The following is a 68,674-nucleotide window of genomic DNA, read 5'->3' as shown; positions in this document are numbered from 1 at the left end:
GCTGGTCTGCGCATGCTCTGAGGACGCGGCCAGGGATGCAGCCTTGCGAGGGTTAACACATTAAAATGTTTTACTCACGTTGGCTACAGTGAAGGAGAGCCCGCAGGTTTTGGTAGCGGTCTGAGGCCCCAGTCTGAGGTCCGGAGCGCTCTGGAGCAGCTTTCAATAAGGATCTCTCTGTACTTTGCTCGTTTCATCTTTGCCTCAATCCTGACTAGTCTCCCAATCCCTGCTGCTGTAAAAAAAATCCCCACAGTATGATTCTGCCACCATCATGTTTCACCGTAGGGATGGTGCCAGGATTCCTCCAGACGAGACACTTGGCATTCAGGCCAAAGAGTTCCATCTTGGTTTCATCAGATCAGAGAATCTTGTTTCTCATGGTCTGAGAGTCTTTAGGTGCCTTTTGGCAAACTCCAAGCGGGCTGTCATGTGCCTTTCACTGAGAAGTGGCTTCCGTCTGGCCACTCTACCATAAAGACATTATTGGTCGAGTGCTGCAGAGATGGTTGTTCTTTTGGAAGGTTCTCCCATCTCCACAGAGGAACTCTAGAGCTCTTCCTGACCAAGGCCCTTCTCCCTCGATTGCTCAGTTTGGCCCGGCGGCCAACTATTGGAAGAGTCTTGGTGGTTCCAAACTTATTCCATTCAAGAATGATGGAGGCCACTGTTTTTTTGGGGGACCATCAATGCTGCAGAAATATTTTGGTACCCTTCCCCAAATCTGTGCCTCGACACAATCCTGTCTCTGAGCTCTACGAACAATTCCTTCGACCTCATGGCTTGGTTTTTGGTCTGTGGGACCTTATATAGACAGGTGTTCCCCTTTCCAAATCAGGTCCAATCAATTTAATATACAGTACCAGTCAAAAGTTTGGACACACCTACTCATTCAAGGGTTTTTTATTACTATTTTCTACATTGTAGAATAATAGTGAAGACATCAAAACTATGAAATAACACATGGAATCATGTAGAAACCAAAAAAGTGTTAAACAAATCTAAATATATTTTAGATTTTAGATTTGTCAAAGTAACCACCCTTTGCCTTGATGACAGCTTTGCACACTCTTGGCATTCTCTCGACTAGCTTCACCTGGAATGCTTATCCAACAGTTTTGAAGGAGTTCCCACTTTTCCCGCTTTTCTTTCGCTCTGCGGTACAACTCATCCCAAACCATCTCAATTGGGATGAGGTCGGGTGATTGTGGAGGCCAGGTCATTTAATGCAGTACTCTATCACTCTCCAAATAGCCCTTATACAGGCTGGAGTTGTATTCGGTCATTGACATGTTGAAAAACAAATGATAGTCCCACTAAGCGCAAACCAGATGGGATGGCGTATCACTTCATAATGCTGTGGAAGCCATGCTGGTTAAGTGTGCCTTGAATTCTAAATAAATCACTGGCAGTGTAACCAGCAATGCACCTCCACACCATCACACATCCTCCTCCATGCTTCACGGTGGGAACCACCTACTCTGCGTCTCATAAAGACATGGCGGTTGGAACCAAAAATCTCAAATTTGGACTCATCAGACCAAAAGACAGATTTCCACCGGTCTAATGTCCATTGCTCTTGTTTCTTAACCCAAGTCTCTTCGTCTTATTGGTGTCCTTTAGTAGTGGTTTCTTTGCAGCAATTCGACCATGAAGGTCTGATTCATGCGGTCTCCTCTGAACAGTTGATGTTGAGATGTGTGTGTTACTTGAGCTCTGTGAAGCATTTATTTGGGCTGCAATTTCTGAAGCTGGTAACTAATATACTAATCCTCTGCAGCAGAGGTAACACTGGGTCTTCCTTTCCTGTGGCAGTCCTCATGAGAGCCAGCTTCATCATAGCGCTTGACGGTTTTTGTGACTGCACTTGAAGAAACTTTCAAAATGATTGAACTTTTCGGATTGACTGACCTTCATGTCTTAAAGTAATGATTGACTGTCATTTCTCTTTGCTTATTTGAGCTGTTCTTGCCATAATATGGACTTGGTCTTTTACCAAATAGGGCTATCTTCTGTATACCACCCCTACCTTGTCACAACACACCTGATTGGCTCAAACACACTAAGAAGGAAAGATATTCCACAAATACATTTTTAACAAGTGTGAGAGAAAAATGACGTATTTACCTGATTTGTTTGATATTAATAGTTAACAATTAATACTTAACAAATAGTAAGACATTTCTGTTCTACTAACCCTGTGTTTTTATGGTCTCCACTCTAGCTCCCTGCAGCTTTTATGGTCTCCACTCTACCCCTGTTTCCCCATTTAGGTTTGTGCGGGATTATTTTTCTTGTTGCTTGTGGAGGCTTTCCTCAGTGTATTTCGCGTGTGGTTATTATAGTAAGGTGCGTTGTGTTTTTGCGCCTTACGGGAGTACTGTTAGTTCCCATTGTCTTGGGCGTTGTTTTGGGGTATTGTACTGTACCGTGTTTTTGGACTTGCCCTTATTAAAATATACGCTACACTGACATCTCTGCTCTCCTGCGTTTGACTCCTCACCTACCTTCAGTGCGTAACGCAACAATATGTGTAATGCCCGGGGTGTCGTGGATGAAAGGAGTCAAACGCAGGAGACAGAGAGTTCAGAGTAGCGTTCCAAATTTAATTCCCCACACGGGTGAAAACACGACGCTACTCTAAAACAAATGCTTCACCACAAACAAAGTGAGAAACACGAATAAACACAAACCAACGAACACGTACCCTGACACACAAGAATGTACAGACTGTACACACAACAATCCCGCACACCCAGCAGGCCGGGCTGCTGGGTAATAAAGCCCCACAAATCACCCTAACCACAAACAGGTGTCAATAATCAACAAAAAGGGAGGGGGAGGAAAAGTCAGTAGCAGCTAGTAGGCCGGTGACGACGACCGCCGAGCGCCACCCGAACAGGAAGGGGAGCCACCTTCGGTGGGAGTCGTTACAATATGAGTCTTATTTTTGTATATATTTTTATATTTATATAGTTTTAAATGTTCTGATTATTTATTTGTGTATTTCCAAATGTCTGAACAAAAATTACAGTTAGTGCAGAATGGGGCTTTCTTATTTTGTTGTCGGGGGGGGAAGCATCCCGGAGTCACCTCTTCACTGTTGACGTTGAGACTGGTGTTTTGCGGGTACTATTTAATGAAGCTGCCAGTTGAGGACTTGTGAGGCATCTGTTTCTCAAACTAGACACTCTAATGCACTTGTCCTCTTGCTCAGTTGTGCACCGGGGCCTCCCACTCCTCTTTCTATTCTGGTTAGGGCCAGTTTGCGCTGTTCTGTGAAGGGAGTAGTACACAGCGTTGTACGAGATCTTCAGTTTCTTGGCAATTTCTTGCATGGAATAGCCTTCATTTCTCAGAACAAGAATAGACTGACAAGTTTATTTGTTTCTCGACATTTTGAGCCTGTACTCGAACCCACAAATGCTGATGCTCCAGATACTCAACTAGTCTAAAGAAGGCCCGTTTTATTGGTTCTTTAACAGTTTACAGCTGTGCTAACATAATCGCAAAAGGGTTTTCTAATGATCAATTAGCCTTTTAAAATGATAAACTTGGATTAGCTAACACAACGTGCCATTGGAACACAGGAGTGATGGTTGCTGATTACGGGCCTCTGTACGCGTATGTAGATATTCCATTAAAAATGAGCCGTTTCCAGCTACAATAGTTATTTACAACATTAACAATGTCTACACTGTATTTCTGATCAATTTGATGTTATTTTAATGGACAAAAAAATGTGCTTTTCTTTCAAAAACAAGGACATTTCTAAGTGACCCCAAACTTTTGAACGGTAGTGTATGTCCAAACTGTTGACTGGTACTGTATATAAAACTGGATTCCAAGCCACACCTTCATTGAAGAAATGTGAATAAGGTATGGGGAATAATAAAACATAAACAACTAATAAGAATTCATATGAATTCCCCCAGTAGGATACATGATGAAAATCCCATAAATCCCATGCATCACAAGCTACAAAACAGTTATTTTCCATTAGACCTGAAAGTTATCCACTATGAGTGAGACGGATGCCAGATGTGCAATGGCAGGGACATAACCAAAATTCAATATGGATTTGCAAACGGTATTGACTATTGAACGGTGAGGACAAAATTAATGGGGGGATTGTAGTGGCAAGGTGAAAACAACTGAATCTCATGCAATGACTATTCTATAAAGAACCTGTACAATAGTCCATCGTAATATAGTCTTCTTTTACAACTGTAATTGTAAGCTAGTGTACATCTTTGGAGGTCAACAGATTATTGTCCTACATGTTAGAATACAAGCAATGGTGTAAAGTACTTAAGTAAAGATATTTTAAAGTACTACTTAAGTAATTTTTGGGGGTATCTGTACTTTACTAATTATATTTTTGACAACTTTCACTTCACTACATTCCGAAAGAAAATAATGTACTTTTGCTCCATACATTTTCCCTGACAACCAAAAGTACTCTTTACATTTGACAGAAAAAATTGAAATTGTTTATACTTTTACTTTTGATACTTATTAAGTACATTTTAGCAATTCCATTTACTTTTGATACTTAAGTATATTTAAAACCAAATACTTTTAGACTTTTACTCAAGTAGTAGTTTACTGGGCGACTTTCACTTTTACTATTTTCTATTAAGGTATCTTTACTTTTACTCAAGTATGACATTTGAGTACTTTTTCCACCACTGAATACAAGTACGTCTACTGTATGGGTATTTTGAGAACTAAAGTTAATTTAAGTAATAACCCAGGGTAAGTATTTTTCCTTTGAAGTTTAAATGGGTCGGGTTTGTTATTTGTGCCAAGCGTAGGTTAGACGGGAAATTACACCTCCATGAACAAGAGGCAGGCATTTTACTGCGAACGCAGGGTGAAAGTTGAATGTAAATTGCATGAGTCCTGTAGCCAATCATAGAGCATACTGTGAAAGCATTACAGTCTCTTTCAGCCTATCAGATTTCACCACGACTGTAGAAATAGATTGGAAGCGGAACTCCTTTTTTATATTTGAGAACTGACAGGGATAGAAAGACCTAAGGTTTCTTTGAAGATACCCCAATATTTCTGAAGTTTATAAGGATACATAATATGGTCGTGGGGACAGCGGGACATAAAGTCCTCTTGATATCTGGGCAACAGAATGGCTCTTCTAGCTCAACACAGGGCTACAGCCGGTCATTTTCTGTCGTTTTGCCGTCACAAAACCAAGCGAATTCGTCAGATTCCGACTCAAATTCGACAACTGGGCCACCCCTGAGAAAAAGACAGAGACTCACTCATTTGAGTCCAGAAGAAAAGCAACTTCGCAGGTTAGTTTCATGAATGGACAATTTGGTGTATTTAGTTGTAACGTTATTCTCATGGCTATATAAATGAATGATTATTTTACTGATATGATCGCATCTGACTTTCTCGTGATACCAAAGGGGAACAATGGTGAATTGATTGGTTGACCAAAGGGAGCCGGCTACTCCTTACGCCACACAAATGGACAGATTCCCATGAATGGCATCGATGTCTTTCCAATAACTGTGCTAAGAATAAATCCTGCACATTCAAAATTAGACTATGGTAGATGTACCTTTTTATTCGGCCAATCGGTCTGTCATGTTACCCGGCTTCGCATATCAACAGATTTGAGTAGTCAGCCTATTGGTCCCACCCAGTTTTGTATATTTGGATCCTGTTCTGCCTGCATGACAGGAACATGGCGGCTGATTGTGCAATAACCAAGAACTATATCCCATTCCTGTCAGTCATCTTGCTTTGTCAGCAATTTCAAAAAATAATATTTCATCTTCAGGAAACTCAAGAACAGAGTTGCAGCCCAAACGGCCAGAGACAGAAAAAAAGCCAAAATGGGTGAGCTGGAAGAGCAAGTTCTGGTGTTGGAACTGGAGGTAAATAAATTCTGTCCATAAATTGTCATGGTGTTAATGACTGCTATTTATTGCTGTTATTCCTGAACTGACTAAGGTGTTAAAATGCAAATTCTAAGTTTCTCTCTCGTCTCTAGAACCAGAAACTTCACGTTGAAAACAGGCTGTTACGGCAAAATATGTGCGGTATGGTGAACGAGAACAAGGAACTGAGACAGAGGCTGGGGTTGGACACCCTTGAGGCCAAAGAGAATGTAAGCAGATTTGAGTTACTGGTAATGCAGAAGATTGGGGGGGGTGTGACAGTTGCGCCACCTGGTTGTCAGAGCCAATTAGTTTATAATGGCTAACTCTTCACTCCTCTCCCATCCCATATCCCCCCCCCCCCCCAGGCTCAGGTGTTGGAGTCCAATGGGATTGATGCAGGTTTGGGGATCGGGTCTTCTGAGTCTGCAGTACTCAGGCTATGTGTGCCTCTGCAGCAGGTGCAGGCCCAGCAATTCTCAAATCTGAAGATTTCCCAATGGATACAGATAGTCCTGACTCTTCAGACTCTGAGGTGAGACATGTCCATAGTGGTCTACACCATTTTTGTCTGCTACAGCTAATGCATGACCACTTTAATGAGAGCTATGGATAAGGGCTTTATCAAATGGAGACGAATTTGACACTTTATAGTCATTGCTTGGCTTCATTTAGTCTAGTCCATTTTCCAGTAGCTCAAAGTGCTTTTATAATGCTCATCTTGCCTATTGGTAAGTTCCAGTTCTGCCCTTCCCTGTTCAGAGTTGTAACCTGCTCGCTCCCTCTCCCCTCCAGTCTGATATCTTGCTGGACATTCTTGACATCCTTCACCCAGAGCTGTTCCTCAGGGAGTGTGGTGAGCAGGAGATCCAGGAGCAGGCGGTGCTGCTGGTCGGAGGGGGGGGAGGAGTACCTGCCCCCTCACCTGCAGCTCTGGGGGCCACACCAGTTAAGCTGGAGGCCCTTAATGAACTGATCCACTTTGACCACATCTACACCAAGCCTGTGGAGGTGGTGTGTGTCCTCGGGCAGCAGGAAGTGAATCACGAGGAGAGTGTGACAGGGGTAAAGATGGAGGCGGTTGAGGTCTTCTCTGTGGCCGACGATGTTGCCGTGTGTGTCAAAGATGAGCTGGACGAAGTGGTCATCATCCCTAAAAGTCATGGGGTGCTGGATGACTTCCTGTCTGTGGCCTCGCTGACCTCTGACCTGGCCATGGGCAGCCTAGAGAAGACTGGTGCCTACCTGATGGACGCCTACAGCGACTCCGGATACGAGCGGTCCCCTTCCCCCATCAGCGACATGTCATCCCCCCTCTGCTCAGAGGGGTCCTGGGATGACGTGTTCGCCAACGAACTGTTCCCCCAGTTGATCAGTGTCTGATCTGATTCTGACCATCCCATTGGCCCAATTAATCAATGATCCAACCTATTATGAACTCACTGCTATTTAGTGTAGTGTTAAGTGAATACAGTACATTATGCTTTATATTGATAGGCTGTCCCAGCAGTGCCGATTACCAATGGCAATACATCATAAACTGATCAGTGACAAGGCTAGCTAGCGTGTACCTCATCTTGGGGGTTCAAACCAAAGTTAATCTCCTTTTAATAGCAGGTCTGTAGGATTTTGCGATCCTGCATTGGCTTGTGGGAGATGGAGTTAATGACACCTTAATTTGACGTCACTAATTGACAGCTAGTGGTTTGTAAGGTTGCTTTAAATCTTTCCACTCATTGTTGGAGTTCAGGAGAAATTCAATGGATGACATATCCAGTATTTCTTAGTTATATTTTGCTCTGGGACTGACTGTTTTAAAAGACAAATGTATTTATTTGTGTATTCTGCTCCGGAGTCTTCTGTATGTAATCTGTTTCCGTATGTATAAAGGCCTCTACCTCCTGTATAATTTTGTTAAACACTCTCCTTGTAGATTGAAATTACTGCATTAAAAAAACTTTGCATTGCATCTTCTTGGTTTCACTGGCTTAGTTTTACAGACCAGGTGTTTGATCAGAGGGTAGGCAGGGAATACACCCTCAGACAGTGCAAGCCTGGGTCTCTTGAATATATTTTTAATGTGGTGTCTCAATTACATTCTACATGGTATGCCTACAATATACAATTGGCCAAAAGTTCAAGCGTTTAGTTTGATCCAATTGCTTTCTCCAAGGAGCCAACATTTTGCTTCAAGCCCCAAAGGCCGTATAGGAAATGCAAAGCAAGAAATGTGGCCTCACTAGAGGTCCTCTCAAAGTGTGACTTGAGCAAGAAGTTTTTAAACTCATGTAAAATGCAGGCCTCGAGGCCTTCCCTCTGGGCACACTGACTCAATGTTTCCATTTTAATGAACCAACATTGAATTGACGTCTGTGCCCAGTGGTTTTGCTTTTCTTCAGACCATCTGTCAGATCGTTTTTAAAATAACTAGCAAGGCAGTTTCAAGTCTTCAAGGTAGATATCCAATTGCCACCTGGACCCAGTGTTTTCTTCTAGAGCAGATAAGATGGCAGAAGTAGAGTTTAGAGATGAATGGTTACATGTCACTGATCTCAGACTAAGGTCAGATAAGGCTTAAGGGAAGCCATGTGAAACAAATGTTTGCATTCTTGCACATGTACACACACACAAGGACACATCTATTACATAACTAAGAACATGGAGGTACCTGAGACACTGGGGTTTATCCTAACAGGGTCAGTCTGGCCTTTTTTTTCTTCTGATTCCTAGAATAATAAGCTGTTAGGGTGACATCTCATCACAAGGTCTTTCAGTCCTCTCTGTGTGCTGTCTTTCGGTGTGTCAGTATTTGTGCTGCTATGCTTAGATGGGAGAGGAGACAACACCCTTCGAAAGCAGCCTGTTCTCATAGACTAGACGTAACATAGTAAACAAATCCGGGACAATCAAATTGGTATAAGGTAAAAATTAAAGTCGGGTGGATGAGTGGGCATATAACGCGAATGTCTACCAACACAAATGTTGGACAACTAGCATTTTAGCTAATTCGCAACTTTGCAATTAATTAGCATGTTAGCTAACCTTAAACCTTTTAGTTGACCTTTCCCTTAACGCTTTAACCTAACTCATAACCCTAGCCTAGCAAACATACAAGTTTTTACAAAATCGTAACATATTGTACGTTTTGCAAATTCGTAATATAATACGAACTGTAATTCGTAACATATCATACGAAATGGGTGATGGACATCCACAAACTAATACATACCATAAGAAACGGAACATATCCTTACTAAATGGGGTGTCACAGATTTACATACAAAATTGTACGAAAGGCGCTTAGACCAGGTTGTCGAAAGTCCTGGGGACGTGAAAAGTATGCCCTATTATTATGTATCGAGGGTCCGCCTGTTACTTGTTCAGAATAGAACCCTATCACTGTACTAGCTGATTAGATCAACTACTCAAATACACTAATGATGTAATTGATCTTAACTCTTTAGTGTCTGTTTCTCACTGTCTGTTTGCTTTGTCTCCTGCTGCTTGTGAACAAGTATAGATCAGGGAGGGGACTGGTTAAACAACAACAGTGTAGCACCCGCTTGTCTTGGGTCAGTTCTGCATCTGATTTGCATAAGCATTTCCCCCAAGGTTAGGATTTGTGGGCAAATTCATCCTAGATCTGCACCTGTAGGGGCATATTCACCTTGTGGGTTAACAACAACACGGGTACTATAAAGAGGCAGACGTTTAGAAAATGTAATTTACAGCAAGGGTAATTTCTTTTTCAGAACGTTGTCCATTTTGTACTTTTCCTTTTCCTTACTGGGCTGCAGTGTGTGGAACCACTAGTGGTGCTTTTGCCACGTAGTGACTGTGAACTTCTTCTGAATAGTGTGGTTAGCAGCAGAGGCAGAGCACATTTCCCCTCTCCTACTCTCAACCACAACAGAGAATAAAACTAGCTCACAGCTGTTCTACTGAAACCAAAGGTAAAAATTAAAAAAAACTAACAATTCTCGCTTTCATTAAAATGTTACTGTGGTGAAATCAGTTGTTGACAGCCTGAATGTTTGACTGTTACTGTAAATAACAACAATATGTCATGGCCATGTTTAGCAAGACAACGACAAGTTGGTTTAAGCAGAACTAGGGTTGTTTTGTATTCTTCCTTATGTGCTCTGATGTCCCCATGTTCTGTAAAATTGAATTCAACACAACACACATGGAAGATACTGCTACCAGCTTACAACAGGGTTAGTTTTTAATGGTTAGCCTTTTGTGGAGACTTTAAAGACCAGGTGGACCTCAGGACCTCTGTGTCTTTCAGTGTACAGTATGATGTCACACAGCGCTGGATGTTAAAGGTCACGCTTAAATTAGAGGCCTACCAATTTGACTTGTTAATATGACACTGTGGTCACCTTTGCTTGGGTTTGGATAAATCCTACAGTAGGGCTCATGTTCTGTGTGTGTGTGTGTGTGTGTGTGTGTGTGTGTGTGTGTGTGTGTGTGTGTGTGTGTGTGTGTGTGTGTGCGTGCGTGCGTGCGTGCGTGCGTGCGTGCGTGCGTGCGTGCGTGCGTGCGTGCGTGCGTGCGTGCGTGCGTGCGTGCGTGCGTGCGTGCGTACGTACGCGCTAGGTCTACACACCATGGGCAGCTGCCTGACTAGGGTAAATGACCTTCTTCATTCTCCATGGTGAGCATTCAAGATCCAATACCTTCTTTAGGCAACAATTTCAAACAGCTTTTCAGAGTGTGGTCTAATAGAAAACATTTGTCTAAGAACAGCAGTGAGAGCGGTAGAGCTTTTATCCCCTTCACCGCAGCTGCAGAAAAGCTTCAGAGAGGATTGAGGAAGTGAAGTTGTTTTGCCTTACTCGTAGCAAGGGTTTCCCAAAAATGAGACGGAAGAGGAAGAATAGGGTTTTCTCCGAATCAGAGAGGAAGAACAGGTTTTCACCAAGTCAGAGGGGGAGATCAAACAGAGAGGCTAATTATTTAAAACTGGGCCAGAAAGCCAGGGGAGGGAGAAAAATCACGTGACACTAAGGCCCCCATATGAGTGGTGGTGTGTGTGTGTGTGCGCGTGCACGTGCGCGTGTGTGTTGACGAGTTGGCAGACTCCCCAGCCCCTTCACCAAAAACAGCAACAATAAGAGCCCCTTATGCACTGTTACCCCTGGCAACAATGAGACCTCTCACTGTCTTGACTGCTATTTCTATTCAGTGTCATTAGCCAAGGCAAACCACCACACAGGGAAAGGAAATCAATTCATAGTTGAAACATGATCACATACAGAGACGTTTGCCATATTGTTTTGTATAGCGTCCATAATGGTTGAACAAAACCCTCATGGTATATTATCATCGATAACAACAAGGAAACAATATTATCACTCGGTGGGTGTGGTATGGTGAGGGTAAAAACAGTCACTCAGAGGCACCACACATTTGAATATAGGAAATGTGTTATCTATTTTGAGCTGACAAATCAAATGTCATGACATGAAAGTACTGTATGTGCTGTATGTGCTGTAGGTGCTTGACAAATGAACCTGCTTCTCTAAGTATTAGCGCTGTGTCACATGAGAGAGCTAATGCATTATGATTCAAGTAAAAGTGAGTCGCCCAGTAAAATATTACTTGAGTAAAAATCTAAAAGTATTTGGTTTTAAATATAGTTAAGTATCAAAAGTAAATGGAATTGCTCAAATGTACTTAAGTGTCAAATTCCTTATATTAAGCAAACTAGCTGGCACAATTCTCTTGTTTTTTTTATTGATGGGTAGCCAGAGGAATATTTTAACACTCAGACATAATTTACAAACAAAACATTTGTGTTTAGTGAGTCCGCCAGATCAGAGGCAGTAGGGATGACCAGGGATGTTCTCTTGATAAGTGTGTGAATTAGAACATTTTCCTGTCAAAATCTAACGAGTACTTTTGGGTGTCAGGGAAAATGTACATTATTTTCTTTAGGAATGTAGTGAAGTAAAAGTTGGCAAAAATTAAAATAGTAAAGTACAGATACCCCCAAAAACGATTGAAGTAGTATTTTCACCAATGAGAAACAGTAAATACCTGAGGACAGAAAAGTAGGAAAAATATAGGGGGACAATGAGAGAGATAAAGAAGGAGAAGAAGAGAGAGAGGGGGGAGGTAGAGAGAAAGATGGAATGAGAGAGAAGGATTCATTAGAATACATACTTTTATTGGGTCATAACAACCTCCTCCAGCCTCTTAATGTAACAGTTAATAAATAAAAGCTGTGACTGGCGAGCTATGTATGAGCGAGCACATTGATGTCACCAATAGAGTGGAGAGGAGGAGGAGGAGCTTCGTGAACCCTTTGTGTCCGGAAGTAATTAGGCCATTCATTGCAGCCATTGGCGCTCTGTAGAGTTGCTATTTTCTCGTGTTAATTAACTCGAGATATTTTTATATTACTCATTATACTAAGAAAGTCCGATTTAATCAACAAATACGAGAGTCAGGTTAAAAATGTTAAAGGTACAAGACTGTGTACATATCTGGCTGTGTTGGCAAAATCACTACATAGCCCATCGAGCCAAGCGGGGAGAGGCTACCCGTTGTCACAGTTCCAAGACCAGTTAGAAATGTCCAGCTAACCCTAAGCCAATAACGCCGGTGGATATCAAAACTGAACGTCTCACGACACGACATAGCTCGAATCAGTCATGGCTATTCAACAAAACAATAAATCATTTGAAAGTTTCTTTCCAGCGAATGTCATAGTTACATGATTGTTTAACTAGGAAATGAATGATAGGATATATAGCCGGGAGCATATGAGCACTAGGCTAACTCAGTACAGTTATTGTAATTATGTTTCACTATATTGGATCACTCAAATATATTGATATCACTCCGCAGCGGAGGGATACATCCGAAGTGAGGATTTACAGATTTACTCCTGTGTACACCTGTGTCACGGCTGGGTCCGCCCCATATATAGACCCCATGGCCGCGACACACGTTCTCTTTCATTTTCTCGGCGGACGTCCGTTTGGTTTGAGGTACAAACTTTCTGAACTTCGCTTGGTAAGTCACTGGTAAGTGTAATATCTTGCGTGGAAGTATACTCACTGGAGTTTGCAGTCTGGAGCAGCTGGCCACATGGCCAGCCCCTCCTCTTGAGTGCTCCACTCGCTACGTGCGGTTTATCTGTATCTTCCACCCGTGGTTTGTCGTACTTGTGTTTCGTTAGTGTTACACTACGACTCCGTGCGCATATATTGGTGGCTCTTGCTGCCACAAACTGTATTTACCTTACACAACTTGCCGACTGGCTTGTTCTATGTGTGTGTTGTGAATTGCTTTAACATGCTGCTCATCGCTTCTCTGTAAATTATCCTGCAGGGTTTTGTCTTTTTATTTCCCCTGCAGAGTGTGAGTATCGTGGTGGGCTTTCCACTACCTTGAGACATTATCTTTGGAGTTCCTTAATGGCCGTTACTCTGTTTTTACTGCTTGGATATTAAACCGGTAGGTATTATTGAAGTTGGTGTAAAACTAAAATCTAATAAATCAAATCCATTACCTGGTTGCTGTTTTTTTGTCTACCTGTTTTTCCCACAGGGGTCTTCCCCTTTGTTTGCAGAGGTACTGGGTAATTTATCCCTCACCGGGTTCCTATTCCTCCAAGCAGGTCACGACATAAGCTCTCCCAGGGTGTCGGACCCCTGCTCCGTGGCCTTGTTGGCTTGGCTGAGCTTATGGCTTCCCTTTGTGACAGGTGTGACGGTGTCATCTGTCACCACCATAGGGACGTGCCTGGGGGACACAGGCGCTCGGGGCACCAGAGGAGAGGCGGGCCCCGGCAGGACCCCAGTCACACCCTTCCCCGGCCTCGGCTGCTTCTCCCGGGCTCAAAGGGCAACATGGGAGGAGGGTGCGGAGTCCCCCTGGGTGTTGTCTACAATGCTCTGGCACCGGTGGCCAACCCCCTGAAGAAAACCCTGCGGCTGGAGATCTCCTCACTCCTGGACAAGGGTGCCATACGCAGGATTGAGACATCAGAACGGCTAGGTGGGTTCTACTCCACTTATTTTGTGGTCTCAAAAAGAGATGGAGGGTTTTGACCGATTCTGGACACCCGCAACTGTGTCCAGGGACCAGTGGTTTGTGACGCTGGACCTGAGGGATGCGTACTTCCATGTTCCTGTTCACCCAGCTCATTGGCAGTACCTCTGATTTGCTTTCGAAAGGGACAGCTTACGAGTTCATGGTTCTTCCCTTCGGCCTCTCCTTGGCACCCCGCATTTTCACAAAGTGCATGGACACTGTCCCGGCACCTCTCACGTGCAGAGGATTGTTGATCCTCAATTGGACAATTGGCTATTTGTGCCTCAACCAGGACCCATGTCCTGTCAGACAGAGACATGCTCCTGATCCACATCGGAGGGTGGCCTTTATTGGCATGGAACCGGACTCAGTCCTCATGAGAGCACACCTGCCCACCAGAAGGGTTCAGGTGATCTTATCTTGCCTCAACCATTTTTGGCAGTGGCGGGTGGTATACGCCCTAACCTGCCAACGCCTGTTGGGCTTGCTGACGGCGGCCTCGTTGCTGATTCCCCTGGGCCTGCTCCATCTCCAGCCTCTTCAACGGTGATTCAACACCCATCAGCTGCATCCGAAGCGCCACCGTCACCACCAGCTGCGGGCGACTCCTTTCTCTCAGGTGGGGCGGAGATGCTGAGGATGTGCCGCAGGGAGCTGGTCAGCATAGACACCTCCCAGATCGGCTGGCGGGGGGGGGGGGGGGGGGTGTGACCAAGGGCAGGTCGGCCAGTGGCTGTTGGCTACCCCCTTAGAGCGGCAGGCACATCAATATACTAGAGCTCCGAGCTGTATTACTGGCCCTGCGGTCTTTCCTTCCACATCTGAAAGGAAGAAATGTCCTAGTGAAAATGGACAACACCACAGTGGTGGCTTAGATCAACCATCAGGGTGGACTGAGGTCCCACTGAAACAATTTTATATCATGGGAGCTCCTTATCTGGGCTCAGGGACGTCTAGCATCTCTACGTGCAGCGCACGTACCTGACATCCTGAGTGTGGCAGCGGATATGCTCTTGAGGGAGGGCCCGCCACCTTGGGACTGGAGCCTACATCCCCAGGTGGTGCAGCACCTGTGGGACAAGTTCGGGAGGGCTCAGGTGAACCTGTTTGCCTCCCTGGACAATGCACACTGCCCCCTGTGGTACTCCATGTCTGAGCCACCAGGGCCTCTGGGCTTGGATGCACTGGCTCGTGATTGGCCAGGCCTGGAGCTTTACGCATTCCCCTCTTCTTCACTGATCCAGGCTGTGCTGGACAGGACCAGGATGGCAGAGCATCGTTTGCTTCTGGTGGCCCCATACTGGCCCAGACGACCCTGGTTTAGCCTTCTCCTGTCCCTGTTGTCTGGGACACCTTGGCAACTTCCTCTGAAACCGGACTTGCTGTCTCAGGCCGGGGGAACTCTGTGGCATCCGAGGCCGCACTGCCTCAGTCTGTGGGCTTGGTCACTGAACGGCACCAATGGTCCATGTTAGGGCTACAGGAGGGTGTAATGAACACCATGCAGAGCGCAAGGGCGACAGTTCTGCTCTTGGTGTACTGGTATTGAGGTTGTGCCCGAGTCATGCGTGGTGCAGTATGTCCTCCAATACCTGCAGTCTCGCTTGGATGAGGGCTTGGCAGCCTCTAAACTGAGAAAGTATTTGGCTGCAATTTCTGCCTGCCATGTGGGTTGGATGGACAGGCCAATGGGGCGTCATCCCTTGGTCTCCAGGTTTATGAAGGGGGTTCGTCGTCTGCGTCCAGCTAGGACCCGCTCAATGGCGAGCTGTGATCTGGATGTGGTCTTGGCAGCTTTGGCAAATCCGCCTTTCGAACCGTTGGAGTCTGCCTCCCTGAAACACCTCTCTATGAAGATTGCTTTCTTGGTAGCAATTACTTCCATGAAGAGGGTGGGTGAGCGCCATGCTCTTTCGGTAAGTTCTGAGTGCTACCGGATGAACCGGTATTATATCTCTCCGCCCCAACCCTTCATTCCTCCCGAAGGTTCTGTCAGATAGGCATGTGAACATCCCTTTAATCCTGTCTGCTTACGACCCCCCCGGCAGTGGCGGGGGAGTCTGGGCCTCCCTCAGGCTTGCTGTGCCCTGTGAGGGCACTGGCTGCCTATGTGGAGCGGACACGGTCAGTGAGAACAACAGACCAGCTCTTTGTATGCCATGGTGAGAGAGTCCTGGGGGCTGGGCTATCAAAGCAGAGGCTCTCTCACTGGATCGTGGACACGATTACGACAGCATACCGCCTGGCTGGCATGCCAGTGCTCGGATCTGTGGTTGCACATTCAACATGGGGTGTGGCTGCGTCCTGGGCTCTACTGAGAGGAGTGCCCCTTGCTGATATCTGTGCTGTGGCCAGCTGGGCCTCTTGCACCTTTTGCTAAGTACTATCGGGTAAATATGGCACCTCCCTGTGCGGTTGGTTCTGGCTGGCCGGGTCCCTCTAGCACCGACTAATCTGGTACGGGTATACCAATATATTGGAGTGATCCAATATAGTGAAACATAACAAAGGTTACGTATGTAACCACGGTTATGTGAGCTATATGGATCAATCCAATCCTCTACGGTGCTAGAGGCACCTCAAAAATGTATGTAGAGAACGTGTGTCGCGGCCATGGGGTCTATAAAGTGGGGCAAAAAAGTATTTAGTCAGCCACCAATTGTGCAAGTTCTAACACTTAAAAAGATGAGAGAGGCCTGTAATTTTCACCATAGGTACACTTCAACTATGACAGACAAAATGAGAAAAACAAATCCAGAAAATCACATTGTAGGATTTTTAATGAATTTATTTGCAAATTATGGTGGAAAATAAGTAGTTGGTCAATAACAAAAGTTTATCTCAATACTTTGTTATATACCCTTTGTTGGCAATGACAGAGGTCAAACGTTTTCTGTAAGTCTTCACAAGGTTTTCACACTGTTGCTGGTATTTTGGCCCATTCCTCCATGCAGATCTCCTCTAGAGCAGTGATGGTTTGGGACTGTTGCTGGGCAACACGGACTTTCAACTCCCTCCAAAGATTTTCTATGGGGTTGAGATCTGGAGACTGGCTAGGCCACTCCAGGACCTTGAAATGCTTCTTACGAAGCCACTCCTTCGTTGCCCGGGCGGTATGTTTGGGATCTTTGTCATGCTGAAAGACCCAGCCACGTTTTATCTTCAATGCCCTTGCTGATGGAAGGAGGTTTTCACTCAATCTCACGATACATGGCCCCATTCATTCTTTCCTTTACACGGATCAGTCGTCCTGGTCCCTTTGCAGAAAAACAGCCCCAAAGCATGATGTTTCCACCCCCATGCTTCACAGTAGGTATGGTGTTCTTTGGATGCAACTCAGCATTCTTTGTCCTCCAAACACGACGAGTTGAGTTTTTACCAAAAAGTTATATTTTGGTTTCATCTGACCATATGACATTCTCCCAATCTTCTTCTGGATCATCCAAATGCTCTCTAGCAAACTTCAGACGGGCCTGGACATGTACTGGCTTAAGCAGGGGGACACGTCTGGCACTGCAGGATTTGAGTCCCTGGCGGCGTAGTGTGTTACTGATGGTAGGCTTTGTTACTTTGGTCCCAGCTCTCTGCAGGTCATTCACTAGGTCCCCCCGTGTGGTTCTGGGATTTTTGCTCACCGTTCTTGTGATCATTTTGACCCCACGGGGTGAGATCTTGCGTGGAGCCCCAGATCGAGGGAGATTATCAGTGGTTTTGTATGTCTTCCATTTCCTAATAATTGCTCCCACAGTTGATTTCTTCAAACCAAGCTGCTTACCTATTGCAGATTCAGTCTTCCCAGCCTGGTGCAGGTCTACAATTTTGTTTCTGGTGTCCTTTGACAGCTCTTTGGTTTTGGCCATAGTGGAGTTTGGAGTGTGACTGTTTGAGGTTGTGGACAGGTGTCTTTTATACTGATAACAAGTTCAAACAGGTGCCACTAATACAGGTAACGAGTGGAGGACAGAGGAGCCTCTTAAAGAAGAAGTTACAGGTCTGTGAGAGCCAGAAATCTTGCTTGTTTGTAGGTGACAAATACTTAGTTTCCACCATAATTTGCAAATAAATTCATTAAAAATCCTACAATGTGATTTTCAGGATTTTTTTCCTCATTATGTCTGTCATAGTTGAAGTGTACCTACCTATGATGAAAATTACAGGCCTCGCTCATCTTTTTAAGTGGGAGAACATGCACAATTGGTGGCTGACTAAATACTTTTTTGCCCCACAGTATATATGGGTGGACCCCAGCCGTATCCCTCCGCCGTGGAGTGATCCATAAAGCTCACATACATAACCTTTGTTTTTAAGCCCTGATATTTTACTTTTATTTAACTAGGCAAGTCAGTTAAGAGCAACTTCTTAATTTCAATGACAGCCTAGGAACAGTGCCTTGTTCAGGGGCAGGACAACATATTTTATTTTACCTTGATCAGCTCAGGGATTTGACCTTGCAACCTTTTGGTTACTAGTCCAACATTCTTACCACTAGGCTACCTGCCGCCCCACGAGCTGGTGGTGAAAAGTTTGATTAAACAATTCAAAGACTGAAATGAATACATCAGATGACAAATATTTAGGAGAGCAAATCGATATTCAATCCCAAAATCAGCTGTAACTGTCAATAATAAAACAAAGCTTTAAACTATGTTTGATTGAACCTGAATCCAGAAAATGAATTGTGAAGTCGCTTCCGGACACGGCTTCCTCACCACTCTAATACACACTCCTGCATCGCCATGATTTCACTTTTTGTACATGTGGCAGTTTACTCTGCTAGAACGAGAAGCTGTCTGTCTGTTGGAAAGCTACAGCATCTCTCCTCAAACCAAAACTTCCCCCACAGTATAACAACACATCCCTTTAAAACCCACCTCACAGTGGAGTTTCTCTGGTAAAGTAACAGTATAGCTATAATTGTCCTGATGAAACCCACAACATGAAAGCTAAAACCACCTAACAAAAACACAAAACTACATCTACTACAAGATCTTCTATCATTGGGTATAGGAACCACATATCTAAACACCGGCTAAATGTGTTTTGATATAAACAGTATTTTAACTTTCAGTTACTATAACCCCCAGTCCGTACTACAGCAACTCCAACTGTCATACCTAGAAGTACTAGCACCATATCAGATCACACACCAGGACAAGATTCACATTCTGGGTTATCTTTCTATCTAGGAAAATGTCATTTTCATCTAGAAAAATCTAATTTCCTCTAGGCTAAGATGCTTGACTGTTTGACCAACAGGGCAGTAAAGTAACTGAGCAAATGACAGAGGAAGAGGGAGGAAAGAGGGGGAGAAACAGCCTGTGACTGTTTCTTTTTTCACTTTTCTCTCTCGTTCACTGTTTCTATAAACAGAAAAACCCCCGTGGCTTGTTTTTAAGTGCCTGTCTGCCTGTGGGGAAGAACACGTGGAGACAGTTATGTTCAGTCAACATAATCACAGGATACATGCACACACACACACACATATGTGCGCACACACACAATCATTTATTCAATAAAGATAGGCTCTTCAATGATATTTGCTTGCCTCATATTTCTTCTATCTTGGTTTCATTTTCATCTAGACCACCCACTAACATCACAGGACACATCCTGTAGAGACTAGCTTGTGTCAGTGCCCCAGTTTGTAAGTCAATGAACTGTTGCAATATCAAACAATTCTACGATGAGGTCAAAGATAAATAGGTCTTCTCTTTGGACTTATGATCTGTTTTATCTATGACTTGGAAGGGCACTAAACATAAACAACTCTTACTGGAAGGATTTCAATGGTATCAGATTCTACAGATTAAAAACTAAGCCAAGATCAAATCCAAACATTCTGCTTTAAATAAACAACATGCATTGCACCACCTAAGAACAAAAACAATATGGTTAATTTGTTTTAATAAGTTAGTGTCAGAGTATATCGTCATACTACCGAGAGCTTCTGGTCAGCGGGGTGGTGGCACTGGGATCCTCATCTCTCCCAAGTGGACATTCTCTCTTTCTCCCCTGACCCATCTGTCTATCGCCTCCTTTGAATTCCATGCTGTCACAGTTACCAGCCCTTTCAAGCTTAACATCCTTATCATTTATCGCCCCCCAGGTTCCCTTGGAGAGTTCATCAATGAGCTTGACGCCTTGATAAGTTCCTTTCCTGAGGATGGCTCACCTCTCACAGTTCTGGGTGACTTTAACCTCCCCACGTCTACCTTTGACTCATTCCTCTCTGCCTCCTTCTTTCCACTCCTCTCCTCTTTTGACCTCACCCTCTCACCTTCCCCCCCTACTCACAAGGCAGGCAATACGCTTGACCTCATCTTTACTAGATGCTGTTCTTCCACTAATCTCATTGCAACTCCCCTCCAAGTCTCCGACCACTACCTTGTATCCTTTTCCCTCTCGCTCTCATCCAACACTTCCCACACTGCCCCTACTCGGATGGTATCGCGCCGTCCCAACCTTCGCTCTCTCTCCCCCGCTACTCTCTCCTCTTCCATCCTATCATCTCTTCCCTCTGCTCAAACCTTCTCCAACCTATCTCCTGATTCTGCCTCCTCAACCCTCCTCTCCTCCCTTTCTGCATCCTTTAACTCTCTATGTCCCCTATCCTCCAGGCCGGCTCGGTCCTCCCCTCCTGCTCCGTGGCTCGACGACTCATTGCGAGCTCACGGAACAGGGCTCCGGGCAGCCGAGCGGAAATGGAGGAAAACTCGCCTCCCTGCGGACCTGGCATCCTTTCACTCCCTCCTCTCTACATTCTCCTCTTCTGTCTCTGCTGCTAAAGCCACTTTCTACCACTCTAAATTCCAAGCATCTGCCTCTAACCCTAGGAAGCTCTTTGCCACCTTCTCCTCCCTCCTGAATCCTCCTCCCCCTCCCCCCTCCTCCTCCCTCTCTGCGGATGACTTCGTCAACCATTTTGAAAAGAAGGTCGACGACATCCGATCCTCGTTTGCTAAGTCAAACGACACCGCTGGTTCTGCTCACACTGCCCTACCCTGTGCTTTGACCTCTTTCTCCCCTCTCTCTCCAGATGAAATCTCGCGTCTTGTGACGGCCGGCCACTCAACAACCTGCCCGCTTGACCCTATCCCCTCCTCTCTTCTCCAGGCCATTTCCGGAGACCTTCTCCCTTACCTCACCTCGCTCATCAACTCATCCTTGACCGCTGGCTACGTCCCTTCCGCCTTCAAGAGAGCGAGAGTTGCACCCCTGCTGAAAACCTACACTCGATCCCTCCGATGTCAACAACTACAGACCAGTATCCCTTCTTTCTTTTCTCTCCAAAACTCTTGAACGTGCCGTCCTTGGCCAGCTCTCCTGCTATCTCTCTCAGAATGACCTTCTTGATCCAAATCAGTCAGGTTTCAAGACTAGTCATTCAACTGAGACTGCTCTTCTCTGTGTCACGGAGGCGCTCCGCACTGCTAAAGCTAACTCTCTCTCCTCTGCTCTCATCCTTCTAGACCTATCGGCTGCCTTTGATACAGTGAACCATCAGATCCTCCTCTCCACCCTCTCCGAGTTGGGCATCTCCGGCGCGGCCCACGCTTGGATTGCGTCCTACCTGACAGGTCGCTCCTACCAGGTGGCGTGGCGAGAATCTGTCTCCGCACCACGTGCTCTCACCACTGGTGTCCCCCAGGGCTCTGTTCTAGGCCCTCTCCTATTCTCGCTATACACCAAGTCACTTGGCTCTGTCATATCCTCACATGGTCTCTCCTATCATTGCTATGCAGACGACACACAATTAATCTTCTCCTTTCCCCCTTCTGATAACCAGGTGGCGAATCGCATCTCTGCATGTCTGGCAGACATATCAGTGTGGATGACGGATCACCACCTCAAGCTGAACCTCGGCAAGACGGAGCTGCTCTTCCTCCCGGGGAAGGACTGCCCGTTCCATGATCTCGCCATCACGGTTGACAACTCCATTGTGTCCTCCTCCCAGAGTGCTAAGAACCTTGGTGTGATCCTGGACAACACGCTGTCGTTCTCAACTAACATCAAGGCGGTGACCCGTTCCTGTAGGTTCATGTTCTACAACATTCGCAGAGTACGACCCTGCCTCACACAGGAAGCGGCGCAGGTCCTAATCCAGGCACTTGTCATCTCCCGTCTGGACTACTGCAACTCGCTGTTGGCTGGGCTCCCTGCCTGTGCCATTAAACCCCTACAACTCATCCAGAACGCCGCAGCCCGTCTGGTGTTCAACCTTCCCAAGTTCTCTCACGTCACCCCGCTCCTCCGCTCTCTCCACTGGCTTCCAGTTGAAGCTCGCATCCGCTACAAGACCATGGTGCTTGCCTACGGAGCTGTGAGGGGAACGGCACCTCCGTACCTTCAGGCTCTGATCAGGCCCTACACCCAAACAAGGGCACTGCGTTCATCCACCTCTGGCCTGCTCGCCTCCCTACCTCTGAGGAAGTACAGCTCCCGCTCAGCCCAGTCAAAACTGTTCGCTGCTCTGGCACCCCAATGGTGGAACAAACTCCCCCACGACGCCAGGTCAGCGGAGTCAATCACCACCTTCCGGAAACACCTGAAACACCACCTCTTTAAGGAATACCTAGGATAGGATAAAGTAATCCTTCTAACCCCCCCCCCCCCCCCCCCCTTAAAAGAGTTAGATGCACTATTGTAAAGTGGTTGTTCCACTGGATATCATAAGGTGAATGCACCAACTTGTAAGTCGCTCTGGATAAGAGCGTCTGCTAAATGACTTATATGTAAATGTAAATGTAATACTAGCCGGTGTACAACAGTGGTTTCTGTCTGCCTATCTCTGCTGTGAATGTGGCATGTGTACTTTACTTTAACTAGGCTATTTCAGTCTCATGGCTGTGAAGATAGCGTTCAGGTCAATGGCACCTGGCTAGCTAGTTAGTGAGTGACCGTCATGTCACTTTGAACTTGGATAAAAATGACATTTGTGACATTAGGTTGGACTTGGTTGAACTTGTCAAAATCATTCTATTCCCCAATACATCCAGAACAGTGTTCCGTTACTAAATGTCCATGGAAAACCTCATGAAAAGCTTAGATTGGTTGGAAGTTAATGCAGGCATTGCCAGTGAGTAAATACTAATTGAACAGTCCACAGTGCCCTCAACTCTGTTAGTAGTGATAAGATAAAGTCTACCTGTGCAAAGGGCCCATGGAGTGGAACCTTTCATCAATTGGGCCAAAAGGCCTTCCATGAAAATGGAACTACACACATGGAACATAAAGTACCAGTCAAAAGTTTGGACACACCTACAGTACTCATTCAAGGGTTTTTCTTTATTTGTACTATTTTCTATATTGTAGAACAATAGTGAAGACATCAACACTATGAAATAACACATATGGAATCATGTAGTAGCCAAAATAGGGTTAAACAAATCAAAATATATGTTATATTTTAGATTATTCAAAGTAGCCACGCTTTACCTTGATGACAGCTTTGCACACTTTTGGCATTCTCTCAACCAACTTCATGAGGAATGCTTTTCCAACAGTCTTGAAGGAGTTCCTACATATGCGGAGCACTTATTGGCTGCTTTTACTTCACTCTGCGGTCGAACTCATTCCAAACCATCTCAACTGGGTTGAGGTCAGCTGATTGTGGAGACCAGGTCATCTGATGCAGCACCATCACTCTCCTTGTTGGTCAAATAGCCCTTACACAGCCTGGAGGTGTGTTTTGGGTCATTATCCTATTGAAAAACAAATGATAGTCCCACTAAGCGCAAACCAGATGGGATGGCGTATCGCTGCAGAATGCTGTGGTAGCCATGCTGGTTAAGTGTGCCTTGAATTCTAAATAGATCACTGACAGTGTCACCAGCAAAGCACCCCTACACCATCATACCTCCTCCTCCATGCTTCACGGTGGGAACCACACATACGGAGATCCTCCGTTCACCTACTCTGTCTCACAAAGACATGGCGGTTGGATCGAAAAATCTCAAATTTTGACTTTCTTGGCCCAAGCAAGCCTCTTCTTCTTATTGCTGTCCTTTAGTTGTGATTTCTTTGCAGCAATTCGACCATGAAGGCCTGATTCACGCAGTCTCCTCTGAACAGTTGATGTTGAGATGTGTCTGTTACTTGAACTCTGTGAAGCATTTATTTGGACTGCAATCTGAGGTGCAGTTAACTCTAATGAACGTATCCTCTGCAGCAAAGGTAACTCTGGGTCTTCCTTTCCTGTGGCGGTCCTCATGAGAGCCAGTTTCATCATTGCGCTTGAGGGCTTTTGCGACGGCACTTGAAGAAACTTTCAAAGTTCTTGAAATGTTAACTGACCTTCATGTCTTAAAGTAATGATGGCCTGTCATTTCTCTATGCTTATTTGAGCTGTTCTTGCCATAATATGGACTTGGTATTTTACCAAATAGGACTGTCTTCTGTATACCACCCCTACCTTGTCACAACACAACTGATTGGCTAAAATGCATTAAGAAGGAAAGAACTTCCACAAATTAACATTAACAAGGCACACCTCTTAATTGAAATGCATTCCAGCTGACTACTTCATGAAGCTGGTTGAAAGAATGCCAAGAGTGTGCAAAGCTGTCATCAAGGCAAAGGGTGGCTACATTGAAGAATCTAAAATATATTTTCATTTGTTTAACACTTTTTTGGTTGCTATATGATTCCATATGTGTTATTTCATAGGTGTGATATCTTCACTATTATTCTACAATGTAGAAAATAGTAAAAATAAAGAAAAACCCTTGAATGAGTAGGTTTTTCCAAACTTTTGACTGGTACTGGATAATACTTTGGTCATGATACCATATGAACTGTGACACAGGTATGAGCCATTAAGTCATCTCCTCTCTACTATACAGTTTGTCATCCATATTGTTGTTTCTATGGCTTCACATCCATTCACATTCATTTCAGTAGGATTACACATGAATAAAATGGCATTTACTGCAACCAACAAATTTCTTACAGAAATGCTTTTATTTATTCAGAGTTATGTTTGTTTTTCACCAAACATCAGTGGTTTATGCAAAAAAATACATTTGACACAACACTACATTTCACATCACCGGTGGCGTCTTTTGATTTTGTAACCTCTCCACTATGTTCAAACATGCCTTTCTCTCTGTACTTTCACAACTATAAGTGTGAATAGAGCAGTGGTGTAGTCATAAATTCATTGGTGGGTGGGCCTGACGAAATGTGGGTGTTGGCAGCCATCTTCCTGCAATTTTGCCATGGGGCAAAGAGAAAAATGTGTAGTTCTGTAGCTAATCTATTCTACGCATTTTGACATGAGGCTGATGGTATTCTACACAGTTTAACTTGAGGCTGAGAGAAAATGTTGCTGTTTTAAAGCTAATTTCCTGCATTTCTACACCTTTTACGATGGGGCAGAGAGGAACGTGCAATATTATAGCTCACTTCCCCTCCCCAAACTTTGAGGTTAAGCTCTGGGGTTCAAACAGACTGTGTGGCATTCCTGAAATGTGTGATCGACACCCGTTTTCCCCCCTTCGCCCTCTCTCCCCCATCCCTGTCTCCTGTTCTCCCCTTCTCTCGCCCTTCTCCCTCTCTCCCCTCTGGGAGTCTACAAAGCCTTTGACACCACTACACAAACCCGGGGGGGGGGGGGGGGTGTACGCTCCAGCTCCCTCCCTCAATCCAACCATCCAAAAGAGAAAAAACACAACAGCTTATCACAGAAGATAAGAAAGCTAGACAGTTATCTGCTGACAACAAACATTGGAACAAAGACACATGATGATAAGTTCTTTTATTGCCATCGCAGCATTTAGTCATATTTCTACAGATAAATGACATATAGCGCCACAGACAGAATCACATAATTGTAACCTTTTAATCATTATTGTTTTAATGATCACATTCAGGATTTTGTGAAATCCTCTACAGACAGCTGTTGAAACACTGCATTCACAGTAACTCTTAACTAGTCTCCTCAAAGTCTTCACAAACAATTGTTTCCAGGCAGAGTTCATTATCTTTATCTAACAGGAGGCAAAGAGCCATTGGGTCAGGCTCTTTTATTCTCCAATAAAAGGGCTATCCATCAGACAAGGCCGGGGCTGGGGTAAGGGTTAGAGTTAGGCTGGAGCGGAGCCTGTATGGGCGTGGCACTGGGCTGATTTCAATAACAGACAACACGCTATCTATTATTGTTGTTTGGGATGTTTGTTTGGGAGGGAAAGGCGGTGGATGTGATGGGAACTGGAGAGGGATGGGGGGGAGGGGTAAGAGGATGGTAGGAGGACGGGGAGGTAAAGGGTGGTGTGGGAAGGGAAGAGAAGGGAGGAGGAGTGGACTGGCGGAGGGAGGGAGAAAGGGATAAGGGGACGGTACAAGGACAGGGAGGTATTTGATGGCTCAGTGAAGCTTATCCTCCCGTGGGAGACATGATTTAAGTATGTTTGAAACGTAAACAAAAGGGAAACGGAGAACAAGTGGAAGTGAAATAAGAGCCCTGCTTCCCACAGTGGATATAAAGGAGGAAGACTCTGGATTGGAGTTGCCTGTGGGATCACAGATCTAGGATCAGCTTAATCTCCCCCAAAACCTAACCTTAGGTCAGTTCAGAGACTATGGGCAACTATATTTGTGTATGTGTGTGTGTCATCATCATCCATGGACATGGTGTGTGTGTGTGTGTGTGTGTGTTATTTACATTTTATTTAACCTTTATTTAACTAGGCAAGTCAGTTAAGAACACATTCTTATTTTCAATGACGGCCTACCAGAAGGCAAAAGGCCTCCTGCGGGGACTGGGGCTGGGATTAAAAATAAAATAAAAATATAGGACAAAACACACATCACAACAAGAGCGACACCATAACACTACATGAAGAGGGACCTAAAACAACAGTATGGCAGCAACACAACAACAACAACAACATGGTAGCAACACAACATGGGAGCAGCACAACATGGTAGCAGCACAAAACATGGTACAAACATTATTGGGCACAGACAACAGCACAAAGGGCAAGATGGTAGAGACAACAATACATCACGCGAAGCAGCCACAACTGTCAGTAAGAGTGTCCATGATTGAGTCTTTGAATGAAGAGATAAAACAGTCCAGTTTGAGTGATTTTTGCAGCTCGTTCCAGTCGCTAGCTGCAGCGAACTGAAAAGAGGAGCGACCCAGGGATTTGTGTGGGGACCTTTAACAGAAGGTGAATGGCTGAACGGGTGGTGAGTGTGTCTGTGGGTGTGTATTTAAATGTGTGAGCGTATTTTTTGGGGCGGGGGGGTCATTCCTCTGTGGTCGTCACATTTTCCTGGTATTAGTAAAAATGTGTACACCTCATATGTGTTCGGGTTAGTGGTCCTGCTGCTGTGGAAGAGTGACCCTGGAGAGGAGCCACGAGTCATAGTCCTCTCTGGACATCTGGACAACATGCTCCCTGGCTATCTGAAGAGGGAGAGGGAGGGAGAGGGGAAGAGAGAGTTACCACGCACAGTTCCAAAGCATAGTACACTCTTAAAAGGTGCTATCTAGAATCTAAAAGGGTTTTAGTCCCCTTTGAAGAACCCTTTTTGGTTCCAGATAGAACTCTTTTGGTTCTAGGTAGAACCTTTTGGGTTACATGTAGAAGCCTTTCCACAGAGGGTTCTACATGGAACCCAAAAGGTTTATACCTGGAACCAAAAAGGGTTATACCTGGAATCAAAAAGGGTTCTCCTATGCCCACATGAAAAAATACTATTTAATACTATGATATACTGTAAATACTATAGTATTCACTGTAGTGTTTTCGCAGCCTTCACTGGAGTGTTTTTGCAGACTTAAGTCTGATAAATCAGCGCTTCTGCTCTTTTCTATTACATGTATGGAACACAATATATGGTCTATACTTGCCATGTAGGTTTCTCACTTATGGGTGGCACAAATTGCGATATGTACGAGGGGAACGGGTATATGCCCCCCCCCCCCCCCCCCCACACACAACCCTGAGGTAAGCATCTAATTTATCACTCTGAATTCCTGTTATTAACTTATTCCAAACTGCTCTGTCTGGGGCTAGGGGCCATGAAGGCCGTCATCATCATCCATGCCCAGTGTGTGTGTGTGTGTGTGTGTGTGTGTGTGTGTGTGTGTGTGTGTGTGTGTGTGTGTGTGTGTGTGTGTGTGTGTGTGTGTGTGTGTGTGTGTGTGTGTGTGTGTGTGGAGGGGTAGCAGTCTGTACCTAATCATTAGTCTCAATATGTTGGTTTGGATGGTGGGGGGGAGAGGGATGTTCTGTCTAGTGGAGGGATCATCAACTAGATTCAGCTGCGGGCCAATTTTTTCTTGAGCAGATGGTTGGGGGACTGGAACATAATTACAAATAATTTGTAGACTGCAAATTGACCGCAAGAAGCCCAAACAGATATAATATTTGACTAAAACATATTAATTTCAAACCTTGCTTACATTTGTATATGAAATACTTGGGAACAGATTTCCCAAATTAAAATCACTCGGAGCTAAATTTCTGTTTAAAAATGAAATTAAAATAATATCCAACAAGGAAAATAAATATTACAAAAATTGGGGGGACAAATAAAACCACATGCGGGGCCTCCAGGTGGGGAACCCTGGTCTAGTGTCTAGATTCCTACAATGTGTCTGTCTGGCTGCTGCGCATCACCCAGGTGGGTGCTGAATAATTGTTGTGGATGAGGTGAATTCTTGCCTTACAATGTTAAACACTTTCAACACTTTAAAAAGCTCTGTATAGACAATCAAAATGTAATATGGTAAATCAACAGACACTTTTATTCAAAGCGACTTGTACTTAAACTTTTGTGGCCTGAAAAGGGACTTGAACCATGGACCATTTGATAAATGAAAATGTAACCATGTCCTGGACAGCCTCTTCTGATAATGTTACCTGACTACAATTTGTTCTGTGTTCACCCCCAAACCCATGTTTGTTTAGACATCTCTCTGTCCTCAGGTCAATGTAGGTCCAGTTTTCCTTCAACTTCCAAACTGCTGATCCCAATGTGATTTGAACACACAACCATCTGATCGGAAGTCAGACACGTTACTATTGCACCACAAGGTCTGGTCATCAAGGACTTGAAGAATGGTACAGTTCAATGCTCTATGAATTGTTTCTTGGCCAAAATTATGACTGTAATTGAATTCATGGTTGTACTATATACATGTACTATAAACAGTTCATGAGTATGTATATGTGAGGTAAGATGCTATTGTCCTAGTCCAAGTCGGGTACTGTTCAAGCTATCCAGGATCTGCCTCCCACTGTAACAAGGTGGTCAGTTTCTCATGACATAGGCCTCCCTTCCATTTCTTTCCAAAGAGAAAGACAAGGGGGTGCATTCTATTAAATGAAAACAGCCTCCCACTGCCTACAGTAGTTACTAATGACTGGGTGGCACAACAGTACTGCATCTGACTCCAGATCAGATGGTTGCGTGTTCACATGGGGGTGGGTGCTTTTGAGCTTGAGTGAAGACTGGGCCTGCTCTGACAAGCACTGGAGATTAATTGGCTGTTGAATTAACACAGTTTTGGAGGCCACCGACAGCTCTCTTATGGGAAGATGTCAATTGCATGCTCCTCAGTGGTGTAAAGTACTACTTACGTAGTTTTCTGGGGGTATCTTTACTTTACTATTTATATTTTTGACAACCTTTACTTTTTATTTTTTTAAACATTTTTAATTTAACCTTTATTTACTTCACTACATTCCTAACAAAGATAATGTACTTTTTACTCCTTACATTTTCCCTGACACCCAAAAGTACTCGTTACATGATGAATGCTTCACTTTTACTTGAGTAACTTTCTATTAAGGTGTCTATACTTACTCAAGTATGACAATTGTGTACTTTTTCCACCACTGAAACTCATTGCGTCCTCTCTCCTCGTCTCATTTTTAAAACCCATTTGATGAGAAAGCCAGAGGTTCCTCCCATCGGACCTCTTCCTCCAATGGAGATGAGGAGAGCGGATGAGAGGAGTATGCAATTGAGATATTCCCTATCTGAGGCAGAGGCATTGCAGTCAGGAAACATGTCTTCAAATAATCTTTTGTACACACACAATTATTTCCCCTTTTTAAAATGTTATATATTGTATGTGGCCCAAGCAGGAATCAAACCCACAACTAGCACCATGTTTAAACCAAGTGACCAACCAAGAAACAATGCACTTCATTAAAAACTTCCTTAAACAAATAAAGTATAATAATGAATTCACTATAGATCCATTATTATTTGATGTGTCCGTACCTCAATGGCAACACAGAGGTCAGGTAGGCAAAGCTCCCAGGGCTGTAGACCCCCCAACATCTTCAGGAAGACATGGGGTCGCACCTTGGGGGTCCGCTCATCTGCGAAGCGGCTGAGTTTCTCCAGAACTCGGCTCACCCCTCTGTCCTGAGACACCTCTGGAGGGAGATTGCTCAGTAGAGAGGACAGCCTGGATGGATAGGATGAAAAATACATACAGTATAAATAATCTATAAATAAGCCTGGATGGGACGTAGGACACATTGTAGAGGAATTCAATTGATTTCACACAAATTTACAAACTGTTGTGCAAACATTCAAATTGTACATCAACATGCAAAAACGTGTACGCACACACACACATTTACCCATGTATGAGTGCACAGTAACGTTTACAAATGTATGAGTGCACAGTAACGTTTACAAATGTATGAGTGCACAGTATCGACTCTAAAAATAAAGAGAGTCACACACTGTATATAAGCTCCCAGTAATGTATTGGGTAAACCCTGAAGAATGCACAGTTAAAGAAACAACTTCTGGTGAAGAAGAATAGCCGTAATAGACTGAAAGATATAAGGTAATTTTGTCAAACTTGTGAGACCCCATGCTCATTAGTTGCTCATTCAACATATTTGCTGCTACTTCACTCAATCCCATTTTAAAAGTCTCGCTTCCTAACTTTTTTACATTCCTTGAGACCAACCAGAAATGTTTCTTTGGCCAAATATTTTCAGATTTTGTGGTCTCTTGGGTGGGCCCTACCAGGCCCACCCAATCAGATTGAGCAAAACCCCCAAAATAATACATTATTATAAAAAAATAATAATACAGAAATATGCCAAAAATACACTATCGTAGCAGTGCAAAAAAGATTTGTGGCTAACAAAAGCTATAGTGATGTCCCTGGCCTCTATTTGACTTCCTAGGGGAAAGATAGGGAAGTGCATTCTATGAAATGGCATCAGACACACTAGTTAATCACAGGACTTCGTGGCGCAACGGTAGCGCGTCTGACTCCAGATCAGAAGGTTGCGTGTTCAAATCACGTCGGGGTCAGAAGTTTTGTGAAGTTTTGAAAACACAGATGGGTGGACAGAGGAATCACACACACAGATGAGGAAACAAACATACATTCCAACATTCCAATCCACGTGATGGGTATTGCAGATGTCATACCACATGTTGTTGTTGCTGCAGTCTGTCTCCGGGGGTTTCACGCCGGTGATCCGTGGGGTCACATGACGAGGGATGAGGTGAGAGTGGGTCACATGACACAGGGCCTGGAACCTCTGGATGCCACTCTCCAGCCTCTTCCTGTACAGGGAGTACAGAGAGAAAAGGAAGAGAGCAGAGAGGGGGAAAGAGAGACGGGGTGGGCACAGTGAGAGCAAAGAAAGGGAGGGGATATACTGTAATAAGATGCATACAGGAGAGATACTTAATCCTCTGACATTAACCATATAATTAGATAACAGGGTGCAATGGGGAAATTTAAAATGAGCAACGTTTATATTTAGTTAGAATGATCAACACAATGTTTAGCATACAGTACCTGGCGTTTCTGTAAAAAACATAATTTCCAGTGTAGTTTTTGGGACACTCAAGGTGTGGGCTGATGGTCACTAGAGTTGAAGCTGAATGTTTAGGATAAGGGCCTGACCAGAGAAGGCTAGCTAGACATTTTCTCTGCTTCTGTGCGGTCTCCCTGTTGCAAATTGTAATAAACCAGATAGATTTTTGATTGACTTTACCAATTACTGATATTTTATGTTCACCTACTACACAGCGCAAACTGGATGAGAAGTCTTCATTTATTTAATTTTTAACCTTTATTTAACTAGGCAAGTCAGTTAAGAACAATTTCGTATTTACAATGACGGCCTACCCCGGCCAAACCCTAACACGGACGACACTGGGCCAATTGTGCGCCGCCCTATGGGGCTCCCAATCATGGCCGTTTGTGATACAGCCTGGAATCGAGCCAGAGTCTGTAGTGAGATGCAGTGCCTTAGACCGCTGCACCACTTGAGAGCCCTATGTGAAAACAAATCTATATTGAGGAGCACTGCAATAAAGTACTCAAAAGTCAGCTGCGAGTTAATGTACAAAGAAAAGTGACACAGTGCTTCAAGTAAAAGGTCCTGACCTGGGACAAACTAACATTGAAATGTTGTCAGCTTTTTTTAGGGGGTAGATCAGCTTTAATATCGCAGATAGATTGTAGCTTCCAATTGTCTGCATCACTTCCAATCCCCCATATATATTTTTGGCAAATATATATACAGTACCAGTCAAAAGTTTGGACACAAGTTTGTTTTTTCTTTCTTTTTACTATTTTCTACATTGTAAAATAGTAGTGAAGACATCAAAACTATGAAATAACACATATGGAATCATGTAGTAAACAAAAAAGTGTTAAACAAATCAAAATATATTTTATATTTGAGATTCTTCAAAGTAGCCACCCTTTGCCTTGATGACAGCTTTGCACACACTTGGCATTCTCTCAACCAGCTTCACCTGGAATGATTTTCCAACAGTCTTGAAGGAGTTCCCATATGCTGAGCACTTGTTGGCTGATTTTCCTTTTTCCTGATTTTCCTTCACCAACTCATCCCAAATAATCTCAATAGGGTTGAGGTCGGGTGATTGTGGAGGCCATGTCATCTAATGCAGCACTCCATTACTCCTTCTTGGTCAAATAGCCCTTACACAGCCTGGAGGTGGGTAGGGTCATTGTCCTGTTGAAAAACAAATGATAGTCCCATTAAACGCAAACCAGATGGGGTGGCGTATCGCTGCAGAATGCTGTGGTAGCCATGCTGGTTAAGTGTGCCTTGAATTCTAAATTCTAAATTAATCACAGACAGTGTCACCAGCAAAGCACCCCCACACCATAACAACTCCTCCTCCATGCTTCACTGTGGGAACCACACACACGGAGATCATCCGTTCACCTACTCTGCGTCTCACAAAGACATGGCGTTGGAACCAAAAATCTCAAATTTGGACTCATCAGACCAAAGGACAGATTTTCACTGGTCTAATGTCCATTGCTCCTGTTTCTTTGCCCAAGCAAGTCTCTTCTTCTTATTGGTGTCCTTTAGTTGTGGTTTCTTTGCAGCAATTAGACCATGAAGGCCTGATTCACACAGTCTCCTCTGAACAGTTGATGTTGAGATGTGTCTGTTACTTGATCTCTGTGAAGCATTTATTTGGGCTGCAATTTCTGAGGCTGGTAAATTAACTTATCCTCTGCAGCAGAGGTAACTCTGGGTCTTCCTTTCCTGGGGCGGTCCTCATGAGAGACAGTTTCATCATAGGGATTGGTGGTTTTTGCGACTGCACTTGAAGAAACTTCAAGTGCAGGTAAATATTGCAATTCTTCAGGCATTCCAGGACCTGTGACCAAAAACAAGCTACATATGGACAGTAGCAAAACAAAATGATCTAATGATTCTGTCTCTTTGTAGCAAAATCTGCAGAGCTGGGAAGGTTGTATCCCCCATATAAATAACATTCTATTGGTTGCAAGAATTTTGTATAATAATTTAAATGGAAAAATTCTAAGTTTTGAATCCGGCGCCATTTTGCATATCAATTCTCGGGGCCCGAGAGACTGAAAAACAGCTTCTATCTCAAGGCCATCAGACTGTTAAACAGCCATCACTAACATTGAGTGGCTGCTGCCAACATACTGACTCAACTCCAGCCACTTTAATAATGGAGAAATTGATGTAATCAATTTATCACTAGCCACTTTATATAATGTTTACATACCCTACATTACTCATCTCATATGTATATACTGTACGCTATACCATCTACTGCATCTTGCCATCTTGAAGTAATTAAATGTATCACTAGCCACTTTAAACAATGCCACTTTATATAATGTTCTCATACCCTACATTACTCATCTCATATGTGTATACTGTACGCTATACCATCTACCGCATCTTGCCATCTTGATGTAATGTATCACTAGCCACTTTAAACAATGCCACTTTATATAATGTTCTCATACCCTACATTACTCATCTCATATGTGTATACTGTACGCTATACCATCTACTGCATCTTGCCTATGCCGTTCGGCCATCACTCATTCATATATTTTTATGTACATATTCCTATTCATTCCTTTACACTTGTGTGTGTATAAGGTAGTTGTTGTGAAATTGTTAGGTTATATTACTTGTTAGATATTACTGCATGGTCGGAACTAGAAGCAGAAGCATTTCGTTACACTTGCATTAACATCTGCTAACCATGTGTATGTGACAAATACATTTGATTTTACATTTGATTTGATTCAGAAACTATGTGGCATGGTATCTGTACGTCAAAAATCTCTTCCCAACTATTTTACAATCTATATGGCACGGCTGTCAATTTTTTGGTCCTTAAATGAAACTAGTATACTTTTTTATTTATCACAATTTTCTTTAACCAATTATGTCCTTTATGCAGAGCCGACAGACAAGTTCCTTACTTTTTTCCCCTTGCACTCTCCTCTTCCATTTTTGCAGTACTGCTGCAATTAGTTGGTTGTAATTTTGGGTAGAGCAGACATTTCCATGTGTTTTTGTTAGCTGCATGTGTGACATAACTCCCCCAGTCCTATTTATGATATAATTTACGAAGATTTACAACGATTCTTTTTAATCAATTACTATATTTGAGTATTATTTGTTGTATTATTTGTTCTGTCTTTTCTGGTGGATTAAATTTAAATTGCAACCAACTTTCTATGGCTTGTTTTAAAAATAGCGATATTTGGGAGATGATTTCCTTTTCAAATAACTGAAAGTGAGAGGTTGTAATCTGAATAAAGAGAAAAAGGCCATTCTTGAACATAGGGTGAGACATTCATACTATTTTTGCTAGAGAACCAGTTTGGATTTAAGTATTACTTTTGCATGACTGAAGCCTTTAGTGAGAAGTCTAATGCTTTAATATTTAATCATTACTGCCCTCCAAATTTATATTCATTATATAAATAGGCCCAATTAACTTTGTCTGGCTTGCCGTTCCAAATAAAATGGAATATTGTTTTCTCATATAATAAAAAAAATGTTCGCTAGGTGTAGGCAAGACCATAAACAAATAGGTAAACTGGGATATGACTAAAAAGTTCATCAGGGCGATTTTTCCACAAATAGACAGGTATTTACCTTTCCATGGTAGCAAGATCTTAACTATTTTTGCTAACTTTCTATAAAAATGTATTGGAGTGAGATTATTTATTTATTTCGGGATATGTATACCAAGTATATCCACATCACCATCAGACCATTTTATTGGTAAACTACACGGTAATGTAAAACTTGTATTTTTTAGTGATCCAATACGTAATATATATTTAACCATCGAAAGGCGACTGGGAATATGGACGAATACACACAGTGTAGTTATTCCCTCCGCAAGGTAATCAAATAAGCAAAATGTGGAATATAGAGTGGAATCCCAATTCAACGGCTCAGACACGAGACGCACGTGGCAGGGTCTACAGACAATCACGGACTACAAAAGGAAAACCAGCCACGTCACGGACACCGACGTCTTGTTCCCAGACAAACTAAACACCTTCTTTGCCCGCTTTGAGGATAATACAGTGCCACCGACGTAGCCCGCTACCAAGGACTGTGGGCTCTCTTTCTCCGTGGCCGACGTGAGTAAGACATTTAAATGTGTTAACCCTCGCAAGGCTGCCGGCCCAGACGGCATTCCTAGCCGCGTCCTCAGAGCATGCGCAGACCAGCTGGCTGGTGTGTTTACGGACATATTCAATCTCTCCCTATCCCAGTCTGTTGTCCCCACATGCTTCAAGATGGCCACCATTGTTCCTGTACCCAAGAATGCAAAGGTAACTGAATGCCCCGTAGCACTCACTTCTGTCATCATGAAGTGCTTTGAAAGACTAGGTAAGGATGATATCATCTCCACCTTACCTGTCACCCTAGACCCACTTAAATTTGCTTACCGTCCCAATAGGTCCACAGACGATGCAATCGCCATAACACTGCACACTGACCTATCCCATCTGGACAAGAGGAATACCTATGTAAGAATACTGTTCATTGACTACAGCTCAGCATTCAACACCATTGTACCCTCCAAGCTCATCATTAAGCTTGAGGCCCTGGGTCTCAACCCCGTCCTGTACAATTAGGTCCTGGACTTCCTGACGGGCCACCCCCCAGTTGGTGAAGGTAGGAAACAACATCTCCACTTTGCTGATCCTCAACACTGGGGCCCCACAAGGGTGCATGCTCAGCCCCCTCCTGTAGTCCCTGTTCACCCATGACTGCGTGGCCATGCACGCCTCCAACTCAATCATCAAGTTTGCAGACGACACAACGGTAGTAGGCTTGATTACCAACAACGACGAGACGGCCTATAGGGAGGAGGTGAGGGCTCTCGGAGTGTGGTGTCAGAAAAATAACCTCTCACTCAACGTCAACAAAACAAAGGAGATGATCGTGGACTTCAGGAAACAGCAGAGGGAGCACCCCCCTATCCACATCGACCATACAGCAGTGGAGAAGGTGGAAAGTTTTACGTTTCTCGGCGTACACATCACGGACAAACTGAAATGGTCCACCCACACAGACAGTGTGGTGAATAAGGCGCAACAGCACCTCTTCAACCTCAGGAGGCTGAAGAAATTTGGCTTGTCACCTAAAACCCTCACAAACTTTTACAGATGCACAATTGAGGGCATCCTGTCGGGCTGTATCACCGCCTGGTATGGCAACTGCACCGCCCACAACCGTAGGGCTCTCCAGATGGTAGTGCGGTTTGTACAACGCATCACCGGGGGCAAACTACCTGCCCTCCAGGACACCTACACCACCCGATGCAAGACCAAAAAGAGCATCAAGGACAACCACCACCCGAGCCACTGCTTGTTCACTCAGCTACCATCCAGAAGGCGAGGTCAGTACAGGTGCATCAAAGCTGGGACTGAGAGACTGAAAAACAGCTTCTATCTCAAGGCCATCAGACTGTTAAACAGCTGTCACTAGCACAGAGAGGCTGCAGCCTACATACACAGACGTGAAATTATTGGCCACATTAATAGATGGAACACTAGTCACTTTACTAATGTTTACATATCATATGTATATACTACCTATTGCATCTTGCCTATGCCACTCTGTTATTGCTCATCCATATATTTATATATTCTTATTCCTTTACTTAGATTTGTTTGTATTTGGTATCTATTGTAGAATTGTTAGATATTACTGCACTGTCAGAACTAGAAGCATTTCGCTACACTCGCAATAACATCTGCTAACCATGTGTATATGCCCAATAACATTTGATTTATAGTACACTTATCATAATTAGGTTGTCTGCTTCTTTCCCCAGAGAAAGATGTGGGCAAATTCAAAGAAACAGTCTCATACTGCCTGGTTAGTTACCTATGACCTTGTGGTGTGGTTGTTCAGAGACCAACTTACCTCATTTTACATATTTAGCAGATGCTCTTATCCACAGCAACTTACAGTAGATGACTGCATACATTTAAATATTTGTTTGTACTGGTCCCCCGTGGAAATCAAACCCACAATCCTGGCATTGCAAGTGCCATGCTCTACCAACTGAGCCACATGGGACCAGTGCTGGTCAGAGCAGGCCCCGTTTTCATTCATGCTTAAAAACATGAATCCTGACATGATTTGAATGCGCAACCTTCTGATCTGGAGTCCAACGCATTACTGTTGCGCCACAAGGTCCTAAGTAAGTAGACTGTTTGATATCTTTCTGCTGGGAATGAGAAACTGAACACCATGTGAAGATCAGCACTTCGAGAGGCCTGATAGCTCAGTTAATACACCACCAGACTTCGTGGCGCAACAGTAGCGCGTCTGACTCCAGATTGCAAGGTTACGTGTTCAAATCATGTCGTGGTCAATGCTTTTGAGACTAAAAACTGACCGGCACTAGAGATTAATTGGTCATTGAACAAACATGGCTTTATAAGACAACACAGGCATGCCTCTCTCTCTGAGGAAAAGGGACAAAAGTCAGATTGGGGCTCCCGAGTAGCGCAGCGGTCTAAGGCGCTGCATCTCAGTGCAAGAGGTGTCACTACATTACCTGGTTTGAATCCAGGCTCTATCACATCTGGCTGTGATTGGGAGACCCATAGGGCGGTGCACAATTGGCCTGGGTAGGCCGTCATTGTAAATAAGAATTTGTTCTTAACTGACTTGCCTAGTTAAACTAATATAAACATTTGTGGAGGTGAGTTGTGACCAGAACTAGATGGTCAGAGAGGGGACAGTCACCTGGCATTGTGGTCCAGACTGTCACTGAAGCTCTGGGCCAGCTCCTCTGCTCTCTCCTCATAGGCTTTCCTCATATCCCACAGCATGGACCTCTTACTGCTGATCAACTCACTGGTGGCTGACAGAGGCTTGGCAGGACAACTATACACGGAGAGAGAGAAAGAGAAAAAAAGAAAGATAATTACTTGAAACATTGGATATAATTTACCAAAAAACTGAGCAAACTAGAATGCTATTTGGCTCTAAACAGAGAGTACACAGTGGCAGAATACCTGACCACTGTTACAGACCAAAAATTAAGGAAATCTTTGACAATGTACAGACTCAGTGAGCATAGCCTTGCTATTGAGAAAGGCCCCCGAAGGCAGACCTGGCTCTCAAGTGAAGCAGGCTATGTGCACACTGCCCACAAAATGAGGTGGAAACTGAGCTGCACTTCCTAACCTCCTGCCAAATATATGACCATTTTAGGGACACATATTTCCCTCAGATTACACAGATCCACAAAGAATTTGAAAACAAATCTAATTTTGATAAACTCCCATATCTATTGGGTGAAATATGTGCAATCACAGCAGCAAGATTTGTGACCTGTTGCCACAAGAAAAGGGCAACCAGTGAGAACAAACAACATTGTAAATACAACCTATATTTATGTTTATTTATTTTCCCTTTTGTACTTTATTTTCCCTTTTGTACTATTTTGGAACTTTTGTAAGTGTAATGTTTACTGTTCATTTTTTATTGTTTATTTCACTTCTGTTAATGATCTATTTAACTTGCTTTGGCAATGTAAACATATGTTTCCCATGCCAATAAAGCCCTCAAATTGAATTGAGAGACAGAGAGAGAGACAGAATGACTTTGCAATACAAAAACATAACATGTACAGTGTATTCGGAAAGTATTCAGACCCCTTGACATTTCCCACATTTTGATACGTTACAGCTTTATTCTAAAATGGATTAAATAGTTTTATTTTGTCATCATACTAAACACAATACCCCATAAGGACAAAGCAAAAACTGGTTTTATTTTTGTACATTTTCGCAAATGTATAAATAAAAAAAACTGGAAATATCACATTTACATAAGTATTCCGACCCTTTACTCAGTACTTTGTTGAAGCATCTTTGGCAGCGATTACAGCCTCGAGTCTCCTTGGGTATGAAGCTACAAGCTTGGCACACCTGTATTTAGGGAGTTTCTCCCATTATTGTCTACAGATCCTCTCAAGCTCTCTCAGGTTGGATGGGGAGCGTCGCTGCACAGCTATTTTCAGGTCTCTCCAGAGATGTTCAATTGTGTTCAAGTCCGGGCTCTGGCTGGGCCACTCAAGGACATTCAGAGACTTGTCTCGAAGCCACTCCTGCGTTGTCTTAGCTGTGTGCTTAGTGTCATCATCCTGTTAGAAGGTGAACCCTTGCCCCAGACTGAGGTCCAGAGCACTGTGGAGCAGGTTTTCATCAAGGATCTATCTGTACTTTGCTCGGTTCATCTTTCCCTTGATCCTGACCAATCTCCCAGTCCATGCCACTGAAAAACATCCCCATAGCATTATGCTGCCACCACCATGCTTCACCGTCGGGATGATGCCAGGTTTCCTCCAGACATGGCGCTTGGCATTCAGGCCAAAGAGTTCAATCTTGGTTTCATCAGACCAGAGAATCTTGTTTCTCATGGTCTGAGAGTATTTCGGTTCCTTTTGGCAAACTCCAAGTGGGCTGTCATGTGCCTTTTACTGAGGAGTGGCTTCCGTCTGGCCACTCTACCATAAAGGCCTGATTGGTGGAGTGCTGCAGAGATGGTTGTCCTCCTGGAAGGTTCTCCCATCTCCAAAGAGCTCTGTCAGTGATCATCGGGTTCTTGGTCACCTCCCTGACCAAGACCTTTCTCCCCCGATTACTCAGTTTGGCCAGGCGGTCAGCTGTAGGCAGAGTCTTGGTGGTACCAAACTTCTTCCATTTAAGAATGACGGAGGCCACTGTGTTCTTGGGGACCTTCAATGCTTCAGACATTTGTTGGTACCCTTCTCCAGATCTGTGCCTCGACACAATCCTGTCTCTACACACAATTCCTTCGACCTCATGGCTTGGTTTTTGCTCTGACATGCACTGTCAACTGTGGGACCTTATATAGACAAGTGTGTGCCTTTCCAAATCATGTCCAATCAATTGAATTTACCACAGGTGGACTCTAATCAAGTTGTAGAAACATCTCAAGAATGATCAATGGAAACAGGATGCACCTGAGCTCAATTTCGAGTCTCATAGCAAAGGGTCTGAATACTTATGTAAATAAGGTATTTCTGTTTTTGTTTAAATGTGAAGAAAAATAAAAAACTGTTTACGGTTTGTCATTATGGGGTATTGTGTGTAGATTGATGAGGAAAAAAATAAATTTCTTCCATTTTTGAATAAGGCTATAACGTAACAAAATGTAGAAAAAGTCAAAGGGTCTGAATACTTTCTGAATGCACTGAAATTACACACAATGCAGGCTTAGCAGGGAAACTTTATATACTGTATATGTATTTTTTTAAATAAAATACCATGATTGATAGATTGATTGACTGATTGAGTTGTTGTGACTAGAGCTAGAGAGACAGTGGCTTTAGCAGGACAACTACACACAGAGACAGAGACAAGGCTTTTTTCAATACAACACAGTTACACTCAATGCAATATCATACTCAATGTAATGCAGTATAGTAAAATAGTGTAGGCAACATTTTCTGTCTGCAAAATAGCTCTTCCTCGCAAACCTGACATCTTCTGGCGCAAAGCGCCTCAACTTTCAACACGGAAAAGTTCCCAAAACAAACTTAAACATTTAAAACAGACAGGGCAGGACAGAATTTATTTTTATTCTGCAGCTGGTGGAACGGTAGAAAAGTAGTAGTAATTTGAGTTTAGGTGTAGCAAGTCAACCTTTTGGGTCTTGGTGTGTCTTTGGTCTTGGTGCGCGTTGTGTTGTCCCCTCTCTGAGGGGTGGGTTGGGTAGGTGGCCTGTTGTGTGAGGGAACAAATCTGTTAGTATTTAGTTAGGGCGTTTACATATTAGATCACCCTCTCACCCTGGGGTCTGGAGTTAACACGGGGTTGAAGTCTGCGTGGAAATGCAAATGTTTAATTGCTAACCTGGTCACCATTGGGTCGGCATGATATGCCTTTACTTTACTCAGTCGACATTATGTAATCATCCACTAGCTCAATTCCAACAGCCTCTACATACATAGCCATTTATGAAGTTGTTAATTCCAGAGATAACTTGTCTCGGTACCCCTTTAATCTATTGCCGAGGAAAGGAAAAGAGAGGAGCAGGAGAGTAAGGGATGAAAGCGGAAAGAGCAAATGCAGAAGAGTAGTGACCAGAAAGGGGAGTGGAATGTGGCTAGGCCTAGGGGGCGTTACCGGTATCCGACAGTCAAAGTGCCGTCGCCATGAATCTGCTCTGGACCACTTAAGTCTTTGGTGACACTCTGGTGGACTTCATCGAGCAGCTTCTGAAGGTCTGGGCGGAGAGGCAGTAAACATGAACAATGACAACATTAAAATTACAACTTTTTGTTGGTCTCTCTGTAGCCTATAGGACTCACGTCTCACAGGTGTCACCGCTAAAGGGTTGTCTTTATTTTTTTAGAGACGATTCAACAAAGAAATGATTTACTTTTTTTAAAGAAACAAAATCATAAAAGTCGAATAGTAGGCTATTTAATGAGAAAATCAAAAGTTGTCATCGCTCTGCTCAGAGTAATTGCCAGAAGGACTTGGTAGAGGATGGCACTTGCAATGCCAGGGTTGTGGGTGCAATTCCCACAGGGGACCAGTATTACAATGTATGCACTCTGGATAAGAGTGTCTACTAAATGACTAAAATGTTAACGTAAGGAGAGTAGCGTTTTATGAGACAAAAATGATCCCCTAGCTCCCTCTGCTGTTCAGATGCAGTAATGAATTCAAAGTCAGTTCAGATGAACAGAGATTGTCGGCTACAGAACAAGATCTCTTTGAAACACACTATGGTGGAATCACAAGTGACACACACAAAATGACATTGCACTAAATCTTCATAAAGCACTCGAATAGAATGGAATACATGAATCAAAATATGAAAATACACCAACTAGAATTATGCAACTTATATTACGTGAGACAAAATGAATAACGTGGTGATTAATGTGCTAGATACCTCATAGGAAAACCCCACCATAAAACACACCGTCAAAAATGATAATAGCCAATCATTGTAACCAATTGTTCTGGCTTTAGATTTAATATAATTTTATAATTAACTCATAATATAAATGTATTATCTTTTATGAAAATATTCAAATAATCAGTGCCTAAATGTTGATTCCTTTTTCATCAAAGAGTTTTTAAAATTAAAAAAGAAAGTTCCTCCCTTCACACTAATTTTTGCATCCCAAATAACACCCTATCTCCTATATTGTGCACTGCTTTTGACCAGAGCCCTGTTTACAAGTAGTGCACTACATCGGGAAGAGGGACGCATACTTCTTTTATTATTTTATTTTTCAGGTAAAAATGTGCCTTGGGGCGGGCGGAGTGAGTGAGCTCAGCTGAATATCTCTGGTGCCCAATTTCTGGATTTGAGGCATAACTCTGTGGATTATGGAGAAGAGCAGTTAATTGCTTTAACCTATGAGGGGGGGATACGACAACGAACTGACGATGACTCGGGCAAACAAAACTAGTCTTTCGTCAGAATGTGATAGCATAAGGAAGGCTCTGATCGCTCTTGGATAGATCAGTTGACTAATTATCCTCCAGCTTTGATGCAAAACACTCTGGGAAGCCAGAGCTGGAGAGTAGTGAGGGAGGCTTTAGCTAGCCGTCCAGCTAGCGGGCCCTTTAGTGACCTGACTACAGTGACCAGGGTAGAAAGCAGCAGTGTTGTGTTGGGCTTCATTACTGGAACAGCATGGGATGAAATCAACCCAAAGGAACCAACGCAAAGCTCTGAGAGCGAGTGGGCCTTTCCCCCCTGGCACGCGCAATACAGACACATCTGGAGGCTTTCTCTCTCTCACTTCTGACTCCTATACTGCATCTGAAATGGCGCTCTATTCCCTACATAGCGCACTACATTTGACAAGAGCCCAATGTGCCCCATAGAGGGATTTGGGTGCCATATCAGATGCAGTGTAAGAAGTCAGAAGTGACGTGTTGTATGAGGAAAACATCCCTTCAAAACAAAAATTTCACTTTGAGCCCAGGGTGTGTGTCATATCACGATCACGTCAGAAGGAAGAGCTGTTCCTATGACAACGGGATCCGGGTGTTTGGGTTCTGTGCATAGATGTGTGTGTGTGTGGGTCTTTGGGTTCCGTGCGCACGCCGCAGATGTTCCTGCAGAGTGACAGGGCTGATGGGAAACAGATTGGGCTCATTCTGGCTCCAAAAACGCAGAACCAGATGACATGGAGTAACAAGCGGGCCCCGGCACCTCCTCTGCGCGCGCACACAAAACTCACACACACACACACACACACACACACACACACACACACACACACACACACACACACACACACACACACACACACACACACACACACACACACACACACACACACACACACACACACACACACCACACACACACACACAGTGAGCTGACAGAGAGCTCCAAAGAGGAGCCAGAATATAACACACAGAGAAAGATGAGGAGAGAGGTGTTCGCTACACAAAACAACCCCATTGAACCCTGCACACAGACACAACCTTCACACACACTACCCCTCAGGTTTCACCATATTGCACCCATTTTTACCACAGAGAACCCTCTGAATATTACATACAAGACTCTATTTACTTACACTCTGACATGGGCAGCTCTGTCTCGGAGTCCCCTCCTGCTCCTGGTAGCTCCGCACTATCCTGGCTGGTTCCACTGGTAGTCACTATAGCTCCAGTTAATGTAGCTCCAGTGTCTTCTATCCCAGGGCCCAGGGAGGACAGGCTGCCCAGAAGGGTAGGGGTGGTGAAGGCTGAGGAGGAGGCTACGCTCAGGGAGGACCCCTTCAACAGGTACAGACGACCAGAGGAGGAGCGGGCTGGCCTGGAGCCTCTTCTACGTGGCTAGGGGATGAGGTGAGAAGGAGGTGTCAGAGGGGATTTCCACGCATTGACTTTCATAACAGCGCACCTAGAGCCTTGCATATGCACAGGCACACAGAGACTCACGTACATACACAGACAGACAGGCATGCAGGCAAGCAGACACACACACAAACACATCTCTCCTTGGATGAGGAGGACATACAGTATGAGGATTTGCAGAGGAGACAGTCACGTATCTCCATTTCCTCTCTCCATCTCTTTTTCTCTCTCCCCTGTGCCCTTCCCTCTCTCCAGCCTGTCTATCAGTGTGTCTGTGTGTGTGTGTGTGTGTGTGTGTGTGTGTGTGTGTGTGTGTGTGTGTGTGTGTGTGTGTGTGTGTGTGTGTGTGTGTGTGTGTGTGTGTGTGTGTGTGTGTGTAGAGGAGAGGAGCACAAGACTTCAGCTGCAACAGCTCTCAGCTCTCCTAATGTCCTCTACTGCCACAGACACACACAGGCAAGCATCCCCAAGGAGTGTGTATGTGTCTGGCTGGGAGTGTGTATGTGTCTGGCTGTGTGCGTGTGTGAGTGTGCGACAAATGTCTATGTATGGGTGTGTGTGTGTGTGTGTGTGTGTGTTGTACGGCTTGTTTTGCCTCCTCTGAAGCAGGTAATATGACTTTAAGTGACAACCCTTTTAAGGACACAACCCCAGAATTAAACTCAAGAGGTGGATAGGCATAGGATAAGAGAAAAGACAAAGAAGACCTTTTGCAGAGACACAAACTGGTCCCATTTGGTCTCTATGGCTCTCTCTTTATTCAGGGTCTTTATGGTGGTTTTTCCTTGGCCAGGGTCCCTGGGTAACAGGAAAAAAGAAGTGTTTAGCAGGGTTGGGTGTGTGTGAGTTGAGACACATTCATCACACCGCGACCTTTCTTGTCTCCATAACCCAGCCTTGGAGTGGGGACAAAGAGAGGCATGAACACATGCGCAGCCTTGGAATGGCAAGACCCTGATCATTATCCAAATCATAATTCACTACCTTGATCTTTTATTTTTTATCACTGCGCACACATAGTATATCCAGGTTGTGAAGGTAGGAAACATCACCTCCATTGATCCTTTTTTAATTTTACCTTAATTTAACTAGGCAAGTCAGTTAAGAACAAATTCTAACGTTCAGTGACAGCCTAGGAACAGTGGCTTAACTGTCTTGTTCAGGGGTAGAACAACAGATTTTTTCCTTGTCAACTCAGGGATTTGATCTTGCAACCTTTACTAGTTACTAGTCCAACGCTCTAACCACTAGGCTACCTGGGGCCCCACAAGGGTGTGTGCTCAGTCTCCACCTGTACTCCCTTGAAAGAAAATGTGCTTTTCTTTCAAAAACAAGGACATTTCTAAGTGACCCCAAACTTTTGAATGGTAGTGTACATATCTGGCATTACTCATCTCATTTGTTTATACTGTATTCTATACTATTCTACTGTATCTTAGTCACTTAATAATGTTTACATATCTTGCATTACTCATCTCATAAGTATATACTGTATTCTATACTATTCTACGGTATCTTAGTCACTTAATGTTTACATATCTGGCATTGCTCATCTCATGTGGATATACTGTTTTCTCTACGGTATCCCATTCACTTAATAATGTTTACATATCTTGCATTACTCATCTCATATGCATATACTGTATTCTATACTATTCTACTGTATCTTAGTCCGTTCCGCTCTGACATCGCTCGTCCATATGTATATAGTCTTAATTCATTCCTACTTACATTTGTGTGTATGGGGCGGCAGGTAGCCTAGTGGTTCGAGCATTGGGCCAGTAATCGAAAGATTGCTGGATTGAATCCCTGAGCTGACAAGGTAAGAATCTGTCGTTCTGCCCCTGAACAAGGCAGTTAACCCACTGTTCCCTGGTAGGCTGTCATTGTAAATAAGAATTTGTTCTTAACTCACTTACATAGTATAATAAAAAAATATTGGTTATATGTTGTGTCATTTGTTAGATATTACTGCACTGTCGGAGCTAGAAACACAAACATTTTGCTACACCCGCAATAACATCTGCTAATCACGTGTATGCGACCAATAACATTTGTTGGAAACCGCTGTAGTACTATAATAACCTTGTGATATGATTTCAGTCTCTCTCTGTAATACTTCTACTGTATAATTTCTCCCATAAAGCTTAAACTGATAGGAAATGTGATTCAGAGCAGAGTCAGTGAGGACGGAAGGGCCTCAAGGCAGTTACTTGCAATACTCCGAGGAGCGCTTTTGTGACATACTGTTTTCTGCCCTCCATCCCTCTCCGCTCCCTCCTCTTTTCCTTCCTTTCCCATCACTAATTCAACACTTCCAGGGAGAGATGGGTGATGATTTCCTAATACATTTCTACCAAGCCCCATTGTGAGAGCAGAGCACAGAGACAGCGCTTTATACATTTCCTGAATCCATCCATTCTGCCTCTCAGTGTCTCGTCTGACGCCTTAAGAAGCAGAGCATTCAAATCATTGGCTTTTCAGGGTACTCATTCCCACCTCTATATCCAGAAAGAGAGACAAATATAGAGGGATTGAAAATGTGAAAAGAAGAAAAAGAGGTAGAGATGAGAGAAGTCGGGAAGGCTGCAGTCAGAGCAAGATAGTGAACGATGAACAAAAAAAAAGAGAGTGAGAGGAAGAGAAAGTGTCAGAGAGAGAAAATGAGATTGAGAGAGAGAGGAAGAAATCTATATCCTCTGTGTATCGTGATAATAGTATTGTCAGTGAAAGGAATGGATATGGTTATGACAGTGGGTTTTGAGTTATGGTTATGGAGCTTGGTGCTGTACAGCATGGCAGAGTAGGGTAGGTTTTCTACTCAATCTTTGTCTCCTCCCTTCCTGTGTTGGGTCAGTATCAGGCGAGGTATATAGTGAACCTGAGGGGACGTGGAGACGGAGGAATGCAATCTCCTCTCTCTGCTCTACCCCCCGAGGGTTTGGTTTATAGTTCATTTACCACTGTCTGTCTGCCTCGGCCCCAGGCTTCCTGTATGAACCACACTCATATCTGAGCCTCTTTTTCAATATCCTTACTAACATAGCGCCTACTGTATAATTAAACAATTTATTGGGCATTCTAAGTGATATACTTCTGTCCAAAAAACATTCCTTAACCCCAGGATACTTCAATTGGTGACTATCCTGGGGGAAAAGGCTCTGATGAAGGCGATTCATGCCGAAACGTAGCAGGATTGTTTTCTTGTCCTGTCAATAAATCTGATGTATGCAGCAACATAGTACTCCTTCTTCTTTATTGTCCTGGATTGTCAACAGTTGTCGTATCCTGTGGTAAGCAATGTTTTGGGGATTTTCAAGTCCCTCAGTCGGGCACCTGATTTCCCCTTTTCTTTTAAGATGGGCTGAAGCACGTTTGGGTATGTCTTCTTTCCATTGATATGCTACTGTAACATAGCCTGTGTCTCTACAGCCTGAAGTGAACGGTGTCTCTGTGGCTGACTCAGAGTGATTGAGATATGTTACAGATGCTGTGTGTTGTGTTGGTGAACTGAAACACAACATACTGCCCTGCTCTACTCTGGTTGGGGTCAAGAGTTGACGGTGTTAATGAGCCAATCCCTGATGATTATGTTAGTCATCATCAGGGTTGAGTAGGTTACTTTCAAAATGTAATCTGTTACAGTTACTAGTTACCTGTCCAAAATTGTAACCAGTAATGTAGTTTTTGGATTACCCAAACTCAGTAACATACTCTGATTACTTTTTTTGATTACTTTCCCCTTAAGGGGCATCTGAAGAAGACAAAAAGGATCCATCAAATGCATTTGGTGTGTCATCATAGTGGTCTCTAACTTGTGGTCAGACACGCTCAGGTGGAACAAACTTAAACTTGTGCTTTTTTTACATGTTGAATTAAATGCCATTTGGAAAACAGAAATGTGTCATAATGTATTTTTTCACAAACATCCTTTCTGAATTTAAAAGTAAGCCAATCATCTAGTTTTTAAAAAGTATCTGTAATCTGATTACAATATTTTTGCTGGAAACGTAACTGATTACAGTTACAGTTTTATGGGTAATCAGACTACATGTGATCAGTTACTCTCCAACCCTGGTCAAGACTGTGATTCAGTCCTGGCCTCTGCCCTTTCACTATGTAGCAGCAACACAATAGCTAACCCAACCCAAGCTGCCTGGGGCCCATACAATTACCTCTGACCTGTGACCAGTGACTTACTTGAGATCCCAGCAGGATGTGACTGGTCCAGCTCTCCCAGTCCTGTCCAGAGTCAGGGCCTCCAGCAACCAGTTCAGACAGCACAGCTGGCGGAATATGGGCCCTCTAAAAGAACAAGAACAATGCTTACAGTGCATGCAGAAGTTCTGAGAAGAAAGGTTATTATAATTTTTTGATTTTATTTTCCTTTTTTATTTCTATTAGTTTTTCAATTTGTCATTTGAAATTCAGTTTAGTTTCAGTTAGTTTTCAGACCTGATTTGCTAGTTTTATGTCACGCCCTGATCGGTTTCACTTGTCCTTGTGTTTGTCTCCACCCCCCTCCAGGTGTCGCCCATCTTCCCCACTTATCCCCTGTGTATTTATACCTGTGTTCTCTGTTTGTCTGTTGCCAGTTCATCTTGTTTGTTTAAGTCACCCAGCGGTTTGTCTCAGCTCCTGCTTTTCCCCAGTCTCTCTTTTCTCGTCCTCCTGGTTTTGACCCTTGCCTGTCCTGACTCTGAGCCTGCCTGCCGTCCTGTGCCTTTGCCCTTACTCTGGATTACCGACCTCTGCCTGACCTGACCCTGGGCCTGCCTGCCGTCCTGTACCTTGTCCCCACTACTCTGGATTATCGACCCCTGCCTGCCTTGACCTGTCGTTTGCCTGCCCCTGCTACAATAAACATTGTTACTTCAACAGTCTGCACTTTGGTCTTACCTGAAACCTGATAGTTTTATTGAGTTTTAGTTTCATAAACTATTCATATTTAGTTTTTATATTACACTATGTGGCCAAAAGTATGTGGACACCTGCTCATAAAACTTCGCATTCCAAATTCATGGGCATTAATATGGTATTGGTCCCCCCTTTCCTGCTATAACAGCCCACACTTTTCTGGGAAGGCTTTCCGCTAGATGTTGGGACATTTCTGCGGGGACTTGCTTCTATTCAGCCACAACAGCATTAGTGAGGTCGGGCACTGATGTTGGGCGATTAGGCCTGGCTCACAATCGGCGTTCCAATTCATCCTAAAGGTGTTAGATGGGGTTCAGGTCAGGGCTCTGTGCAAGCCAGTCAAGTTCTTCCACACCAATCTCAACAAACCATTTCTGTATTGACCTCGCTTTGTGCAAGGGGGCATTCCCAAAACTGTTGCCACAAAGTTGGAAGCACAGAATTGTCTAGAATGTCATTGTATGCTGAAGCGTTAAGATTTCCCTTCACTGGAACTAAGGGGCCTAGCCGGAACCATGAAAAATCGCCTCAAACCATAATTCCTCCTCCACCAAACTTTACAGTTGGCACTATGCATTCGGGCGGGTAGCGTTCCCCTGGCATCCGCCAAACCCAGATTTGTGGTGGCGAGCTTTACGCCACTCCAGCCGACGCTTGGCATTGCGCATGGTGATCGTAGGCCTGGGTGAGGCTGCTTGGCCATGGAAACCCATTTCATGAAGCTCCAGCCAACAGTTATTGTGCTGACGTTGCTTCCAGAGGCTGTTTGGAACTTGGTAGTGAGTGTTGCAACCGAGGACAGGCGATTATTACGCGCTACACGCTTCAGCACTCGGTGGTCCCATTCTGTGAGCTTGTGTGGCCTACCACTTCACAGCTGAGCCGTTGTTGCTCTTAGACGTTGTCACTTCACAATAACAGCACTTACAGTTGACCGGGGCAGCTCTAGCAGGGCAGAAATTTGATAAACTGACTTGTTGGAAAGGTGGCATCCTATGACGGTGCCACGTTGAAAGTTACGGAGCTCTCCAGTAGGGGCCATTCTACTGCCAATATTTGTCTATGAAGATTGCATGGTAGCAAAGGGTGTGGCTGAAAAAGCCAAATCCAGTAATGTGAAGGGGTGTCCACATACATTTGGACATGTAGTGTATTTAGTTTCAGTTTTAGTTTTAGTGTTACAGATATAAAGTATGGTGGCCTTAGGTTAGGCTAGCAACCTAGTGGATTTCTTCCCTTAGCTAGTGATAGCTAGTGATAGTGATGCACAAGCTAGGCCCATTTGAAACAAAGCTATCCCCTGGCAACTTTTTACCTGCCAGATAAAAAAAACAACATTTGAGTTTTGGCCCCAAAATGTTGGGGCCAAATGTTTTCATTTTTACGTTACATTTTTGCATTTTTTACTTTCGGTTTCGTACACCAGCTTCAAACAGCTAAAAATGAAATATTTTTGCTTATGGGAAATATTTTTCACAGCTGTTTAGGTGGTACAATGATTATTTACACTATACTTGCTTGTTTTGTCACAAACTGAAATTAGACAAACTATTCGAATTTTAACAACCAGGAAAGCAAAGCGATTTCTGCATAGTGCATCTTTAAAACAATGTTAGAGGCAACATTGGCAGAGGAACGTTAGGGGACTGTTAGGGGAGGAATGTTCAGGGAATGTTAGGGGAATGTTAGGGAAAGAATGTTAGGGGAACATTAGGAGAACTTTAGGGGAAAAGGGGAATGTTAAAATAATGTTAGGGGAATGGTAGATGAGGAGTCTAGTGGATTTATTCCCTTAGCTAGTGATAGCTAATGATAGTGATGCACAACCTAGGCCCATTTGGGGAGGAACGTTAGGGGAACAGGGTGAATGTTAAAATAATGTTAGGGTAACAGAAGGGGGGAATGTTAGGGAGGAATGTTAGGGGAGGAAAGTTAGGGGAGGAATGTGAGGGGGATGTTGGGAAGGAACGTTAAGGGTGGAACGTTAGGGGAGGAGCGTTAAGGGAACGGGAAATGTTAAAACAACGTTAGGGGAACATTAGGGGAATGGAGAATGTTAAAACAATGTTAGGGGAACGTTAGAGGAGGAACCTAGTGGATTTGTTCCCTTAGCTTGGTGATAGTGATGCATAAACTAGGACCATTTGAAACAAAGCCATCTCCTGGAAGCATTTACCCGCCAGTGTAACGGTCGTAGTATGAAGAAGGTGTGGACCAAAGCGCAGCGTGGTAAGTGTTCATGATTATTTATTAAAAACTGAACACAGACAAAATAACAAAATGTAACAACACGAAACAGTTCTGTCTGGTGCAGACACAAAAACAGAAAACAACTACCCACAAAGCGTCGGTGGGCAAAAGCTACCTAAGTATGGTTCTCAATCAGAGACAACGATAGGCAGCTGCCTCTGATTGAGAACCACACCCGGCCAAACACAAATAAATAGAAAAAGGAACATAGAATGCCTACCCAAATCACACCCTGACCAAACCAAAATAGAGACATAAAAAGCTCTCTACGGTCAGGGCGTGACAGCCAGATTCAGAAGCTTGCATGCCCCATTAAAAAAGCTTGAGAACTCCTTTGAAAAGCCCATTAGATTTCCCCCCAACATTTTGTAAAAAAACTGGACATAATTCATGATGGTTTTATTTTATTTATAATTAGTTTTGTAGTCAAAGATAAAACTTTCAGTATAGTTTTCGTTTTTCAAATTCAGTTTCCTTATTTTAATTCAGTTTACTAAATTGTTTTTTCATTATTAGTTTTCATTTTAGTTTCATTTTTAATTTACTATAATAACCTTGCTCAGAGCCAGAGTTGGAGTCAATTCCATTTCAATTCCAGTCAATTCAGGAAGTACACATTTCTCTTCAATGCTTTTCAATTAAATACATTTGGAATTGGAATTGGGTTGACTTTCTGAATTGATTGGAATTGAAATGCTCAGTGTTAGATTAAGGTCACTACAGTATTAATTACAGCTCTTTATTGTCACCTGCTCTTATGTACACTACCTGTCAAAAGTTAGGAAACACCTACTCATTCAAGGGTTTTTCTTTATTTTTTACTATTTTCAACATTGTAGAATAATGGCGAAGACATCAAAACTATGAAATAACATGTGTGGAATCATGTAGTAACCAAAAAGTGTTAAACAAATCAAAATATATTTTAGATTTGAGATTCTTCAAATAGCCACCCTTTGCCTTAATGACAGCTTTGCACACCCTTGGCATTCTCTCAACCAGCTTCATGAGGTAGTCACCTGGAATGCATTTCAATTAACAGGTGTGCCTTCTTAACTAGTTCATTTGTGGAATTGCTTTCATTCTTAATGTGTTTGAGCCAATCAGTTGTGTTGTGACAAGGTAGGGTGGGGTATACATAAGATAGCCCTATTTGGTAAAAGACCAAGTCCATATTATGGCAAGAACATCTCAAATAAGCAAAGAGAAACGACAGTCCATCATTACTTTAAGACATGAAGGTCAGTCAATAAGGAACATTTTCTTCAAGTGCAGTCGCAAAAACCATCAAGCTCTATGATTGAAACTGGCTCTCATGAGGACTGCCACAGAAATGGAAGACCCAGAGTTACCTCTGCTGCAGAGTTCATTAGAGTTACCAGCCTCAGAAATTGCTGCCCAAATAAATGCTTCAAAGAGTTCAAGTAACAGACACATCTCAACATCAACTGTTCAGAGGTTACTGTGTGAATCAGGCCTTCATGGTCAAATTGCTGCAAAGACTACTAAAAGACACCAAAAAAAAGAAGAGACTTGCTTGGGCCAAGAATCACGAGAAATGGACATTCTTCAGTGGAAATTTGTCCTTTGGTCTGATGAGTCCAAATTTGAGATTTTTGGTTCCAACCGGCGTGTCTTTGTGAGAAGTGGTGTGGGTGAACAGATGATCTCCGCATGTGTATTTCCCACCGTAAAGCATGGAGGAGGAGATGTTATGGTGTGGGGGTGCTTTGCTGGTGACACTGTCTGTGATTTATGTAGAATTCAAGGCACACTTAACCAGCATGGCTACCACAGCATTCTGCAGCGATACGCCATCCCGTCTGGTTTGGGCTTAGTTGGACTATCATCTGTTTTTCAACAGGACAATGACCCAACACACCCCCAGGCTGTGTAAGGGCTATTTTACCAAGGACAGTGATGGAGTGCTGCATCAGATGACCTGGCCTCCACAATCCCCCGACCTCAACCAAATTGAGATGGTTTGAGATGAATCGGACAGCAGAGTGAAGGAAAAGCAGCCAACACATGCTCAGCATATGTGGGAACTCCTTCAAGAGTTCTACTACTGTACCCTAACTGTACGCTTTTTCTGGGAGTGTAGCTCATAAGAGGTTGGTGGCACCTTAATTTGGAGAATGGGCTCGTGGTAATAGCTGAGAATGAGTGGAATGGTATCAAATACATCAAACACATGGTTTCCATGTGTTTGATGCCATTCCATATGCTCCATTCCAGCCATTATTGAGAGCTGTTCTTCCCTCAGGAGCCTCCTGTGGTGTAGCTAGGCTGAGTCATCCATCACCCATAGCCCAACTCCAAATGTACAACTTAATTTCCTCAGACACTCACATTACTATCTACGTTTCCATTATTCACTTGTTTCTTGTCGACATTTAGAAAGTTTGCATAGGATATAGATTGCCTGCTGCCGTGCGTTTCCATTTAACTGTCGTGTCGATAAAAGAAGCTGGACATAATTACGTCACATTAAAAATAAAGTTTTCGCAAAAACCTAGTGTCGAATAAATATTAAGTTGTAGAAGTGTTTCCAATATCCATTTAGTCAAATTGTGCATTAATAATGCACTACCGGATATACGTTTAATGTCTCAGTCCGCAAAAGCCAGCAGGGATAGATGTATTAATATTTGCAATATTCTAATGATTATCATGTGCCAACGCATCGCCACCGTCGGTGCCATAGTGAAACTTGCACTCCGGTAGCCTAGATCTGAAATAACTTGATGGTAAAACTTGCAACCAGTCAAACAGAAACGCAGGGCGAAGCAATTCATGCATCCTTGAAAGTCAAGAAAATCATTGTCCTGCAAAGACACATTATTATAGTCGAACAATTTATATAGCAAGCAGTAGGCTTTTAGAATTAAATGTGGAGCGTAGCTTTCTAGTTATGTGATGACGTCACGTGCCTTAAAATCATCATTTATTTGAAAAACACGTTTCCATCAGATTTTTTTGCAATAAAGAAATGTTTTACAAAAGGAAAATCTACCGCTGCCGAATGGATAACAATGTTGTCTTTAGAACATTTCTCCTATAGCTGCTGTTTCCCTTACGCATGTCAGTCACAGTGTTTTTTGCGACATTGTAGAATAAACCTGAGGAAATGGAAACCTGCCTACTGTCGCTGGAAAATATACCCCTGCTGTTAGCCGAGAAACCGCCAGAAAATAACCAATGTTTCAAAGGTTGTTATCCGTGTTCTGATGGATCCTAATATAAGGGATTTGTATCTGCCTCCCATCCACCCGCCCTATCTCACTCTTTCTCTCCCTCCCTGCCAGGACTGCCAGCACACATCCCTGACTTGATAATGAAAAATTGCCCCACTTTCTGATCACTCATTTGAGCGAAAAGGGAGAAGAGAGAGTGGGAGAGAGATAACGTTAGATAGACAGAGAGAGAGATGGGGAGGAGGGTGATAGAAAAAGAGAGTGTGAGAGAAAGTGAGATTGGGAGGGGAGAGACGGCCATATTGTGTTTGACGTGTGAGGAGACATCTGTGTAATGCAGGAATGGGCAACTCAGGCCGCCGAGGACTGGAGTTGCCCATCCCTGGTGTAGCGTAATGAATGAACGGCCTTGAGGCGTGAAGGTGTCAGTAGCTAGGTTTCCATCCAACTGGCGACAGATTTTTATGCGAATATTTCAAAATCTTCATAAAAAACAATATGCGCATTTTCCCACAAGAGATGCTTTGTTGCAGATAAAAGGCTGTGCGTGATGACATAGTGAACAGAAAATACCTTTTGTGGTTAAATTCCCATGTACCGAATAAAAAATAAATGGGTGTCCATCGTATTTTCAACTCTACTGACGATTTTCTCACAAAAATGTTTTGTTATATTGTGAGTGTGCAAATTCTGGAAATGTCACATGCATTATAGCCAACAGGCTGTCTGTGCGTTGTTAGATTGGCTAGATCACGCATATAGCCTACATGTTGAGATTATTATTATAGGCAAATGAGCTAGATTATTTGTATTTGTCAAACGGCAGTCAAGCATTGATTATCATCTCACCAGTATTCGACCCTCGATATTTATTGTAAAGGAGCATCAAGCTCATCACCTTGCACTTTCACCACCCTGTGAAGTTCATCATTATTTATTTAATCTGTAACCTAATAAACTGTATGCTTTCCCGATGAGTCGTAGTGGGAGGACCACACAACATGTCATCGCCTGACTCCAAATTTACTTCAATAGGATGGTTATTATAGTCTATCAATATTTAAACATAAAAGCGTTTCCACCGACATTTCTGGCATAATTAATTTTACTATCAAAATAAAGAGAGTCGCACACCATATATAAACGCCCAGCAATTTATTGGGTGTTTACCAACGTTTCGGCATCACTGTGCCTTCTTTTCTGGGTGCGTGCCAGCTCGTGTTTTTATTCTATAATTCATTTTACCAAGACAAAAAGATCCCACCTTGTCTAGCATATTTTGTTTTGTCGACATTTGGAAAGTTTACCGAAAAAATGTTCTGTTTCCATCAAGCCTGTCATTACATTTTTTTTTTTATCTGACATGTACTTTACTCGCATAAAAAGTTTGGATGGAAACCTGATTATTGTGACAGACTACTGATTGACTGCAGGTGACAGTATGGTGGAGAGAGAGTGAGTGAAAGGATAGGCAGTTTCACTTTATTCCCTGCCTCAATGGCTCTTCCTACTGTTATTGGCTTCATACATAGTAGCACTCTGCCTGTTCTCTGTAGTATGTAAACAGATCACTTTCTACTTTTTTGATCATTTGTTCACCTTTTGTCTAATTACTTTTTAATCATGAAATCTATACAATCAATTCTACTCTGTTTAAAAGAGGAGCATTGGCTTTATCTAGCTGAAGTTGTCTCATAAGCCATTGTAAGGGGATCTCTCTGTCTGACTGTGGTGCAGTTGTTGTTTGTGTGAATGAATCAATTCCCACTCATCTAACCAGAATGATTGTCTGAGAAGAAACCTGACAACTTTTCAAAATGTCAAACTCTGATTCAGCTGCCATATCAAAGGAATTTGTTATGAAAGGACATCCGAAAAAGATTAGATGAATCCGAAAGACTAAAACCAGGAATAGTTGTCAGACAATAATTAGACACTGAAATATTAACTATTTATCATGTTCTGTTGACAATTTGTTCGGTTAAACCTGGGGTTATTGTGGTAATGACTAACAAATAGGGAATAAAAGGATAACTGACAAGACAGAAAGACATATATAGTTCTGTTTGACATAGAACAAATTGATAAACATAGAGACAAGAGGAAGGTGCAGAGATCGCAGAGATTCCTAGATATCCTAAACTTTTACATTATTTTCTCATGTGTTTTAAATGAGGCAATGCAGTTACAGATAGATCAATTTATTTGACAATGTAAAACACAATACAGTGGACAATACAGTGGACAATACATGTGGATAATGCATTTAAAATCATTGAGTATTACATAAAAAAGTTTGAAAACGTATTTCCACTGTGGTACTCATAAATAAATACAAATTAAATTAACAAACATAAGCATGGTAAACCTATCCTACTAGGCATACTTGGGTAACACAATTAAGACATAACAAAACAAAAGACAGGATGACATTGTCATAGCCATAGAGTATGACTCCCTCAGTAGATCAGCAATCTCAGGCTCCTAAACTGAGTTTGATGATGGTGATGCCAGATGACAGTGGTGCAGTGGATGCCAGATCATGGTGATGCAGTTGGCTTGCTGGCTCTGATGTTATCCTCTGCCTCTCTGTGGCCTGTATTGCCAGCTGATGGGGTTGGCTTGCTGGCCCCGATGTCCTCCTCAGCTCAATCTCTCTCTAGCCTGGACTTCATACTCCTCCACAACCACAAGTGTAGCCTCTGCTGCTGCTACAGAGCAACAAAGCTCCGAGCAGTAGTCTTCCTCACCACAAGTTCTCTGCCATTTTCATAATGTAGTCAGGTCTCATTGATCAAGAAGCCGGTGCTGAGATGCATTTTCTAAACGCAAACTAGACAAGTCAACCTGTCATCAGTCCTGCAATTCTGTGGGTAACAACCACCAGATATATCCAATCAACAACTTAACAAAAACAAAAAAGCTGATTAAGAAACAAACAAAAACACAGAAAAACATCAAAAATATGTTCAACATTTAAAGAGCTCTTTGTTTAGGCTGCTTTACAGCGCCATGACACCCACGCAAAGATATTGAGATCTTATGAACAAACCTGAAACTTCCTCATCAAATCTGCAGACAGACTGCACCCTTGATTTAACTTTTAAAATATAATTTTAAAATGACAAATTTAGGTGTATTTAGGATGCTTTGAACATTAACATTAAATCTACACTCAAAATTCGATGACTTTGTTACTTTTAGATTTTGGGGGGGATTACATTTAAAGTAGGCTGTCATTGTAAATAAGAATTTGTTCTTAACTTCTTACCTGACTTGCCTAGTTAAATAAAGTTTAAATAAAAAATAAAAAGTATGAGTTTTTTTGGGGGGGTGGTTTGACACTATTCAGACAGTAATGACATGAGATGGGGAAACAGGCAAATGGGAGAAACAGATGCAAGGTAGGAAACAGGGATAGATCCCTGTTCTCAGGTTGTATGCGACACATGCCAGGGATTGTTATCACTACACCAAGGCTTTACACAGGAAATATTAATATTAATGGTTGATGGCAGTAGGTAACCAAATCATAGATTGCAGTCTCCTTGTCCATAGACTGCTTTCAAGGTAAAGACACAAACATTTTGTATTTTGTAATTTGGGTGAAGTACCTCTTTAAAATCCAATGCTTATTTGTCAGACTTATTCAAAACTGTCCATGAAAGCCTGCAAAAATACATAGCCTCAAATACAGTTGAAGTCGGAAGTTTACATACACTTAGGTTGGAGTCATTAAAATACATTTTTCAACCACTCCACAAATTTCTTGTTAACAAACTATAGTTTTGGCAAGTCGGTTAGGACATCTACTTTGTGCATGACACAAGTCATTTTTTCAACAATTGTTTTCAGACAGATTATTTCACTTATAATTCACTGTATCACAATTTCAGTGGGTCAGAAGTTTACACACACTAAGTTGACTGTGCCTTTAAATAGCGTGGGAAATTCCAGAAAATTATGTCATGGCTTTAGAAGCTTCTGATAGGCTAATTGACAATATTTGAGTCAATTGGAGGTGTACCTGTGGATGTATTTCAAGGCCGACCTTCAAACCCAGTGCCTCTTTGCTTGACATCATGGGAAAATCTAAATAAATCAGCCAAGACCTCAGAAAAAAATTGTAGATATCCACAAGTCTGGTTCATCCTTGGGAGCAATTTCCAAATGCCTGAAGGTACCACGTTCATCTGTACAAACAATAGTACGCAAGTATAAACACCATTGGACCATGCAGCCGTCATACCGATCAGGAAGGAGATGCGTTCTGTCTCCTAGAGATGAACGTACTTTGGTGCAAAAAGTGCAAATCAATCCCAGAACAACAGCAAAGGACCTTGTGAAGATGCTGGAGGAAACAGGTATAAAATTATCTATATCCACAGTAAAACGAGTCCTATATTGACATAACCTGAAAGGCCGCTCAACAAGGAAGAAGCCACTGCTCCAAAACCCCCATAAAAAAGCCAGACTACGGTTTGCAACTGCACATGTGGACAAAAACCGTACTTTTTGGAGAAATGTCCTCTGGTCTGATGAAACAAAAATATAACTATTTGGCCATAATGACCATCATTATGTTTGGAGGAAAAAGGGGGAGGCTTGCAAGCCGAAGAACACCATCCCAACCGTGAAGCACGGGGGTGGCAGCATCATGTTGTGGGGGTGCTTTGCTGCAGGAGGGACTGGTGCACTTCACAAAATAGATGGCACCATGAGGCAGGAAAATGATGTGGATATATTGAAGCAACATCTTAAGACATCAGTCAGGAAGTTAATGCTTGGTCGCAAATGGGTCTTCCAAATGGACAATGACCCAAAGCACACCACCAAAGTTGTGGCAAAATGGCTTAAGGACAACAAAGTCAAGGTATTGGAGTGGCCATCACAAAGCCCTGACCTCAATCCTATAGCAAATTTGTGGGCAGAACTGAAAAAGCTTGTGCGAGCAAGGAGGCCTACAAACCTGACTCAGTTACACCAGCTCTGTCAGGAGGAATGGGCCAAAATTCACCCAACTTATTGTGGGAAACTTGTGGAAGGCTACCCGAAACATTTCACCCAAATTAAACAATTTCAAGGCAATGCTACCAAATACTAATTGAGTGTATGTAAACTTCTGACCCACTGGGAATGTGATGAAATAAATAAAAGCTGAAATAAATCATTCTCTCTACTATTATTCTGACATTTCACATTCTTAAAATAAAGTGGTAATCCTAACTGACCTAAAACAGGGAATTTTTACTTGGATTAAATGTCAGGAATTGTGAAAAACTGAGTTTAAATGTATTTGGCTGTGTATGTAAACTTCCGACTTCCACTGTAATCCATTTCCAAAGACACAAGTAGGCATATCAAATTTCAAATATGTGTTTACACTGGCAACATTGGGAAGAAGTGGAATAATAAAATACGTGTAGGGAATAACAGTAGTGTTCCTGCTGACAAGCACACTAATTACCCTATCTTTTAGCCCATTGTTAAGAATGAGAATTGTTCTATTGATCAGACTAAATAAAGTCAATAGATCATAAAATCTCCTTAACACAAGATTACATAAATCTACCCCTACACCATAACCAAATCATTTGAATATTTATTGCCCCCCTGTAGAATCAAATTTACACTTCTGGGTTCACAATCTGTTTGACAAAATGTTTTTCATAGTTACAAATCAGGTCACCCTACCAAACTTCCCTGCTAAAACATACTGTAGGTTTGTCTGCTGCCTTATTGTTGTCACAGCCTAAATTCCAAACACCAAATGAGGGGACTAATGCAAGTGTGGATTAAATCGACTTTAGTACATGCTGTCAAAAAGGCTGCATTCTGCAATAGGGACAGGACCTAATTTTGTTGACAACATTGTACATAAAACAGCGCTACCTTGCTGCTCTTTTTACAGTTTTATAAACTCAGCAGAGGACGTTCTCTCTCTCCATTCAGCACCACTCTAATCTTGAGAGGCGTTTCTTTAAAACATGCATCCAATCCCCTTGATCCCTTACATAACTAAACCAATCATATGCTTCAATGTGCCGTGGTTTACAGTGTTGTGGCAAGACAGGACAACGACGGAGGTGCAGCTCATGACGTTAAATTGCAGGCGCAGATGGTACGATTTCAAAACGATTTGGAGCACAGTTGAAAAGTTAACGCACTGACTATACAATGGGCGAATTAGAAAATTAAAACCAGTACTTTTTAATGCGTGAGATATAAGAGGTGTGGTATGAGAAGAGGGTCAAATGCGTGTCTCACGGCCAATGCGTGAGAGTTAGCAGCTCTGCAGTGCCTTCAGAAAGTATTTATACTCATTAACATATTTATACTCATTAACATATGTTTTGTTACAGCCTGAATTCAAAATTGATTAAGTATATATTTTTTCAACAATTTACACACAATACCCCATAATGACAAAGTGAAAACATGTTTTTAGTATTTCTTGCAAATTTATTGAACATGAATGACCTAATTTAAATAAGTATTCATACCCCTGAGTCAATCAATACCTTGTAGAACCATCTATGGCAGCAGTTACAGCTTTTAGTCTTTCTTGGTAAGTCTCTAAGAGCTTTCTACACCTGGATTGTGCAACACTTTCCCATGATTCTTTTCAAAATTATTCAAGCTTGTTGATCATTGCCAGACAAAAATGTTCAGGTCTTGCCATAGATTTTTAAGTAGATTTAAGTCAAAACTGTAACTTCGCCACTTCGGAATATTCACTGTCTTCTTGGTAAGCAGCTCCAGTGTAGATTTGGCCTTGTGTTTTAGGTTATTGTCCTGCTGAAAGCTGTATTCATTTCCCAGTGTCTGTTGGAAAGCAGACTGAACCTGGTTTTCCTCTAAGATTTTGCCTGTGCCTAGATCCATTCCATTTCTTTTGTATCCCAAAAAACTCCTCAGTACTTAACGATTAAAAGCAAACCCATAACATGATGCAGCCACCACTATGCTTGAGAATATGGAGACTGGTACTCAGTAATGTGTTGTATTGGATTTGCCCCAAACATAACACTTTATATTCAGGACAAAAAGTTAATTGCTTTGCCATATTTTTTGCAGTATTACTTTAGTGCCTAGTTGCAAACAGGATGCATGTTTTGGAATATTTGTATTCTATACAGGCTTCCTTCTTTTCACTCTGTTAGTTAAGTTAGTATTGTGGAGTAACTACAATGTTGTTGATCCATCCTAAGTTTTCTCCTATCACAGCCATTAAACTCTGGAACTGTTTAAAGTCACCATTGTCCTCATGGTGAAATCCCTGAGCCCTAGTGACTTGGTGTATTGATACACCATCCAAACTGTAATTAATACGTTCACCATGCTCAAAAGGATATTCAATGTCAGCTTTTTTATTTTTAACCATCTACCAATAGGTGCCCTTTGCGAGGCATTGGAAAACTCTCCTGGTTTTTATGGTTGAATCTGTATTTTAAATTCACTGCTCGACAGAGGGACCTTACAGATAATTGTATGTGTGGGGTACAGAGATGAGGTATTCATTAAAAAATCATGTTAAACACTGTTAGTGCACACAGAGTGAGTCCATGCAACTTATTATGTGACTTGTTACTTCTGAACTTATTTAGGCTAGCAATAACAAAGGGGTTAATTACTTATTGAATCAAGACATGTCAGTATTTCATTTTTAAATCATTTTAATTTATAAAAACATTGTTCCACTTTGACATTATGGGGTATTGTGTGTAGGCCCGTGATAAAATATCTCAATTTAATCCATTTTAAATTCAGGCTGTAATACAACAACATTTGGAAAAAGTCAAGAATACTTTCTGAAGGCACTGTAAGTTATATAAACATTCATCACCTGCTATATACTTTTTACTCACCTACTATATATTATAGAATACTATGACGCTGTATAGTACCTTGCTAAAGTGTATTTTGAATCTCAGTGATACATCATCATATATTTAAAGCAGCAATATGTAACTTTTGGGTGACCTGACCAAATTCACATAGAAATTTGAGGTATAGATCTGTCATTCTCATTGAACGCAAGACTAAGAAGCGGTACATCTGTTCTATGTGCGCTATTTCTATGCTTCCCATTCTTAATTTTGTTTTTGCATCTTTTACTTTTGGTTTCGTATACCAGGTTCAAACAGCTGCAATTACAATAGTTTTGGTTATTGAAAATATCTAATTTTAGCAACCAGGAAATGGCAGAGCAATTTCTGCATATTGCACCTTTAAACATAAGGTGAAGAAGGGTATCACTGTATTAGGTGATGTACAGTACAGGGTGAGGACTCACTGTGGTGGCTCAGAGGCCTGAGGGGAAGTCAGGGAGCGGTGGATGGGGGTGAAAGGTCGAGCCGACTGGGCCTTCTTCCTCCCTGGGTCGCTGTCAGAGTCAGACTCTGAGCAGGGAGGTCTGGGCTGGACACGCTGCCAATCCTCTTTCCTCTTCTGCTCCCTCTGCTGCGCCTCCTCCTGTTCCTGCTTCTTCTTCTGGAGGAGGTTGAAGTAACCCCGGCCCTGTCTGACCGCTGACACCAAACGGCTGGGGGATAGAGACATAACACACACACGAGATGAGTATATGGATACTGTACATACCGATACAGCATGTGACTGGGCTTGAGAGTGGGTAATCTACATGTCACAAGATTGTGTTAAAACCTGAAGCCTAGGCAATAACTTAGGCAGATAACACAATTCTTCAGGTTTCAGGCAGATTTACTTAAAATATTTACTTTATTTAGTCATGCCACCAAGATTTCCTAGAAACCACTTCTGTTACAAACACAAAAAGAGTCACAAATATGTTAAATCCCCTACTACAGTGACCGAAAATAGCCCCAACCCAAAAATAGAATAGGACCGACTCCATATACAGCAGTCAATTGAGGATGTACATCACCTGTGTAATTCCTAAGCAGACAACAGGTACCCTGTCATAGATCACAGCTTTATGAAGTTACCAGGTCTTTAAATCACACCAGTCAGAGAGGACCAGATCTCTAAATCACACCAATCAGAGTGGACCAGGTCTTTAAATCACACCAATCAGAGTGGACCATGTCTCTAAATTACACCAATCAGAGTGGACCAAGTCTCTAAATCATCACAGAGGCTGAAATTATAATCCTAAATAGAGAATTTTGGGAGAAATATGTGACGTGTGGCTCACTAATGGTTTCATTAAAGTGATTTAGCACCAGCCCATAACCTTTCCCTTCCTTTCCAAACCATGTCTGCTGGTTTTCACCGGTGGCTGCATGCGTCATTACTTCGCATTAATATGCTACTGGTGGAAATTAAAACACACACACTTAGATACGCAGGCATGCACACACATGGATGCACGAACACACGGATACACATGCAGGCACACAAGTATCATAGCCATGGTTTGACTTTGCGGCTGAATGAACTGTAATACGCCTCAGTTTTCCTTAATCATCACACATGAGTAAGGAGCCTTGGTAGTTGGGCGACGAGCATGATTCTATTGCTTCTAATAATCTGCTAGAATGGAGTATAGGTCTCAATCGTACACTACAGTACAGGCTTACTGCTGGTCACGCATTAGTCTTTCTTAAAGACAGACGGTAGCATGTAGCCTAGAGGTTAATAGCATTGGGCCAGTAACCAACAGGTCGCTGGTTCAAATCCCGATGCAGGCTAAGTGAAAAATCAGATGATGTGTCCTCAAGCAAGGCACTTAACCCTAATTGCGCTGCATAATTATGTCTGCTAGAATGGAGTATACATCTCCAATTGTATACTACAGTACAGGCCTACACGTCAAGCATTGGTCTTAACTAAAGCTATAACAGAATGCACATTTTCCAAAATGACTACTACTTAACTGATCTTGAACACAATACATCTTCTACTCGTGTCATCGACAGCCTGTTATATGACTCTAGATGAGATAAATAGACACCACTGTGGAATAATTCTCTCTTTCAATTCAGACAGGACAACAACAAAAAAACAAGAGCCTTGTATACGTTAGAGCCCTCCTGTATGAATCATTATTCCTCATCTAGTGAGCAGCTGGCTGGCAATACTTCCCCCAGGAGTGGAGCCAAACAGACGAACGCTGCATATTCGGACGGCATCACTGTTCATACACGCTCGCAGGCACGCCCACAGGCACACACACACACACACACACTCATGGAGGGCATCAGTGTTTGAACTCTTGAATGTTCATTTGTTTCAGGCTGAACATTGCTTAAATCTGAAGCATCCCCTGCTTGCTCTAGTTGTGATACCACAGCCCACTCCAGATCAGTGACTCTCCCTATCAAATCCCCGTGTGCAATGTCTTAATCCAGAATGCTGCCATGCCTTTATCAAATTATCTTTCTATCCATCCATCAGCATCTGTAGTGAATCATAGCATCACAGCGGCAACACATTCTCAGATCAGTTGCCATATGGTATTCCACACATACTGTTGACAGCAACAGCCCAGTGTTGTGTGTATGGACAGTGGGCAAGTATCTCTCTGTTTGTCTTTGTGTTGCTGTATGAAAGTGCCCTTGACTAGACAAAGGCAGTATCTGAGTCTACCATTGCCCTTAAATCTCAGGTGTTGAAGCCAGAGAGTCACTTGTGGTGCATCACCACTGAATCAATTAGTCTTCATCCCAAATGGCACCCTATTCCCTAAAAAGTACACTAGGGAGTCGGGTGCCTTTTGGGATGCAGATAATGTGTGTAGGTTATATTGCTGTGTCTTTAGAATACTGGAACTCCAATGCTTAAATGCATCTTAAAGAAGGCTAATAAGGCTGCTTGTTTATTTAACACACAGGGCAGAGTTCAGATCAGGTCTAGTGTTCCATTGATTTCAGTGATGTACGTTTAACATCCTGTAAGTATTGAGCTTCCAATCAATATCATTTTGCTAGCCTCAAAACTTGGTCTAAACCTGATATTAGCAAATCACCCCCCCCCCCCCCCCCCAAAAAAAAAGAACAGCGTAAAAGTTTGTTATGAGTCTGGCAAGCGTGACTATGCCGAAGGTGACAGAAACACTGAAATAAGGTGTTTAATATAGGTGATATGCCAATACGTATGAAAGGAACTCTTTACAGTCGTTTAAATAATTCACAGTGTTCGGTTGGTAAATGAGCACCGTTACTCTTCCTTGACTGTTGGGGAAATTGAAGTGATTTGATTTCTTCAACAGGTCAGATCAGAAGAGGTATTAGGTAGCAGTTAGCCTGTTGCTAGGCAACCAAAGGCATGTAGTTCACAAATTGAGAAGGAGCGATACAGTGATTTGGCAGTGAAGCTTTGTGTCTCTATACAGAGAGAAGGCCAATCTGAAATGGCTCTTCATGTAAAAGGGAGAAATGGGAAAATATCCACTTTTTCTTCAGTTAGAACCTGTTCAGAACATGGTCTGTCCTAAATGGTAATGTTTGGGGTAAATTCCACCTACATTACAGGTAGTTAAGGGATTGAATTGCAGTCCTATGGAGAAATTCCATGTCCAATTCAGCTGACAGGAATTGAAATGGAATTGATCCCAGTATTCTATCCTCTCAATGTAGTGTTGAAATGCAACAGAGTGTCAGTTTGTCCGCTGTGGGGCTGGCACATTTTCTCATCCCTGTGTCCTGCGGGCAGCAGATACCTGGCACAGACCAGACGTGGCATTTGGTGTGTGTGTGTGTGTGTGTCTGTGAGTGTGTGTGTATATAACAACTCTCAGCCTCGCCACAGGGCGTGCAGACAGACTACACCCTCTCAGGACATCCAAGGGCGTCCCTAAAACGGCTGACATTTCTGACAGCTTCTTATAAAACCCAGATTATTGAATAATTCATACAGGTGTTTGAGGAGAGGAAAGGTTACTGTTTCAGAGGGAGAGAAAAAGAGAAATAACCCGAATGAATAGTGTCTGTTTTCCCTCTGTGCAAATAATAGAGAGGGGCTTCAGTGTTTGTTTCTAAGTGGCAATAGCCTACCCTTTACAGTCTTTTTATATTTTGGAAGACTTTATACCCTATTTTTTGTATTGTCATACTGTATACAGAAGAAATACCGCAGGTAGTTTCGTACCCCATAAAATGAAATATAATATGATACCAGGTAATTCTCTTATCATATCACAAAAATGGTCACCATCAATATTTGTTATTAGTATGTTGCCATTTTTTGTTGACAGAAAACGATGATTACGTACCACCAGAGATACTGATGTATTTAGTCATACCAGAGGAATAGAAGCTCTGCATATGACTACAGTGATTATTAAAGGGTTCTACATTAAGGAAAAGGGTGCCTTTTGGGACACAACCCTTCAATAATCATGGTAGTCATATGCAGAGCTTCTATTCGTCTGGTATGACTGAATACATCAGTATCTCTGGTGGTATGTATTCTCCACTGGGTTTCCTTGTTATGTATAATCAGATCTCATGGCTCGCCAAGCATCTCTCCAGATATCTACATCATACATCACAGGGCTGCCTGTTTCTAAAATGCCACATCAGTCAGCACTTCAATGGGGAAATCTGTTTCACATCACATGATACTTGATAGTAACCATGGTGTGCCCCAATTGCCACCCTATTTATTCCATACATAGTGCACTACTTTTGACCAGACCCTATGGGCCCTGGTCGAAAGTTATGCCCTATATTTTCGAATAGGGTGCCATTTGGGTCGCATTTTGTTGCCTATGCAGTTTCTTCATCCAACCTTATTTCCATTTACATGTCTGTTTGATGAATTAAACATAATTTAATTTGTTTTTTAGTGGTCTTGTAAAACAGCCCATTGGCCACAGCTGTTGATATAAGAAAGTGGATGCATTGTCATCCTGACCATGACATTTATCTATGTAATGTAGAGACGTATATTAAAGGTAATGAACAGTCAAAATCAAGTTTTCATGAAATGTGATGATATTTTAAAGAAACCAGATCAAAGTATGATGATCAAAGCATGAAAAAATGACTGTTGCTTCTACATTGATAAAGTTTGATCATAAAGTTACTGGTCCCCTCCCCCATGTTAAACACTTGGATTCATTATTAGGGATAAAAGGTGACATCACCTTAACTCTCATTTTAATACACTAATGGTAACATGGCATTCTCTTACATAATTTAGATGAGTACCGCCTTGTAACTAACATCGAAGAAGGTGTGTTTGCATAGCTACTCTACTGGTGGCAAAAAATGACTATACAGTGTCAGCAAATATAATAGAAAGTTTACCCTTTTCATCTACGGCAAAGATACTTATATGTTTCCCCTTTCATCTGTATCTGGTGCTAGCTAGTTACTGGCTAGCTAGGTCTTCAGCCAGCATGGCACAAAATGGGGGGAAGGGTCGTTCAAAACTCTGACGCAGTTGTCTAGTCAACACATCCGTCAGTGCTGCTGTGAACCGTATCACAAGAGACATGCCAAATGGGAGATGTATGTAAAAAAATAATAATAGGTCATTGATGCAATTTCAATGTTGTTTGAGTTGCTTTGAGTTTGAGTTGCTATCGCCAAATTTACTTCAGATGATTTTACTGCAACACTGCTCGCTGCATCTAAGTTGCTTGACATACAGTAGGTGTTTCAAAGAGCTGTCAGTCAAGGCGAGCTCATGAATATAAGCACCCGCCCACTCAGCCTGTCTTTTCAAACTTCCTGATAGTTAGCCATTAGAGA

The 68,674-nt window shown here is 42.8% G+C and overlaps 2 protein-coding genes, 1 non-coding gene and 1 pseudogene across 3 annotated transcripts; 3 read left to right on the top strand and 1 right to left on the bottom strand.

Annotated features, from left to right (window-relative positions):
* The first annotated feature begins 4,993 nt into the window (after window positions 1-4,993).
* xbp1 (X-box binding protein 1) lies at window positions 4,994-7,878 on the top strand. Its single transcript, XM_038988524.1, is given in 6 exon segments — window positions 4,994-5,315; window positions 5,810-5,906; window positions 6,023-6,139; window positions 6,278-6,358; window positions 6,361-6,444; window positions 6,705-7,878. Coding segments are annotated over 6 exon segments (1,188 nt in total). The 5' UTR covers window positions 4,994-5,094; the 3' UTR covers window positions 7,293-7,878.
* Window positions 7,879-13,609: 5,731 nt separating this feature from the next.
* LOC120051686 lies at window positions 13,610-15,433 on the top strand (annotated as a pseudogene).
* Window positions 15,434-26,970: 11,537 nt separating this feature from the next.
* Window positions 26,971-64,267, bottom strand: LOC120051675 (coiled-coil domain-containing protein 60-like). The gene is made up of 11 exons (XM_038998569.1): window positions 64,230-64,267; window positions 63,292-63,540; window positions 48,832-48,936; window positions 45,339-45,429; window positions 44,349-44,610; window positions 41,920-42,019; window positions 41,437-41,514; window positions 38,507-38,647; window positions 31,380-31,517; window positions 30,201-30,390; window positions 26,971-27,369 (listed from the first exon to the last, which is right to left on the bottom strand). Exons 1-11 carry the CDS (start codon window positions 64,265-64,267, stop codon window positions 27,277-27,279), a joined length of 1,485 nt encoding a protein of 494 aa, XP_038854497.1. The 3' UTR covers window positions 26,971-27,276.
* Window positions 31,188-31,259, top strand: trnaw-cca. The gene has a single exon. It is a non-coding gene; the product is annotated as a tRNA-Trp (tRNA).
* Window positions 64,268-68,674: the final 4,407 nt, after the last annotated feature.

Source organism: Salvelinus namaycush, chromosome 1 (genome assembly GCF_016432855.1).
Source record: "Salvelinus namaycush isolate Seneca chromosome 1, SaNama_1.0, whole genome shotgun sequence".
Lineage (NCBI taxonomy): Eukaryota > Metazoa > Chordata > Actinopteri > Salmoniformes > Salmonidae > Salvelinus > Salvelinus namaycush.
Note: the sequence above shows the minus strand (reverse complement) of the source record. Positions and strands in the feature narration are given on the sequence as shown.

Coding starts and splice junctions, on each gene's coding strand:
- LOC120051675 (XM_038998569.1), bottom strand. CDS start 64,267: ATGACGCATGCAGCCACCGGTGAAAACCAGCAGACATG. Junction 41,515..41,919: donor ACTTTGACTGTCGGATACCG/GTAACGCCCCCT, acceptor CTCACACAACAG/GCCACCTACCCAACCCACCC. Junction 27,370..30,200: donor ACCTCTGTGTTGCCATTGAG/GTACGGACACAT, acceptor CTCCCTCTTCAG/ATAGCCAGGGAGCATGTTGT.